Here is a 72,089-nt window from a genome sequence, read left to right as displayed (position 1 = left end):
ATGGGTTATGTATGGCTTTGTATGTAGACTTTATGGTCTCTTTGGATCAGGAACTTGTGAATGTTTGTCCTAGCTCAAACAGCTTGGTTTATGTGATGGAATTGCTTGAAAGATGTTGGAGGCTGTGATCTTGCTGAAGAGAGTTCATGTCTCTGGTGTGGTGTGCCCATGAGCTTTGGAGAAGTATCTTCTGTGTTGAGACATGGCTGCTTAGAGACATGGGCACGATTTTCAACACAGGTGGCTTTAAAAGTGTCATGAAAGGTGCCAATCATTGTGATTGTAAAAATATGCTTGTGACTCTTTAGCGCATGAGAATGGTCAGTGGTATTGGAAGCCAAACTCTAAAGATGTTGCTGGAGAAATATGCTGCCCTTGCCACCTGTAAATAATGTTATCAGAGTGAAGCACCTGTGTGGTTCTAGACAGCTCACATGGGTTGTGAAGCAGGCGACTCTGAAGGTCACACAGCAGGAATTTGAATTCTTTAAGACTCTAGATTGTGGAATGGAAAGCATAACGGAAGTAGCCTAGCTGCATGACGGAAGAATGATAAGAATAATGTATTGCAAAGACTAATCAGCTTAATAAATGATTAAACATGTGCATTTTGCTATATTGTGGTTTGCACTGGAGTAAAAGTTGGTAGACAAGTGCTTTCTTAAAAGGATGACATACATCATTGTGGTGTGTGGAATATTGCAGCACACATGCTCTATATGCAGGAGCCTTTGCTGATATTCTACTTATGGACTACTCATGGGTTATGTATGGCTTTGTATGTAGACTTTATGGTCTCTTTGGATCAGGAACTTGTGAATGTTTGTCCTAGCTCAAACAGCTTGGTTTATGTGATGGAATTGCTTGAAAGATGTTGGAGGCTGTGATCTTGCTGAAGAGAGTTCATGTCTCTGGTGTGGTGTGCCCATGAGCTTTGGAGAAGTATCTTCTGTGTTGAGACATGGCTGCTTAGAGACATGGGCACGATTTTCAATACAGGTGGCTTTAAAAGTGTCATGAAAGGTGCCAATCATTGTGATTGTAAAAATATGCTTGTGACTCTTTAGCGCATGAGAATGGTCAGTGGTATTGGAAGCCAAACTCTAAAGATGTTGCTGGAGAAATATGCTGCCCTTGCCACCTGTAAATAACGTTATCAGAGTGAAGCACCTGTGTGGTTCTAGACAGCTCACATGGGTTGTGAAGCAGGCGACTCTGAAGGTCACACAGCAGGAATTTGAATTCTTTAAGACTCTAGATTGTGGAATGGAAAGCATAACGGAAGTAGCCTAGCTGCATGACGGAAGAATGATAAGAATAATGTATTGCAAAGACTAATCAGCTTAATAAATGATTAAACATGTGCATTTTGCTATATTGTGGTTTGCACTGGAGTAAAAGTTGGTAGACAAGTGCTTTCTTAAAAGGATGACATACATCATTGTGGTGTGTGGAATATTGCAGCACACATGCTCTATATGCAGGAGCCTTTGCTGATATTCTACTTATGGACTACTCATGGGTTATGTATGGCTTTGTATGTAGACTTTATGGTCTCTTTGGATCAGGAACTTGTGAATGTTTGTCCTAGCTCAAACAGCTTGGTTTATGTGATGGAATTGCTTGAAAGATGTTGGAGGCTGTGATCTTGCTGAAGAGAGTTCATGTCTCTGGTGTGGTGTGCCCATGAGCTTTGGAGAAGTATCTTCTGTGTTGAGACATGGCTGCTTAGAGACATGGGCACGATTTTCAACACAGGTGGCTTTAAAAGTGTCATGAAAGGTGCCAATCATTGTGATTGTAAAAATATTCTTGTGACTCTTTAGCGCATGAGAATGGTCAGTGGTATTGGAAGCCAAACTCTAAAGATGTTGCTGGAGAAATATGCTGCCCTTGCCACCTGTAAATAACGTTACCAGAGTGAAGCACCTGTGTGGTTCTAGACAGCTCACATGGGTTGTGAAGCAGGCGACTCTGAAGGTCACACAGCAGGAATTTGAATTCTTTAAGACTCTAGATTGTGGAATGGAAAGCATAACGGAAGTAGCCTAGCTGCATGACGGAAGAATGATAAGAATAATGTATTGCAAAGACTAATCAGCTTAATAAATGATTAAACATGTGCATTTTGCTATATTGTGGTTTGCACTGGAGTAAAAGTTGGTAGACAAGTGCTTTCTTAAAAGGATGACATACATCATTGTGGTGTGTGGAATATTGCAGCACACATGCTCTATATGCAGGAGCCTTTGCTGATATTCTACTTATGGACTACTCATGGGTTATGTATGGCTTTGTATGTAGACTTTATGGTCTCTTTGGATCAGGAACTTGTGAATGTTTGTCCTAGCTCAAACAGCTTGGTTTATGTGATGGAATTGCTTGAAAGATGTTGGAGGCTGTGATCTTGCTGAAGAGAGTTCATGTCTCTGGTGTGGTGTGCCCATGAGCTTTGGAGAAGTATCTTCTGTGTTGAGACATGGCTGCTTAGAGACATGGGCACGATTTTCAACACAGGTGGCTTTAAAAGTGTCATGAAAGGTGCCAATCATTGTGATTGTAAAAATATGCTTGTGACTCTTTAGCGCATGAGAATGGTCAGTGGTATTGGAAGCCAAACTCTAAAGATGTTGCTGGAGAAATATGCTGCCCTTGCCACCTGTAAATAATGTTATCAGAGTGAAGCACCTGTGTGGTTCTAGACAGCTCACATGGGTTGTGAAGCAGGCGACTCTGAAGGTCACACAGCAGGAATTTGAATTCTTTAAGACTCTAGATTGTGGAATGGAAAGCATAACGGAAGTAGCCTAGCTGCATGACGGAAGAATGATAAGAATAATGTATTGCAAAGACTAATCAGCTTAATAAATGATTAAACATGTGCATTTTGCTATATTGTGGTTTGCACTGGAGTAAAAGTTGGTAGACAAGTGCTTTCTTAAAAGGATGACATACATCATTGTGGTGTGTGGAATATTGCAGCACACATGCTCTATATGCAGGAGCCTTTGCTGATATTCTACTTATGGACTACTCATGGGTTATGTATGGCTTTGTATGTAGACTTTATGGTCTCTTTGGATCAGGAACTTGTGAATGTTTGTCCTAGCTCAAACAGCTTGGTTTATGTGATGGAATTGCTTGAAAGATGTTGGAGGCTGTGATCTTGCTGAAGAGAGTTCATGTCTCTGGTGTGGTGTGCCCATGAGCTTTGGAGAAGTATCTTCTGTGTTGAGACATGGCTGCTTAGAGACATGGGCACGATTTTCAACACAGGTGGCTTTAAAAGTGTCATGAAAGGTGCCAATCATTGTGATTGTAAAAATATGCTTGTGACTCTTTAGCGCATGAGAATGGTCAGTGGTATTGGAAGCCAAACTCTAAAGATGTTGCTGGAGAAATATGCTGCCCTTGCCACCTGTAAATAATGTTATCAGAGTGAAGCACCTGTGTGGTTCTAGACAGCTCACATGGGTTGTGAAGCAGGCGGCTCTGAAGGTCACACAGCAGGAATTTGAATTCTTTAAGACTCTAGATTGTGGAATGGAAAGCATAACGGAAGTAGCCTAGCTGCATGACGGAAGAATGATAAGAATAATGTATTGCAAAGACTAATCAGCTTAATAAATGATTAAACATGTGCATTTTGCTATATTGTGGTTTGCACTGGAGTAAAAGTTGGTAGACAAGTGCTTTCTTAAAAGGATGACATACATCATTGTGGTGTGTGGAATATTGCAGCACACATGCTCTATATGCAGGAGCCTTTGCTGATATTCTACTTATGGACTACTCATGGGTTATGTATGGCTTTGTATGTAGACTTTATGGTCTCTTTGAATCAGGAACTTGTGAATGTTTGTCCTAGCTCAAACAGCTTGGTTTATGTGATGGAATTGCTTGAAAGATGTTGGAGGCTGTGATCTTGCTGAAGAGAGTTCATGTCTCTGGTGTGGTGTGCCCATGAGCTTTGGAGAAGTATCTTCTGTGTTGAGACATGGCTGCTTAGAGACATGGGCACGATTTTCAACACAGGTGGCTTTAAAAGTGTCATGAAAGGTGCCAATCATTGTGATTGTAAAAATATGCTTGTGACTCTTTAGCGCATGAGAATGGTCAGTGGTATTGGAAGCCAAACTCTAAAGATGTTGCTGGAGAAATATGCTGCCCTTGCCACCTGTAAATAATGTTATCAGAGTGAAGCACCTGTGTGGTTCTAGACAGCTCACATGGGTTGTGAAGCAGGCGACTCTGAAGGTCACACAGCAGGAATTTGAATTCTTTAAGACTCTAGATTGTGGAATGGAAAGCATAACGGAAGTAGCCTAGCTGCATGACGGAAGAATGATAAGAATAATGTATTGCAAAGACTAATCAGCTTAATAAATGATTAAACATGTGCATTTTGCTATATTGTGGTTTGCACTGGAGTAAAAGTTGGTAGACAAGTGCTTTCTTAAAAGGATGACATACATCATAGTGGTGTGTGGAATATTGCAGCACACATGCTCTATATGCAGGAGCCTTTGCTGATATTCTACTTATGGACTACTCATGGGTTATGTATGGCTTTGTATGTAGACTTTATGGTCTCTTTGGATCAGGAACTTGTGAATGTTTGTCCTAGCTCAAACAGCTTGGTTTATGTGATGGAATTGCTTGAAAGATGTTGGAGGCTGTGATCTTGCTGAAGAGAGTTCATGTCTCTGGTGTGGTGTGCCCATGAGCTTTGGAGAAGTATCTTCTGTGTTGAGACATGGCTGCTTAGAGACATGGGCACGATTTTCAACACAGGTGGCTTTAAAAGTGTCATGAAAGGTGCCAATCATTGTGATTGTAAAAATATGCTTGTGACTCTTTAGCGCATGAGAATGGTCAGTGGTATTGGAAGCCAAACTCTAAAGATGTTGCTGGAGAAATATGCTGCCCTTGCCACCTGTAAATAATGTTATCAGAGTGAAGCACCTGTGTGGTTCTAGACAGCTCACATGGGTTGTGAAGCAGGCGACTCTGAAGGTCACACAGCAGGAATTTGAATTATTTAAGACTCTAGATTGTGGAATGGAAAGCATAACGGAAGTAGCCTAGCTGCATGACGGAAGAATGATAAGAATAATGTATTGCAAAGACTAATCAGCTTAATAAATGATTAAACATGTGCATTTTGCTATATTGTGGTTTGCACTGGAGTAAAAGTTGGTAGACAAGTGCTTTCTTAAAAGGATGACATACATCATTGTGGTGTGTGGAATATTGCAGCACACATGCTCTATATGCAGGAGCCTTTGCTGATATTCTACTTATGGACTACTCATGGGTTATGTATGGCTTTGTATGTAGACTTTATGGTCTCTTTGGATCAGGAACTTGTGAATGTTTGTCCTAGCTCAAACAGCTTGGTTTATGTGATGGAATTGCTTGAAAGATGTTGGAGGCTGTGATCTTGCTGAAGAGAGTTCATGTCTCTGGTGTGGTGTGCCCATGAGCTTTGGAGAAGTATCTTCTGTGTTGAGACATGGCTGCTTAGAGACATGGGCACGATTTTCAACACAGGTGGCTTTAAAAGTGTCATGAAAGGTGCCAATCATTGTGATTGTAAAAATATGCTTGTGACTCTTTAGCGCATGAGAATGGTCAGTGGTATTGGAAGCCAAACTCTAAAGATGTTGCTGGAGAAATATGCTGCCCTTGCCACCTGTAAATAATGTTATCAGAGTGAAGCACCTGTGTGGTTCTAGACAGCTCACATGGGTTGTGAAGCAGGCGACTCTGAAGGTCACACAGCAGGAATTTGAATTCTTTAAGACTCTAGATTGTGGAATGGAAAGCATAACGGAAGTAGCCTAGCTGCATGACGGAAGAATGATAAGAATAATGTATTGCAAAGACTAATCAGCTTAATAAATGATTAAACATGTGCATTTTGCTATATTGTGGTTTGCACTGGAGTAAAAGTTGGTAGACAAGTGCTTTCTTAAAAGGATGACATACATCATTGTGGTGTGTGGAATATTGCAGCACACATGCTCTATATGCAGGAGCCTTTGCTGATATTCTACTTATGGACTACTCATGGGTTATGTATGGCTTTGTATGTAGACTTTATGGTCTCTTTGGATCAGGAACTTGTGAATGTTTGTCCTAGCTCAAACAGCTTGGTTTATGTGATGGAATTGCTTGAAAGATGTTGGAGGCTGTGATCTTGCTGAAGAGAGTTCATGTCTCTGGTGTGGTGTGCCCATGAGCTTTGGAGAAGTATCTTCTGTGTTGAGACATGGCTGCTTAGAGACATGGGCACGATTTTCAACACAGGTGGCTTTAAAAGTGTCATGAAAGGTGCCAATCATTGTGATTGTAAAAATATGCTTGTGACTCTTTAGCGCATGAGAATGGTCAGTGGTATTGGAAGCCAAACTCTAAAGATGTTGCTGGAGAAATATGCTGCCCTTGCCACCTGTAAATAATGTTATCAGAGTGAAGCACCTGTGTGGTTCTAGACAGCTCACATGGGTTGTGAAGCAGGCGACTCTGAAGGTCACACAGCAGGAATTTGAATTCTTTAAGACTCTAGATTGTGGAATGGAAAGCATAACGGAAGTAGCCTAGCTGCATGACGGAAGAATGATAAGAATAATGTATTGCAAAGACTAATCAGCTTAATAAATGATTAAACATGTGCATTTTGCTATATTGTGGTTTGCACTGGAGTAAAAGTTGGTAGACAAGTGCTTTCTTAAAAGGATGACATACATCATTGTGGTGTGTGGAATATTGCAGCACACATGCTCTATATGCAGGAGCCTTTGCTGATATTCTACTTATGGACTACTCATGGGTTATGTATGGCTTTGTATGTAGACTTTATGGTCTCTTTGGATCAGGAACTTGTGAATGTTTGTCCTAGCTCAAACAGCTTGGTTTATGTGATGGAATTGCTTGAAAGATGTTGGAGGCTGTGATCTTGCTGAAGAGAGTTCATGTCTCTGGTGTGGTGTGCCCATGAGCTTTGGAGAAGTATCTTCTGTGTTGAGACATGGCTGCTTAGAGACATGGGCACGATTTTCAACACAGGTGGCTTTAAAAGTGTCATGAAAGGTGCCAATCATAGTGATTGTAAAAATATTCTTGTGACTCTTTAGCGCATGAGAATGGTCAGTGGTATTGGAAGCCAAACTCTAAAGATGTTGCTGGAGAAATATGCTGCCCTTGCCACCTGTAAATAACGTTACCAGAGTGAAGCACCTGTGTGGTTCTAGACAGCTCACATGGGTTGTGAAGCAGGCGACTCTGAAGGTCACACAGCAGGAATTTGAATTCTTTAAGACTCTAGATTGTGGAATGGAAAGCATAACGGAAGTAGCCTAGCTGCATGACGGAAGAATGATAAGAATAATGTATTGCAAAGACTAATCAGCTTAATAAATGATTAAACATGTGCATTTTGCTATATTGTGGTTTGCACTGGAGTAAAAGTTGGTAGACAAGTGCTTTCTTAAAAGGATGACATACATCATTGTGGTGTGTGGAATATTGCAGCACACATGCTCTATATGCAGGAGCCTTTGCTGATATTCTACTTATGGACTACTCATGGGTTATGTATGGCTTTGTATGTAGACTTTATGGTCTCTTTGGATCAGGAACTTGTGAATGTTTGTCCTAGCTCAAACAGCTTGGTTTATGTGATGGAATTGCTTGAAAGATGTTGGAGGCTGTGATCTTGCTGAAGAGAGTTCATGTCTCTGGTGTGGTGTGCCCATGAGCTTTGGAGAAGTATCTTCTGTGTTGAGACATGGCTGCTTAGAGACATGGGCACGATTTTCAACACAGGTGGCTTTAAAAGTGTCATGAAAGGTGCCAATCATAGTGATTGTAAAAATATTCTTGTGACTCTTTAGCGCATGAGAATGGTCAGTGGTATTGGAAGCCAAACTCTAAAGATGTTGCTGGAGAAATATGCTGCCCTTGCCACCTGTAAATAACGTTACCAGAGTGAAGCACCTGTGTGGTTCTAGACAGCTCACATGGGTTGTGAAGCAGGCGACTCTGAAGGTCACACAGCAGGAATTTGAATTCTTTAAGACTCTAGATTGTGGAATGGAAAGCATAACGGAAGTAGCCTAGCTGCATGACGGAAGAATGATAAGAATAATGTATTGCAAAGACTAATCAGCTTAATAAATGATTAAACATGTGCATTTTGCTATATTGTGGTTTGCACTGGAGTAAAAGTTGATAGACATATGGGTTCTTAAAAGAATAACAGACATAATTGAGGTTGGTGGAATATGGTAGCACACAGGGTAAACAAGTAGGAGCTTTTAATGATGTTGAATTTACCCATAAAACTCTTATATGAACAGGTGTTATGAGATGGCGACACACACATGGCGGGAGTGACAACGACTGTACAGTCACATAAACAGACACAAGGCAAGCTAAACTAAATGATACTAACAATTACACACGTATTTAATAATTGTACAACCTAACCATCATAAACCTATCTTTTAACTGAGCCGCGCTGGGGCCTCATGGGTAATTTGCCTCGGTCCAATGGGGCATTCCCCACTTACCCATGCGCCCCCGTGGCTGCGCTATTCATCTGTATTACGTTACGATAATGTACAATTATTTTAAATATGTCTGTAATTATGTGTGCCATTTAGTTTACCTTGCCCTGTGTCTGTTTATGTTACTGAAATGTTTTATTTTGTAGATTATTAAAAGAATAATCAAAAGGAGGCTGTGCCCTTAGGCTATAGGCATTTTACCAAGGCAACGGGACAACAAATCAAGTCAAAACAATTAGTTTTTCAAATTAAAGCGACACTCGTGCGTTTTTGTAAATCTACATATTAAAAGGGAGACGGACTTGATTGTAGTCACTGGAAAACAGCTGCACACACGGTCGATATGTGAAAACTCCGCCTTTTATTTAAATTACACATAAAAGATATATAAGAACACGTCTAATGACATGGCGACACAAACATGGCGGGAGTGACAACGACTGTACAGTCACATAAACAGACACAAGGCAAGCTAAACTAAATGATACTAACAATTACACACGTATTTAATAATTGTACAACCTAACCATCATAAACCTATCTTTTAACTGAGCCGCGCTGGGGCCTCATGGGTAATTTGCCTCGGTCCAATGGGGCATTCCCCACTTACCCATGCGCCCCCGTGGCTGCGCTATTCGTCTGTATTACGTTACGATAATGTACAATTATTTTAAATATGTCTGTAATTATGTGTGCCATTTAGTTTACCTTGCCCTGTGTCTGTTTATGTTACTGAAATGTTTTATTTTGTAGATTATTAAAAGAATAATCAAAAGGAGGCCGTGCCCTTAGGCTATAGGCATTTTACCAAGGCAACGGGACAACAAATCAAGACAAAACAATTCGTTTTTCAAATTAAAGCGACACTCGTGCATTTTTGTTCATTTACAAATTAAATAGTGTTAACTTTCTAACCTCTAAAGTTTGTCATTTTGATAAAGTCTGTGCCTTTGTAATGAGTTTTGACATCTACAAAACTGTTCTAAACAGGTATAGTGAGAATACATTTCACATTTTCTTCTTTTTATAGAATGACCAATGATAATTATTATCGTTTTTGAAGTATACGTGTCCTGAGGACTGTTGTAAGATGACTGGATATAATGTAATAAGAAATATAATTAGTGAACAGTATATGGACTATTCATGGGTTATTTATGGCTTTGTATGTAGACTTTATGGTCTCTTTGGATCAGGAACTTGTGAATGTTTGTCCTAGCCCAAACAGCTTGGTTTATGTGATGGAATTGCTTGAAAGATGTTGGAGGCTGTGATCTTGCTGAAGAGAGTTCATGTCTCTGGTGTGGTGTGCCCATGAGCTTTGGAGAAGTATCTTCTGTGTTGAGACATGGCTGCTTAGAGACATGGGCACGATTTTCAACACAGGTGGCTTTAAAAGTGTCATGAAAGGTGCCAATCATTGTGATTGTAAAAATATGCTTGTGACTCTTTAGCGCATGAGAATGGTCAGTGGTATTGGAAGCCAAACTCTAAAGATGTTGCTGGAGAAATATGCTGCCCTTGCCACCTGTAAATAATGTTATCAGAGTGAAGCACCTGTGTGGTTCTAGACAGCTCACATGGGTTGTGAAGCAGGCGACTCTGAAGGTCACACAGCAGGAATTTGAATTCTTTAAGACTCTAGATTGTGGAATGGAAAGCATAACGGAAGTAGCCTAGCTGCATGACGGAAGAATGATAAGAATAATGTATTGCAAAGACTAATCAGCTTAATAAATGATTAAACATGTGCATTTTGCTATATTGTGGTTTGCACTGGAGTAAAAGTTGGTAGACAAGTGCTTTCTTAAAAGGATGACATACATCATTGTGGTGTGTGGAATATTGCAGCACACATGCTCTATATGCAGGAGCCTTTGCTGATATTCTACTTATGGACTACTCATGGGTTATGTATGGCTTTGTATGTAGACTTTATGGTCTCTTTGGATCAGGAACTTGTGAATGTTTGTCCTAGCTCAAACAGCTTGGTTTATGTGATGGAATTGCTTGAAAGATGTTGGAGGCTGTGATCTTGCTGAAGAGAGTTCATGTCTCTGGTGTGGTGTGCCCATGAGCTTTGGAGAAGTATCTTCTGTGTTGAGACATGGCTGCTTAGAGACATGGGCACGATTTTCAACACAGGTGGCTTTAAAAGTGTCATGAAAGGTGCCAATCATTGTGATTGTAAAAATATGCTTGTGACTCTTTAGCGCATGAGAATGGTCAGTGGTATTGGAAGCCAAACTCTAAAGATGTTGCTGGAGAAATATGCTGCCCTTGCCACCTGTAAATAATGTTATCAGAGTGAAGCACCTGTGTGGTTCTAGACAGCTCACATGGGTTGTGAAGCAGGCGACTCTGAAGGTCACACAGCAGGAATTTGAATTCTTTAAGACTCTAGATTGTGGAATGGAAAGCATAACGGAAGTAGCCTAGCTGCATGACGGAAGAATGATAAGAATAATGTATTGCAAAGACTAATCAGCTTAATAAATGATTAAACATGTGCATTTTGCTATATTGTGGTTTGCACTGGAGTAAAAGTTGGTAGACAAGTGCTTTCTTAAAAGGATGACATACATCATAGTGGTGTGTGGAATATTGCAGCACACATGCTCTATATGCAGGAGCCTTTGCTGATATTCTACTTATGGACTACTCATGGGTTATGTATGGCTTTGTATGTAGACTTTATGGTCTCTTTGGATCAGGAACTTGTGAATGTTTGTCCTAGCTCAAACAGCTTGGTTTATGTGATGGAATTGCTTGAAAGATGTTGGAGGCTGTGATCTTGCTGAAGAGAGTTCATGTCTCTGGTGTGGTGTGCCCATGAGCTTTGGAGAAGTATCTTCTGTGTTGAGACATGGCTGCTTAGAGACATGGGCACGATTTTCAACACAGGTGGCTTTAAAAGTGTCATGAAAGGTGCCAATCATTGTGATTGTAAAAATATGCTTGTGACTCTTTAGCGCATGAGAATGGTCAGTGGTATTGGAAGCCAAACTCTAAAGATGTTGCTGGAGAAATATGCTGCCCTTGCCACCTGTAAATAATGTTATCAGAGTGAAGCACCTGTGTGGTTCTAGACAGCTCACATGGGTTGTGAAGCAGGCGACTCTGAAGGTCACACAGCAGGAATTTGAATTCTTTAAGACTCTAGATTGTGGAATGGAAAGCATAACGGAAGTAGCCTAGCTGCATGACGGAAGAATGATAAGAATAATGTATTGCAAAGACTAATCAGCTTAATAAATGATTAAACATGTGCATTTTGCTATATTGTGGTTTGCACTGGAGTAAAAGTTGGTAGACAAGTGCTTTCTTAAAAGGATGACATACATCATTGTGGTGTGTGGAATATTGCAGCACACATGCTCTATATGCAGGAGCCTTTGCTGATATTCTACTTATGGACTACTCATGGGTTATGTATGGCTTTGTATGTAGACTTTATGGTCTCTTTGGATCAGGAACTTGTGAATGTTTGTCCTAGCTCAAACAGCTTGGTTTATGTGATGGAATTGCTTGAAAGATGTTGGAGGCTGTGATCTTGCTGAAGAGAGTTCATGTCTCTGGTGTGGTGTGCCCATGAGCTTTGGAGAAGTATCTTCTGTGTTGAGACATGGCTGCTTAGAGACATGGGCACGATTTTCAACACAGGTGGCTTTAAAAGTGTCATGAAAGGTGCCAATCATTGTGATTGTAAAAATATGCTTGTGACTCTTTAGCGCATGAGAATGGTCAGTGGTATTGGAAGCCAAACTCTAAAGATGTTGCTGGAGAAATATGCTGCCCTTGCCACCTGTAAATAATGTTATCAGAGTGAAGCACCTGTGTGGTTCTAGACAGCTCACATGGGTTGTGAAGCAGGCGACTCTGAAGGTCACACAGCAGGAATTTGAATTCTTTAAGACTCTAGATTGTGGAATGGAAAGCATAACGGAAGTAGCCTAGCTGCATGACGGAAGAATGATAAGAATAATGTATTGCAAAGACTAATCAGCTTAATAAATGATTAAACATGTGCATTTTGCTATATTGTGGTTTGCACTGGAGTAAAAGTTGGTAGACAAGTGCTTTCTTAAAAGGATGACATACATCATTGTGGTGTGTGGAATATTGCAGCACACATGCTCTATATGCAGGAGCCTTTGCTGATATTCTACTTATGGACTACTCATGGGTTATGTATGGCTTTGTATGTAGACTTTATGGTCTCTTTGGATCAGGAACTTGTGAATGTTTGTCCTAGCTCAAACAGCTTGGTTTATGTGATGGAATTGCTTGAAAGATGTTGGAGGCTGTGATCTTGCTGAAGAGAGTTCATGTCTCTGGTGTGGTGTGCCCATGAGCTTTGGAGAAGTATCTTCTGTGTTGAGACATGGCTGCTTAGAGACATGGGCACGATTTTCAACACAGGTGGCTTTAAAAGTGTCATGAAAGGTGCTAATCATTGTGATTGTAAAAATATGCTTGTGACTCTTTAGCGCATGAGAATGGTCAGTGGTATTGGAAGCCAAACTCTAAAGATGTTGCTGGAGAAATATGCTGCCCTTGCCACCTGTAAATAATGTTATCAGAGTGAAGCACCTGTGTGGTTCTAGACAGCTCACATGGGTTGTGAAGCAGGCGACTCTGAAGGTCACACAGCAGGAATTTGAATTCTTTAAGACTCTAGATTGTGGAATGGAAAGCATAACGGAAGTAGCCTAGCTGCATGACGGAAGAATGATAAGAATAATGTATTGCAAAGACTAATCAGCTTAATAAATGATTAAACATGTGCATTTTGCTATATTGTGGTTTGCACTGGAGTAAAAGTTGGTAGACAAGTGCTTTCTTAAAAGGATGACATACATCATTGTGGTGTGTGGAATATTGCAGCACACATGCTCTATATGCAGGAGCCTTTGCTGATATTCTACTTATGGACTACTCATGGGTTATGTATGGCTTTGTATGTAGACTTTATGGTCTCTTTGGATCAGGAACTTGTGAATGTTTGTCCTAGCTCAAACAGCTTGGTTTATGTGATGGAATTGCTTGAAAGATGTTGGAGGCTGTGATCTTGCTGAAGAGAGTTCATGTCTCTGGTGTGGTGTGCCCATGAGCTTTGGAGAAGTATCTTCTGTGTTGAGACATGGCTGCTTAGAGACATGGGCACGATTTTCAACACAGGTGGCTTTAAAAGTGTCATGAAAGGTGCCAATCATTGTGATTGTAAAAATATTCTTGTGACTCTTTAGCGCATGAGAATGGTCAGTGGTATTGGAAGCCAAACTCTAAAGATGTTGCTGGAGAAATATGCTGCCCTTGCCACCTGTAAATAACGTTACCAGAGTGAAGCACCTGTGTGGTTCTAGACAGCTCACATGGGTTGTGAAGCAGGCGACTCTGAAGGTCACACAGCAGGAATTTGAATTCTTTAAGACTCTAGATTGTGGAATGGAAAGCATAACGGAAGTAGCCTAGCTGCATGACGGAAGAATGATAAGAATAATGTATTGCAAAGACTAATCAGCTTAATAAATGATTAAACATGTGCATTTTGCTATATTGTGGTTTGCACTGGAGTAAAAGTTGGTAGACAAGTGCTTTCTTAAAAGGATGACATACATCATTGTGGTGTGTGGAATATTGCAGCACACATGCTCTATATGCAGGAGCCTTTGCTGATATTCTACTTATGGACTACTCATGGGTTATGTATGGCTTTGTATGTAGACTTTATGGTCTCTTTGGATCAGGAACTTGTGAATGTTTGTCCTAGCTCAAACAGCTTGGTTTATGTGATGGAATTGCTTGAAAGATGTTGGAGGCTGTGATCTTGCTGAAGAGAGTTCATGTCTCTGGTGTGGTGTGCCCATGAGCTTTGGAGAAGTATCTTCTGTGTTGAGACATGGCTGCTTAGAGACATGGGCACGATTTTCAACACAGGTGGCTTTAAAAGTGTCATGAAAGGTGCCAATCATTGTGATTGTAAAAATATGCTTGTGACTCTTTAGCGCATGAGAATGGTCAGTGGTATTGGAAGCCAAACTCTAAAGATGTTGCTGGAGAAATATGCTGCCCTTGCCACCTGTAAATAATGTTATCAGAGTGAAGCACCTGTGTGGTTCTAGACAGCTCACATGGGTTGTGAAGCAGGCGACTCTGAAGGTCACACAGCAGGAATTTGAATTCTTTAAGACTCTAGATTGTGGAATGGAAAGCATAACGGAAGTAGCCTAGCTGCATGACGGAAGAATGATAAGAATAATGTATTGCAAAGACTAATCAGCTTAATAAATGATTAAACATGTGCATTTTGCTATATTGTGGTTTGCACTGGAGTAAAAGTTGGTAGACAAGTGCTTTCTTAAAAGGATGACATACATCATTGTGGTGTGTGGAATATTGCAGCACACATGCTCTATATGCAGGAGCCTTTGCTGATATTCTACTTATGGACTACTCATGGGTTATGTATGGCTTTGTATGTAGACTTTATGGTCTCTTTGGATCAGGAACTTGTGAATGTTTGTCCTAGCTCAAACAGCTTGGTTTATGTGATGGAATTGCTTGAAAGATGTTGGAGGCTGTGATCTTGCTGAAGAGAGTTCATGTCTCTGGTGTGGTGTGCCCATGAGCTTTGGAGAAGTATCTTCTGTGTTGAGACATGGCTGCTTAGAGACATGGGCACGATTTTCAACACAGGTGGCTTTAAAAGTGTCATGAAAGGTGCCAATCATTGTGATTGTAAAAATATGCTTGTGACTCTTTAGCGCATGAGAATGGTCAGTGGTATTGGAAGCCAAACTCTAAAGATGTTGCTGGAGAAATATGCTGCCCTTGCCACCTGTAAATAATGTTATCAGAGTGAAGCACCTGTGTGGTTCTAGACAGCTCACATGGGTTGTGAAGCAGGCGACTCTGAAGGTCACACAGCAGGAATTTGAATTCTTTAAGACTCTAGATTGTGGAATGGAAAGCATAACGGAAGTAGCCTAGCTGCATGACGGAAGAATGATAAGAATAATGTATTGCAAAGACTAATCAGCTTAATAAATGATTAAACATGTGCATTTTGCTATATTGTGGTTTGCACTGGAGTAAAAGTTGGTAGACAAGTGCTTTCTTAAAAGGATGACATACATCATTGTGGTGTGTGGAATATTGCAGCACACATGCTCTATATGCAGGAGCCTTTGCTGATATTCTACTTATGGACTACTCATGGGTTATGTATGGCTTTGTATGTAGACTTTATGGTCTCTTTGGATCAGGAACTTGTGAATGTTTGTCCTAGCTCAAACAGCTTGGTTTATGTGATGGAATTGCTTGAAAGATGTTGGAGGCTGTGATCTTGCTGAAGAGAGTTCATGTCTCTGGTGTGGTGTGCCCATGAGCTTTGAAGAAGTATCTTCTGTGTTGAGACATGGCTGCTTAGAGACATGGGCACGATTTTCAACACAGGTGGCTTTAAAAGTGTCATGAAAGGTGCCAATCATTGTGATTGTAAAAATATGCTTGTGACTCTTTAGCGCATGAGAATGGTCAGTGGTATTGGAAGCCAAACTCTAAAGATGTTGCTGGAGAAATATGCTGCCCTTGCCACCTGTAAATAATGTTATCAGAGTGAAGCACCTGTGTGGTTCTAGACAGCTCACATGGGTTGTGAAGCAGGCGACTCTGAAGGTCACACAGCAGGAATTTGAATTCTTTAAGACTCTAGATTGTGGAATGGAAAGCATAACGGAAGTAGCCTAGCTGCATGACGGAAGAATGATAAGAATAATGTATTGCAAAGACTAATCAGCTTAATAAATGATTAAACATGTGCATTTTGCTATATTGTGGTTTGCACTGGAGTAAAAGTTGGTAGACAAGTGCTTTCTTAAAAGGATGACATACATCATTGTGGTGTGTGGAATATTGCAGCACACATGCTCTATATGCAGGAGCCTTTGCTGATATTCTACTTATGGACTACTCATGGGTTATGTATGGCTTTGTATGTAGACTTTATGGTCTCTTTGGATCAGGAACTTGTGAATGTTTGTCCTAGCTCAAACAGCTTGGTTTATGTGATGGAATTGCTTGAAAGATGTTGGAGGCTGTGATCTTGCTGAAGAGAGTTCATGTCTCTGGTGTGGTGTGCCCATGAGCTTTGGAGAAGTATCTTCTGTGTTGAGACATGGCTGCTTAGAGACATGGGCACGATTTTCAACACAGGTGGCTTTAAAAGTGTCATGAAAGGTGCCAATCATTGTGATTGTAAAAATATGCTTGTGACTCTTTAGCGCATGAGAATGGTCAGTGGTATTGGAAGCCAAACTCTAAAGATGTTGCTGGAGAAATATGCTGCCCTTGCCACCTGTAAATAATGTTATCAGAGTGAAGCACCTGTGTGGTTCTAGACAGCTCACATGGGTTGTGAAGCAGGCGACTCTGAAGGTCACACAGCAGGAATTTGAATTCTTTAAGACTCTAGATTGTGGAATGGAAAGCATAACGGAAGTAGCCTAGCTGCATGACGGAAGAATGATAAGAATAATGTATTGCAAAGACTAATCAGCTTAATAAATGATTAAACATGTGCATTTTGCTATATTGTGGTTTGCACTGGAGTAAAAGTTGGTAGACAAGTGCTTTCTTAAAAGGATGACATACATCATAGTGGTGTGTGGAATATTGCAGCACACATGCTCTATATGCAGGAGCCTTTGCTGATATTCTACTTATGGACTACTCATGGGTTATGTATGGCTTTGTATGTAGACTTTATGGTCTCTTTGGATCAGGAACTTGTGAATGTTTGTCCTAGCTCAAACAGCTTGGTTTATGTGATGGAATTGCTTGAAAGATGTTGGAGGCTGTGATCTTGCTGAAGAGAGTTCATGTCTCTGGTGTGGTGTGCCCATGAGCTTTGGAGAAGTATCTTCTGTGTTGAGACATGGCTGCTTAGAGACATGGGCACGATTTTCAACACAGGTGGCTTTAAAAGTGTCATGAAAGGTGCCAATCATTGTGATTGTAAAAATATGCTTGTGACTCTTTAGCGCATGAGAATGGTCAGTGGTATTGGAAGCCAAACTCTAAAGATGTTGCTGGAGAAATATGCTGCCCTTGCCACCTGTAAATAATGTTATCAGAGTGAAGCACCTGTGTGGTTCTAGACAGCTCACATGGGTTGTGAAGCAGGCGACTCTGAAGGTCACACAGCAGGAATTTGAATTCTTTAAGACTCTAGATTGTGGAATGGAAAGCATAACGGAAGTAGCCTAGCTGCATGACGGAAGAATGATAAGAATAATGTATTGCAAAGACTAATCAGCTTAATAAATGATTAAACATGTGCATTTTGCTATATTGTGGTTTGCACTGGAGTAAAAGTTGGTAGACAAGTGCTTTCTTAAAAGGATGACATACATCATTGTGGTGTGTGGAATATTGCAGCACACATGCTCTATATGCAGGAGCCTTTGCTGATATTCTACTTATGGACTACTCATGGGTTATGTATGGCTTTGTATGTAGACTTTATGGTCTCTTTGGATCAGGAACTTGTGAATGTTTGTCCTAGCTCAAACAGCTTGGTTTATGTGATGGAATTGCTTGAAAGATGTTGGAGGCTGTGATCTTGCTGAAGAGAGTTCATGTCTCTGGTGTGGTGTGCCCATGAGCTTTGGAGAAGTATCTTCTGTGTTGAGACATGGCTGCTTAGAGACATGGGCACGATTTTCAACACAGGTGGCTTTAAAAGTGTCATGAAAGGTGCCAATCATTGTGATTGTAAAAATATGCTTGTGACTCTTTAGCGCATGAGAATGGTCAGTGGTATTGGAAGCCAAACTCTAAAGATGTTGCTGGAGAAATATGCTGCCCTTGCCACCTGTAAATAACGTTATCAGAGTGAAGCACCTGTGTGGTTCTAGACAGCTCACATGGGTTGTGAAGCAGGCGACTCTGAAGGTCACACAGCAGGAATTTGAATTCTTTAAGACTCTAGATTGTGGAATGGAAAGCATAACGGAAGTAGCCTAGCTGCATGACGGAAGAATGATAAGAATAATGTATTGCAAAGACTAATCAGCTTAATAAATGATTAAACATGTGCATTTTGCTATATTGTGGTTTGCACTGGAGTAAAAGTTGGTAGACAAGTGCTTTCTTAAAAGGATGACATACATCATTGTGGTGTGTGGAATATTGCAGCACACATGCTCTATATGCAGGAGCCTTTGCTGATATTCTACTTATGGACTACTCATGGGTTATGTATGGCTTTGTATGTAGACTTTATGGTCTCTTTGGATCAGGAACTTGTGAATGTTTGTCCTAGCTCAAACAGCTTGGTTTATGTGATGGAATTGCTTGAAAGATGTTGGAGGCTGTGATCTTGCTGAAGAGAGTTCATGTCTCTGGTGTGGTGTGCCCATGAGCTTTGGAGAAGTATCTTCTGTGTTGAGACATGGCTGCTTAGAGACATGGGCACGATTTTCAACACAGGTGGCTTTAAAAGTGTCATGAAAGGTGCCAATCATTGTGATTGTAAAAATATTCTTGTGACTCTTTAGCGCATGAGAATGGTCAGTGGTATTGGAAGCCAAACTCTAAAGATGTTGCTGGAGAAATATGCTGCCCTTGCCACCTGTAAATAACGTTACCAGAGTGAAGCACCTGTGTGGTTCTAGACAGCTCACATGGGTTGTGAAGCAGGCGACTCTGAAGGTCACACAGCAGGAATTTGAATTCTTTAAGACTCTAGATTGTGGAATGGAAAGCATAACGGAAGTAGCCTAGCTGCATGACGGAAGAATGATAAGAATAATGTATTGCAAAGACTAATCAGCTTAATAAATGATTAAACATGTGCATTTTGCTATATTGTGGTTTGCACTGGAGTAAAAGTTGGTAGACAAGTGCTTTCTTAAAAGGATGACATACATCATTGTGGTGTGTGGAATATTGCAGCACACATGCTCTATATGCAGGAGCCTTTGCTGATATTCTACTTATGGACTACTCATGGGTTATGTATGGCTTTGTATGTAGACTTTATGGTCTCTTTGGATCAGGAACTTGTGAATGTTTGTCCTAGCTCAAACAGCTTGGTTTATGTGATGGAATTGCTTGAAAGATGTTGGAGGCTGTGATCTTGCTGAAGAGAGTTCATGTCTCTGGTGTGGTGTGCCCATGAGCTTTGGAGAAGTATCTTCTGTGTTGAGACATGGCTGCTTAGAGACATGGGCACGATTTTCAACACAGGTGGCTTTAAAAGTGTCATGAAAGGTGCCAATCATTGTGATTGTAAAAATATGCTTGTGACTCTTTAGCGCATGAGAATGGTCAGTGGTATTGGAAGCCAAACTCTAAAGATGTTGCTGGAGAAATATGCTGCCCTTGCCACCTGTAAATAATGTTATCAGAGTGAAGCACCTGTGTGGTTCTAGACAGCTCACATGGGTTGTGAAGCAGGCGACTCTGAAGGTCACACAGCAGGAATTTGAATTCTTTAAGACTCTAGATTGTGGAATGGAAAGCATAACGGAAGTAGCCTAGCTGCATGACGGAAGAATGATAAGAATAATGTATTGCAAAGACTAATCAGCTTAATAAATGATTAAACATGTGCATTTTGCTATATTGTGGTTTGCACTGGAGTAAAAGTTGGTAGACAAGTGCTTTCTTAAAAGGATGACATACATCATTGTGGTGTGTGGAATATTGCAGCACACATGCTCTATATGCAGGAGCCTTTGCTGATATTCTACTTATGGACTACTCATGGGTTATGTATGGCTTTGTATGTAGACTTTATGGTCTCTTTGGATCAGGAACTTGTGAATGTTTGTCCTAGCTCAAACAGCTTGGTTTATGTGATGGAATTGCTTGAAAGATGTTGGAGGCTGTGATCTTGCTGAAGAGAGTTCATGTCTCTGGTGTGGTGTGCCCATGAGCTTTGGAGAAGTATCTTCTGTGTTGAGACATGGCTGCTTAGAGACATGGGCACGATTTTCAACACAGGTGGCTTTAAAAGTGTCATGAAAGGTGCCAATCATTGTGATTGTAAAAATATGCTTGTGACTCTTTAGCGCATGAGAATGGTCAGTGGTATTGGAAGCCAAACTCTAAAGATGTTGCTGGAGAAATATGCTGCCCTTGCCACCTGTAAATAATGTTATCAGAGTGAAGCACCTGTGTGGTTCTAGACAGCTCACATGGGTTGTGAAGCAGGCGACTCTGAAGGTCACACAGCAGGAATTTGAATTCTTTAAGACTCTAGATTGTGGAATGGAAAGCATAACGGAAGTAGCCTAGCTGCATGACGGAAGAATGATAAGAATAATGTATTGCAAAGACTAATCAGCTTAATAAATGATTAAACATGTGCATTTTGCTATATTGTGGTTTGCACTGGAGTAAAAGTTGGTAGACAAGTGCTTTCTTAAAAGGATGACATACATCATTGTGGTGTGTGGAATATTGCAGCACACATGCTCTATATGCAGGAGCCTTTGCTGATATTCTACTTATGGACTACTCATGGGTTATGTATGGCTTTGTATGTAGACTTTATGGTCTCTTTGGATCAGGAACTTGTGAATGTTTGTCCTAGCTCAAACAGCTTGGTTTATGTGATGGAATTGCTTGAAAGATGTTGGAGGCTGTGATCTTGCTGAAGAGAGTTCATGTCTCTGGTGTGGTGTGCCCATGAGCTTTGGAGAAGTATCTTCTGTGTTGAGACATGGCTGCTTAGAGACATGGGCACGATTTTCAACACAGGTGGCTTTAAAAGTGTCATGAAAGGTGCCAATCATTGTGATTGTAAAAATATGCTTGTGACTCTTTAGCGCATGAGAATGGTCAGTGGTATTGGAAGCCAAACTCTAAAGATGTTGCTGGAGAAATATGCTGCCCTTGCCACCTGTAAATAATGTTATCAGAGTGAAGCACCTGTGTGGTTCTAGACAGCTCACATGGGTTGTGAAGCAGGCGACTCTGAAGGTCACACAGCAGGAATTTGAATTCTTTAAGACTCTAGATTGTGGAATGGAAAGCATAACGGAAGTAGCCTAGCTGCATGACGGAAGAATGATAAGAATAATGTATTGCAAAGACTAATCAGCTTAATAAATGATTAAACATGTGCATTTTGCTATATTGTGGTTTGCACTGGAGTAAAAGTTGGTAGACAAGTGCTTTCTTAAAAGGATGACATACATCATAGTGGTGTGTGGAATATTGCAGCACACATGCTCTATATGCAGGAGCCTTTGCTGATATTCTACTTATGGACTACTCATGGGTTATGTATGGCTTTGTATGTAGACTTTATGGTCTCTTTGGATCAGGAACTTGTGAATGTTTGTCCTAGCTCAAACAGCTTGGTTTATGTGATGGAATTGCTTGAAAGATGTTGGAGGCTGTGATCTTGCTGAAGAGAGTTCATGTCTCTGGTGTGGTGTGCCCATGAGCTTTGGAGAAGTATCTTCTGTGTTGAGACATGGCTGCTTAGAGACATGGGCACGATTTTCAACACAGGTGGCTTTAAAAGTGTCATGAAAGGTGCCAATCATTGTGATTGTAAAAATATGCTTGTGACTCTTTAGCGCATGAGAATGGTCAGTGGTATTGGAAGCCAAACTCTAAAGATGTTGCTGGAGAAATATGCTGCCCTTGCCACCTGTAAATAATGTTATCAGAGTGAAGCACCTGTGTGGTTCTAGACAGCTCACATGGGTTGTGAAGCAGGCGACTCTGAAGGTCACACAGCAGGAATTTGAATTCTTTAAGACTCTAGATTGTGGAATGGAAAGCATAACGGAAGTAGCCTAGCTGCATGACGGAAGAATGATAAGAATAATGTATTGCAAAGACTAATCAGCTTAATAAATGATTAAACATGTGCATTTTGCTATATTGTGGTTTGCACTGGAGTAAAAGTTGGTAGACAAGTGCTTTCTTAAAAGGATGACATACATCATTGTGGTGTGTGGAATATTGCAGCACACATGCTCTATATGCAGGAGCCTTTGCTGATATTCTACTTATGGACTACTCATGGGTTATGTATGGCTTTGTATGTAGACTTTATGGTCTCTTTGGATCAGGAACTTGTGAATGTTTGTCCTAGCTCAAACAGCTTGGTTTATGTGATGGAATTGCTTGAAAGATGTTGGAGGCTGTGATCTTGCTGAAGAGAGTTCATGTCTCTGGTGTGGTGTGCCCATGAGCTTTGGAGAAGTATCTTCTGTGTTGAGACATGGCTGCTTAGAGACATGGGCACGATTTTCAACACAGGTGGCTTTAAAAGTGTCATGAAAGGTGCCAATCATTGTGATTGTAAAAATATGCTTGTGACTCTTTAGCGCATGAGAATGGTCAGTGGTATTGGAAGCCAAACTCTAAAGATGTTGCTGGAGAAATATGCTGCCCTTGCCACCTGTAAATAATGTTATCAGAGTGAAGCACCTGTGTGGTTCTAGACAGCTCACATGGGTTGTGAAGCAGGCGACTCTGAAGGTCACACAGCAGGAATTTGAATTCTTTAAGACTCTAGATTGTGGAATGGAAAGCATAACGGAAGTAGCCTAGCTGCATGACGGAAGAATGATAAGAATAATGTATTGCAAAGACTAATCAGCTTAATAAATGATTAAACATGTGCATTTTGCTATATTGTGGTTTGCACTGGAGTAAAAGTTGGTAGACAAGTGCTTTCTTAAAAGGATGACATACATCATTGTGGTGTGTGGAATATTGCAGCACACATGCTCTATATGCAGGAGCCTTTGCTGATATTCTACTTATGGACTACTCATGGGTTATGTATGGCTTTGTATGTAGACTTTATGGTCTCTTTGGATCAGGAACTTGTGAATGTTTGTCCTAGCTCAAACAGCTTGGTTTATGTGATGGAATTGCTTGAAAGATGTTGGAGGCTGTGATCTTGCTGAAGAGAGTTCATGTCTCTGGTGTGGTGTGCCCATGAGCTTTGGAGAAGTATCTTCTGTGTTGAGACATGGCTGCTTAGAGACATGGGCACGATTTTCAACACAGGTGGCTTTAAAAGTGTCATGAAAGGTGCCAATCATAGTGATTGTAAAAATATTCTTGTGACTCTTTAGCGCATGAGAATGGTCAGTGGTATTGGAAGCCAAACTCTAAAGATGTTGCTGGAGAAATATGCTGCCCTTGCCACCTGTAAATAACGTTACCAGAGTGAAGCACCTGTGTGGTTCTAGACAGCTCACATGGGTTGTGAAGCAGGCGACTCTGAAGGTCACACAGCAGGAATTTGAATTCTTTAAGACTCTAGATTGTGGAATGGAAAGCATAACGGAAGTAGCCTAGCTGCATGACGGAAGAATGATAAGAATAATGTATTGCAAAGACTAATCAGCTTAATAAATGATTAAACATGTGCATTTTGCTATATTGTGGTTTGCACTGGAGTAAAAGTTGATAGACATATGGGTTCTTAAAAGAATAACAGACATAATTGAGGTTGGTGGAATATGGTAGCACACAGGGTAAACAAGTAGGAGCTTTTAATGATGTTGAATTTACCCATAAAACTCTTATATGAACAGGTGTTATGAGATGGCGACACACACATGGCGGGAGTGACAACGACTGTACAGTCACATAAACAGACACAAGGCAAGCTAAACTAAATGATACTAACAATTACACACGTATTTAATAATTGTACAACCTAACCATCATAAACCTATCTTTTAACTGAGCCGCGCTGGGGCCTCATGGGTAATTTGCCTCGGTCCAATGGGGCATTCCCCACTTACCCATGCGCCCCCGTGGCTGCGCTATTCATCTGTATTACGTTACGATAATGTACAATTATTTTAAATATGTCTGTAATTATGTGTGCCATTTAGTTTACCTTGCCCTGTGTCTGTTTATGTTACTGAAATGTTTTATTTTGTAGATTATTAAAAGAATAATCAAAAGGAGGCTGTGCCCTTAGGCTATAGGCATTTTACCAAGGCAACGGGACAACAAATCAAGTCAAAACAATTAGTTTTTCAAATTAAAGCGACACTCGTGCGTTTTTGTAAATCTACATATTAAAAGGGAGACGGACTTGATTGTAGTCACTGGAAAACAGCTGCACACACGGTCGATATGTGAAAACTCCGCCTTTTATTTAAATTACACATAAAAGATATATAAGAACACGTCTAATGACATGGCGACACAAACATGGCGGGAGTGACAACGACTGTACAGTCACATAAACAGACACAAGGCAAGCTAAACTAAATGATACTAACAATTACACACGTATTTAATAATTGTACAACCTAACCATCATAAACCTATCTTTTAACTGAGCCGCGCTGGGGCCTCATGGGTAATTTGCCTCGGTCCAATGGGGCATTCCCCACTTACCCATGCGCCCCCGTGGCTGCGCTATTCGTCTGTATTACGTTACGATAATGTACAATTATTTTAAATATGTCTGTAATTATGTGTGCCATTTAGTTTACCTTGCCCTGTGTCTGTTTATGTTACTGAAATGTTTTATTTTGTAGATTATTAAAAGAATAATCAAAAGGAGGCCGTGCCCTTAGGCTATAGGCATTTTACCAAGGCAACGGGACAACAAATCAAGACAAAACAATTCGTTTTTCAAATTAAAGCGACACTCGTGCATTTTTGTTCATTTACAAATTAAATAGTGTTAACTTTCTAACCTCTAAAGTTTGTCATTTTGATAAAGTCTGTGCCTTTGTAATGAGTTTTGACATCTACAAAACTGTTCTAAACAGGTATAGTGAGAATACATTTCACATTTTCTTCTTTTTATAGAATGACCAATGATAATTATTATCGTTTTTGAAGTATACGTGTCCTGAGGACTGTTGTAAGATGACTGGATATAATGTAATAAGAAATATAATTAGTGAACAGTATATGGACTATTCATGGGTTATTTATGGCTTTGTATGTAGACTTTATGGTCTCTTTGGATCAGGAACTTGTGAATGTTTGTCCTAGCCCAAACAGCTTGGTTTATGTGATGGAATTGCTTGAAAGATGTTGGAGGCTGTGATCTTGCTGAAGAGAGTTCATGTCTCTGGTGTGGTGTGCCCATGAGCTTTGGAGAAGTATCTTCTGTGTTGAGACATGGCTGCTTAGAGACATGGGCACGATTTTCAACACAGGTGGCTTTAAAAGTGTCATGAAAGGTGCCAATCATTGTGATTGTAAAAATATGCTTGTGACTCTTTAGCGCATGAGAATGGTCAGTGGTATTGGAAGCCAAACTCTAAAGATGTTGCTGGAGAAATATGCTGCCCTTGCCACCTGTAAATAATGTTATCAGAGTGAAGCACCTGTGTGGTTCTAGACAGCTCACATGGGTTGTGAAGCAGGCGACTCTGAAGGTCACACAGCAGGAATTTGAATTCTTTAAGACTCTAGATTGTGGAATGGAAAGCATAACGGAAGTAGCCTAGCTGCATGACGGAAGAATGATAAGAATAATGTATTGCAAAGACTAATCAGCTTAATAAATGATTAAACATGTGCATTTTGCTATATTGTGGTTTGCACTGGAGTAAAAGTTGGTAGACAAGTGCTTTCTTAAAAGGATGACATACATCATTGTGGTGTGTGGAATATTGCAGCACACATGCTCTATATGCAGGAGCCTTTGCTGATATTCTACTTATGGACTACTCATGGGTTATGTATGGCTTTGTATGTAGACTTTATGGTCTCTTTGGATCAGGAACTTGTGAATGTTTGTCCTAGCTCAAACAGCTTGGTTTATGTGATGGAATTGCTTGAAAGATGTTGGAGGCTGTGATCTTGCTGAAGAGAGTTCATGTCTCTGGTGTGGTGTGCCCATGAGCTTTGGAGAAGTATCTTCTGTGTTGAGACATGGCTGCTTAGAGACATGGGCACGATTTTCAACACAGGTGGCTTTAAAAGTGTCATGAAAGGTGCCAATCATTGTGATTGTAAAAATATGCTTGTGACTCTTTAGCGCATGAGAATGGTCAGTGGTATTGGAAGCCAAACTCTAAAGATGTTGCTGGAGAAATATGCTGCCCTTGCCACCTGTAAATAATGTTATCAGAGTGAAGCACCTGTGTGGTTCTAGACAGCTCACATGGGTTGTGAAGCAGGCGACTCTGAAGGTCACACAGCAGGAATTTGAATTCTTTAAGACTCTAGATTGTGGAATGGAAAGCATAACGGAAGTAGCCTAGCTGCATGACGGAAGAATGATAAGAATAATGTATTGCAAAGACTAATCAGCTTAATAAATGATTAAACATGTGCATTTTGCTATATTGTGGTTTGCACTGGAGTAAAAGTTGGTAGACAAGTGCTTTCTTAAAAGGATGACATACATCATTGTGGTGTGTGGAATATTGCAGCACACATACTCTATATGCAGGAGCCTTTGCTGATATTCTACTTATGGACTACTCATGGGTTATGTATGGCTTTGTATGTAGACTTTATGGTCTCTTTGGATCAGGAACTTGTGAATGTTTGTCCTAGCTCAAACAGCTTGGTTTATGTGATGGAATTGCTTGAAAGATGTTGGAGGCTGTGATCTTGCTGAAGAGAGTTCATGTCTCTGGTGTGGTGTGCCCATGAGCTTTGGAGAAGTATCTTCTGTGTTGAGACATGGCTGCTTAGAGACATGGGCACGATTTTCAACACAGGTGGCTTTAAAAGTGTCATGAAAGGTGCCAATCATTGTGATTGTAAAAATATTCTTGTGACTCTTTAGCGCATGAGAATGGTCAGTGGTATTGGAAGCCAAACTCTAAAGATGTTGCTGGAGAAATATGCTGCCCTTGCCACCTGTAAATAACGTTACCAGAGTGAAGCACCTGTGTGGTTCTAGACAGCTCACATGGGTTGTGAAGCAGGCGACTCTGAAGGTCACACAGCAGGAATTTGAATTCTTTAAGACTCTAGATTGTGGAATGGAAAGCATAACGGAAGTAGCCTAGCTGCATGACGGAAGAATGATAAGAATAATGTATTGCAAAGACTAATCAGCTTAATAAATGATTAAACATGTGCATTTTGCTATATTGTGGTTTGCACTGGAGTAAAAGTTGATAGACATATGGGTTCTTAAAAGAATAACAGACATAATTGAGGTTGGTGGAATATGGTAGCACACAGGGTAAACAAGTAGGAGCTTTTAATGATGTTGAATTTATCCATAAAACTCTTATATGAACAGGTGTTATGAGATGGCGACACACACATGGCGGGAGTGACAACGACTGTACAGTCACATAAACAGACACAAGGCAAGCTAAACTAAATGATACTAACAATTACACACGTATTTAATAATTGTACAACCTAACCATCATAAACCTATCTTTTAACTGAGCCGCGCTGGGGCCTCATGGGTAATTTGCCTCGGTCCAATGGGGCATTCCCCACTTACCCATGCGCCCCCGTGGCTGCGCTATTCATCTGTATTACGTTACGATAATGTACAATTATTTTAAATATGTCTGTAATTATGTGTGCCATTTAGTTTACCTTGCCTGTGTCTGTTTATGTGACTGAAAAGTTTTATTTTGTAGATTAATAAAAGAATAATCAAAAGGAGGCCGTGCCCTTAGGCTATAGGCATTTTACCAAGGCAACGGGACAACAAATCAAGACAAAACAATTCGTTTTTCAAATTAAAGCGACACTCGTGCATTTTTGTTCATTTACAAATTAAATAGTGTTAACTTTCTAACCTCTAAAGTTTGTCATTTTGATAAAGTCTGTGCCTTTGTAATGAGTTTTGACATCTACAAAACTGTTCTAAACAGGTATAGTGAGAATACATTTCACATTTTCTTCTTTTTATAGAATGACCAATGATAATTATTATCGTTTTTGAAGTATACGTGTCCTGAGGACTGTTGTAAGATGACTGGATATAATGTAATAAGAAATATAATTAGTGAACAGTATATGGACTATTCATGGGTTATTTATGGCTTTGTATGTAGACTTTATGGTCTCTTTGGATCAGGAACTTGTGAATGTTTGTCCTAGCCCAAACAGCTTGGTTTATGTGATGGAATTGCTTGAAAGATGTTGGAGGCTGTGATCTTGCTGAAGAGAGTTCATGTCTCTGGTGTGGTGTGCCCATGAGCTTTGGAGAAGTATCTTCTGTGTTGAGACATGGCTGCTTAGAGACATGGGCACGATTTTCAACACAGGTGGCTTTAAAAGTGTCATGAAAGGTGCCAATCATTGTGATTGTAAAAATATGCTTGTGACTCTTTAGCGCATGAGAATGGTCAGTGGTATTGGAAGCCAAACTCTAAAGATGTTGCTGGAGAAATATGCTGCCCTTGCCACCTGTAAATAATGTTATCAGAGTGAAGCACCTGTGTGGTTCTAGACAGCTCACATGGGTTGTGAAGCAGGCGACTCTGAAGGTCACACAGCAGGAATTTGAATTCTTTAAGACTCTAGATTGTGGAATGGAAAGCATAACGGAAGTAGCCTAGCTGCATGACGGAAGAATGATAAGAATAATGTATTGCAAAGACTAATCAGCTTAATAAATGATTAAACATGTGCATTTTGCTATATTGTGGTTTGCACTGGAGTAAAAGTTGGTAGACAAGTGCTTTCTTAAAAGGATGACATACATCATTGTGGTGTGTGGAATATTGCAGCACACATGCTCTATATGCAGGAGCCTTTGCTGATATTCTACTTATGGACTACTCATGGGTTATGTATGGCTTTGTATGTAGACTTTATGGTCTCTTTGGATCAGGAACTTGTGAATGTTTGTCCTAGCTCAAACAGCTTGGTTTATGTGATGGAATTGCTTGAAAGATGTTGGAGGCTGTGATCTTGCTGAAGAGAGTTCATGTCTCTGGTGTGGTGTGCCCATGAGCTTTGGAGAAGTATCTTCTGTGTTGAGACATGGCTGCTTAGAGACATGGGCACGATTTTCAACACAGGTGGCTTTAAAAGTGTCATGAAAGGTGCCAATCATTGTGATTGTAAAAATATGCTTGTGACTCTTTAGCGCATGAGAATGGTCAGTGGTATTGGAAGCCAAACTCTAAAGATGTTGCTGGAGAAATATGCTGCCCTTGCCACCTGTAAATAATGTGATCAGAGTGAAGCACCTGTGTGGTTCTAGACAGCTCACATGGGTTGTGAAGCAGGCGACTCTGAAGGTCACACAGCAGGAATTTGAATTCTTTAAGACTCTAGATTGTGGAATGGAAAGCATAACGGAAGTAGCCTTAGCTGCATGACGGAAGAATGATAAGAATAATGTATTGCAAAGACTAATCAGCTTAATAAATGATTAAACATGTGCATTTTGCTATATTGTGGTTTGCACTGGAGTAAAAGTTGGTAGACAAGTGCTTTCTTAAAAGGATGACATACATCATTGTGGTGTGTGGAATATTGCAGCACACATGCTCTATATGCAGGAGCCTTTGCTGATATTCTACTTATGGACTACTCATGGGTTATGTATGGCTTTGTATGTAGACTTTATGGTCTCTTTGGATCAGGAACTTGTGAATGTTTGTCCTAGCTCAAACAGCTTGGTTTATGTGATGGAATTGCTTGAAAGATGTTGGAGGCTGTGATCTTGCTGAAGAGAGTTCATGTCTCTGGTGTGGTGTGCCCATGAGCTTTGGAGAAGTATCTTCTGTGTTGAGACATGGCTGCTTAGAGACATGGGCACGATTTTCAACACAGGTGGCTTTAAAAGTGTCATGAAAGGTGCCAATCATTGTGATTGTAAAAATATTCTTGTGACTCTTTAGCGCATGAGAATGGTCAGTGGTATTGGAAGCCAAACTCTAAAGATGTTGCTGGAGAAATATGCTGCCCTTGCCACCTGTAAATAACGTTACCAGAGTGAAGCACCTGTGTGGTTCTAGACAGCTCACATGGGTTGTGAAGCAGGCGACTCTGAAGGTCACACAGCAGGAATTTGAATTCTTTAAGACTCTAGATTGTGGAATGGAAAGCATAACAGAAGTAGCCTAGCTGCATGACGGAAGAATGATAAGAATAATGTATTGCAAAGACTAATCAGCTTAATAAATGATTAAACATGTGCATTTTGCTATATTGTGGTTTGCACTGGAGTAAAAGTTGATAGACATATGGGTTCTTAAAAGAATAACAGACATAATTGAGGTTGGTGGAATATGGTAGCACACAGGGTAAACAAGTAGGAGCTTTTAATGATGTTGAATTTACCTATAAAACTCTTATATGAACAGGTGTTATGAGATGGCGACACACACATGGCGGGAGTGACAACGACTGTACAGTCACATAAACAGACACAAGGCAAGCTAAACTAAATGATACTAACAATTACACACGTATTTAATAATTGTACAACCTAACCATCATAAACCTATCTTTTAACTGAGCCGCGCTGGGGCCTCATGGGTAATTTGCCTCGGTCCAATGGGGCATTCCCCACTTACCCATGCGCCCCCGTGGCTGCGCTATTCATCTGTATTACGTTACGATAATGTACAATTATTTTAAATATGTCTGTAATTATGTGTGCCATTTAGTTTACCTTGCCCTGTGTCTGTTTATGTTACTGAAATGTTTTATTTTGTAGATTATTAAAAGAATAATCAAAAGGAGGCTGTGCCCTTAGGCTATAGGCATTTTACCAAGGCAACGGGACAACAAATCAAGTCAAAACAATTAGTTTTTCAAATTAAAGCGACACTCGTGCGTTTTTGTAAATCTACAAATTAAAAGGGAGACGGACTTGATTGTAGTCACTGGAAAACAGCTGCACACACGGTCGATATGTGAAAACTCCGCCTTTTATTTAAATTACACATAAAAGATATATAAGAACACGTCTAATGACATGGCGACACAAACATGGCGGGAGTGACAACGACTGTACAGTCACATAAACAGACACAAGGCAAGCTAAACTAAATGATACTAACAATTACACACGTATTTAATAATTGTACAACCTAACCATCATAAACCTATCTTTTAACTGAGCCGCGCTGGGGCCTCATGGGTAATTTGCCTCGGTCCAATGGGGCATTCCCCACTTACCCATGCGCCCCCGTGGCTGCGCTATTCGTCTGTATTACGTTACGATAATGTACAATTATTTTAAATATGTCTGTAATTATGTGTGCCATTTAGTTTACCTTGCCCTGTGTCTGTTTATGTTACTGAAATGTTTTATTTTGTAGATTATTAAAAGAATAATCAAAAGGAGGCCGTGCCCTTAGGCTATAGGCATTTTACCAAGGCAACGGGACAACAAATCAAGACAAAACAATTCGTTTTTCAAATTAAAGCGACACTCGTGCATTTTTGTTCATTTACAAATTAAATAGTGTTAACTTTCTAACCTCTAAAGTTTGTCATTTTGATAAAGTCTGTGCCTTTGTAATGAGTTTTGACATCTACAAAACTGTTCTAAACAGGTATAGTGAGAATACATTTCACATTTTCTTCTTTTTATAGAATGACCAATGATAATTATTATCGTTTTTGAAGTATACGTGTCCTGAGGACTGTTGTAAGATGACTGGATATAATGTAATAAGAAATATAATTAGTGAACAGTATATGGACTATTCATGGGTTATTTATGGCTTTGTATGTAGACTTTATGGTCTCTTTGGATCAGGAACTTGTGAATGTTTGTCCTAGCCCAAACAGCTTGGTTTATGTGATGGAATTGCTTGAAAGATGTTGGAGGCTGTGATCTTGCTGAAGAGAGTTCATGTCTCTGGTGTGGTGTGCCCATGAGCTTTGGAGAAGTATCTTCTGTGTTGAGACATGGCTGCTTAGAGACATGGGCACGATTTTCAACACAGGTGGCTTTAAAAGTGTCATGAAAGGTGCCAATCATTGTGATTGTAAAAATATGCTTGTGACTCTTTAGCGCATGAGAATGGTCAGTGGTATTGGAAGCCAAACTCTAAAGATGTTGCTGGAGAAATATGCTGCCCTTGCCACCTGTAAATAATGTTATCAGAGTGAAGCACCTGTGTGGTTCTAGACAGCTCACATGGGTTGTGAAGCAGGCGACTCTGAAGGTCACACAGCAGGAATTTGAATTCTTTAAGACTCTAGATTGTGGAATGGAAAGCATAACGGAAGTAGCCTAGCTGCATGACGGAAGAATGATAAGAATAATGTGTTGCAAAGACTAATCAGCTTAATAAATGATTAAACATGTGCATTTTGCTATATTGTGGTTTGCACTGGAGTAAAAGTTGGTAGACAAGTGCTTTCTTAAAAGGATGACATACATCATTGTGGTGTGTGGAATATTGCAGCACACATGCTCTATATGCAGGAGCCTTTGCTGATATTCTACTTATGGACTACTCATGGGTTATGTATGGCTTTGTATGTAGACTTTATGGTCTCTTTGGATCAGGAACTTGTGAATGTTTGTCCTAGCTCAAACAGCTTGGTTTATGTGATGGAATTGCTTGAAAGATGTTGGAGGCTGTGATCTTGCTGAAGAGAGTTCATGTCTCTGGTGTGGTGTGCCCATGAGCTTTGGAGAAGTATCTTCTGTGTTGAGACATGGCTGCTTAGAGACATGGGCACGATTTTCAACACAGGTGGCTTTAAAAGTGTCATGAAAGGTGCCAATCATTGTGATTGTAAAAATATGCTTGTGACTCTTTAGCGCATGAGAATGGTCAGTGGTATTGGAAGCCAAACTCTAAAGATGTTGCTGGAGAAATATGCTGCCCTTGCCACCTGTAAATAATGTTATCAGAGTGAAGCACCTGTGTGGTTCTAGACAGCTCACATGGGTTGTGAAGCAGGCGACTCTGAAGGTCACACAGCAGGAATTTGAATTCTTTAAGACTCTAGATTGTGGAATGGAAAGCATAACGGAAGTAGCCTAGCTGCATGACGGAAGAATGATAAGAATAATGTATTGCAAAGACTAATCAGCTTAATAAATGATTAAACATGTGCATTTTGCTATATTGTGGTTTGCACTGGAGTAAAAGTTGGTAGACAAGTGCTTTCTTAAAAGGATGACATACATCATTGTGGTGTGTGGAATATTGCAGCACACATGCTCTATATGCAGGAGCCTTTGCTGATATTCTACTTATGGACTACTCATGGGTTATGTATGGCTTTGTATGTAGACTTTATGGTCTCTTTGGATCAGGAACTTGTGAATGTTTGTCCTAGCTCAAACAGCTTGGTTTATGTGATGGAATTGCTTGAAAGATGTTGGAGGCTGTGATCTTGCTGAAGAGAGTTCATGTCTCTGGTGTGGTGTGCCCATGAGCTTTGGAGAAGTATCTTCTGTGTTGAGACATGGCTGCTTAGAGACATGGGCACGATTTTCAACACAGGTGGCTTTAAAAGTGTCATGAAAGGTGCCAATCATTGTGATTGTAAAAATATGCTTGTGACTCTTTAGCGCATGAGAATGGTCAGTGGTATTGGAAGCCAAACTCTAAAGATGTTGCTGGAGAAATATGCTGCCCTTGCCACCTGTAAATAATGTTATCAGAGTGAAGCACCTGTGTGGTTCTAGACAGCTCACATGGGTTGTGAAGCAGGCGACTCTGAAGGTCACACAGCAGGAATTTGAATTCTTTAAGACTCTAGATTGTGGAATGGAAAGCATAACGGAAGTAGCCTAGCTGCATGACGGAAGAATGATAAGAATAATGTATTGCAAAGACTAATCAGCTTAATAAATGATTAAACATGTGCATTTTGCTATATTGTGGTTTGCACTGGAGTAAAAGTTGGTAGACAAGTGCTTTCTTAAAAGGATGACATACATCATTGTGGTGTGTGGAATATTGCAGCACACATGCTCTATATGCAGGAGCCTTTGCTGATATTCTACTTATGGACTACTCATGGGTTATGTATGGCTTTGTATGTAGACTTTATGGTCTCTTTGGATCAGGAACTTGTGAATGTTTGTCCTAGCTCAAACAGCTTGGTTTATGTGATGGAATTGCTTGAAAGATGTTGGAGGCTGTGATCTTGCTGAAGAGAGTTCATGTCTCTGGTGTGGTGTGCCCATGAGCTTTGGAGAAGTATCTTCTGTGTTGAGACATGGCTGCTTAGAGACATGGGCACGATTTTCAACACAGGTGGCTTTAAAAGTGTCATGAAAGGTGCCAATCATTGTGATTGTAAAAATATTCTTGTGACTCTTTAGCGCATGAGAATGGTCAGTGGTATTGGAAGCCAAACTCTAAAGATGTTGCTGGAGAAATATGCTGCCCTTGCCACCTGTAAATAACGTTACCAGAGTGAAGCACCTGTGTGGTTCTAGACAGCTCACATGGGTTGTGAAGCAGGCGACTCTGAAGGTCACACAGCAGGAATTTGAATTCTTTAAGACTCTAGATTGTGGAATGGAAAGCATAACGGAAGTAGCCTAGCTGCATGACGGAAGAATGATAAGAATAATGTATTGCAAAGACTAATCAGCTTAATAAATGATTAAACATGTGCATTTTGCTATATTGTGGTTTGCACTGGAGTAAAAGTTGGTAGACAAGTGCTTTCTTAAAAGGATGACATACATCATTGTGGTGTGTGGAATATTGCAGCACACATGCTCTATATGCAGGAGCCTTTGCTGATATTCTACTTATGGACTACTCATGGGTTATGTATGGCTTTGTATGTAGACTTTATGGTCTCTTTGGATCAGGAACTTGTGAATGTTTGTCCTAGCTCAAACAGCTTAGTTTATGTGATGGAATTGCTTGAAAGATGTTGGAGGCTGTGATCTTGCTGAAGAGAGTTCATGTCTCTGGTGTGGTGTGCCCATGAGCTTTGGAGAAGTATCTTCTGTGTTGAGACATGGCTGCTTAGAGACATGGGCACGATTTTCAACACAGGTGGCTTTAAAAGTGTCATGAAAGGTGCCAATCATTGTGATTGTAAAAATATTCTTGTGACTCTTTAGCGCATGAGAATGGTCAGTGGTATTGGAAGCCAAACTCTAAAGATGTTGCTGGAGAAATATGCTGCCCTTGCCACCTGTAAATAACGTTACCAGAGTGAAGCACCTGTGTGGTTCTAGACAGCTCACATGGGTTGTGAAGCAGGCGACTCTGAAGGTCACACAGCAGGAATTTGAATTCTTTAAGACTCTAGATTGTGGAATGGAAAGCATAACGGAAGTAGCCTAGCTGCATGACGGAAGAATGATAAGAATAATGTATTGCAAAGACTAATCAGCTTAATAAATGATTAAACATGTGCATTTTGCTATATTGTGGTTTGCACTGGAGTAAAAGTTGGTAGACAAGTGCTTTCTTAAAAGGATGACATACATCATTGTGGTGTGTGGAATATTGCAGCACACATGCTCTATATGCAGGAGCCTTTGCTGATATTCTACTTATGGACTACTCATGGGTTATGTATGGCTTTGTATGTAGACTTTATGGTCTCTTTGGATCAGGAACTTGTGAATGTTTGTCCTAGCTCAAACAGCTTGGTTTATGTGATGGAATTGCTTGAAAGATGTTGGAGGCTGTGATCTTGCTGAAGAGAGTTCATGTCTCTGGTGTGGTGTGCCCATGAGCTTTGGAGAAGTATCTTCTGTGTTGAGACATGGCTGCTTAGAGACATGGGCACGATTTTCAACACAGGTGGCTTTAAAAGTGTCATGAAAGGTGCCAATCATTGTGATTGTAAAAATATGCTTGTGACTCTTTAGCGCATGAGAATGGTCAGTGGTATTGGAAGCCAAACTCTAAAGATGTTGCTGGAGAAATATGCTGCCCTTGCCACCTGTAAATAACGTTACCAGAGTGAAGCACCTGTGTGGTTCTAGACAGCTCACATGGGTTGTGAAGCAGGCGACTCTGAAGGTCACACAGCAGGAATTTGAATTCTTTAAGACTCTAGATTGTGGAATGGAAAGCATAACGGAAGTAGCCTAGCTGCATGACGGAAGAATGATAAGAATAATGTATTGCAAAGACTAATCAGCTTAATAAATGATTAAACATGTGCATTTTGCTATATTGTGGTTTGCACTGGAGTAAAAGTTGGTAGACAAGTGCTTTCTTAAAAGGATGACATACATCATTGTGGTGTGTGGAATATTGCAGCACACATGCTCTATATGCAGGAGCCTTTGCTGATATTCTACTTATGGACTACTCATGGGTTATGTATGGCTTTGTATGTAGACTTTATGGTCTCTTTGGATCAGGAACTTGTGAATGTTTGTCCTAGCTCAAACAGCTTGGTTTATGTGATGGAATTGCTTGAAAGATGTTGGAGGCTGTGATCTTGCTGAAGAGAGTTCATGTCTCTGGTGTGGTGTGCCCATGAGCTTTGGAGAAGTATCTTCTGTGTTGAGACATGGCTGCTTAGAGACATGGGCACGATTTTCAACACAGGTGGCTTTAAAAGTGTCATGAAAGGTGCCAATCATTGTGATTGTAAAAATATGCTTGTGACTCTTTAGCGCATGAGAATGGTCAGTGGTATTGGAAGCCAAACTCTAAAGATGTTGCTGGAGAAATATGCTGCCCTTGCCACCTGTAAATAACGTTACCAGAGTGAAGCACCTGTGTGGTTCTAGACAGCTCACATGGGTTGTGAAGCAGGCGACTCTGAAGGTCACACAGCAGGAATTTGAATTCTTTAAGACTCTAGATTGTGGAATGGAAAGCATAACGGAAGTAGCCTAGCTGCATGACGGAAGAATGATAAGAATAATGTATTGCAAAGACTAATCAGCTTAATAAATGATTAAACATGTGCATTTTGCTATATTGTGGTTTGCACTGGAGTAAAAGTTGGTAGACAAGTGCTTTCTTAAAAGGATGACATACATCATTGTGGTGTGTGGAATATTGCAGCACACATGCTCTATATGCAGGAGCCTTTGCTGATATTCTACTTATGGACTACTCATGGGTTATGTATGGCTTTGTATGTAGACTTTATGGTCTCTTTGGATCAGGAACTTGTGAATGTTTGTCCTAGCTCAAACAGCTTGGTTTATGTGATGGAATTGCTTGAAAGATGTTGGAGGCTGTGATCTTGCTGAAGAGAGTTCATGTCTCTGGTGTGGTGTGCCCATGAGCTTTGGAGAAGTATCTTCTGTGTTGAGACATGGCTGCTTAGAGACATGGGCACGATTTTCAACACAGGTGGCTTTAAAAGTGTCATGAAAGGTGCCAATCATTGTGATTGTAAAAATATGCTTGTGACTCTTTAGCGCATGAGAATGGTCAGTGGTATTGGAAGCCAAACTCTAAAGATGTTGCTGGAGAAATATGCTGCCCTTGCCACCTGTAAATAACGTTACCAGAGTGAAGCACCTGTGTGGTTCTAGACAGCTCACATGGGTTGTGAAGCAGGCGACTCTGAAGGTCACACAGCAGGAATTTGAATTCTTTAAGACTCTAGATTGTGGAATGGAAAGCATAACGGAAGTAGCCTAGCTGCATGACGGAAGAATGATAAGAATAATGTATTGCAAAGACTAATCAGCTTAATAAATGATTAAACATGTGCATTTTGCTATATTGTGGTTTGCACTGGAGTAAAAGTTGATAGACATATGGGTTCTTAAAAGAATAACAGACATAATTGAGGTTGGTGGAATATGGTAGCACACAGGGTAAACAAGTAGGAGCTTTTAATGATGTTGAATTTACCCATAAAACTCTTATATGAACAGGTGTTATGAGATGGCGACACACACATGGCGGGAGTGACAACGACTGTACAGTCACATAAACAGACACAAGGCAAGCTAAACTAAATGATACTAACAATTACACACGTATTTAATAATTGTACAACCTAACCATCATAAACCTATCTTTTAACTGAGCCGCGCTGGGGCCTCATGGGTAATTTGCCTCGGTCCAATGGGGCATTCCCCACTTACCCATGCGCCCCCGTGGCTGCGCTATTCATCTGTATTACGTTACGATAATGTACAATTATTTTAAATATGTCTGTAATTATGTGTGCCATTTAGTTTACCTTGCCCTGTGTCTGTTTATGTTACTGAAATGTTTTATTTTGTAGATTATTAAAAGAATAATCAAAAGGAGGCTGTGCCCTTAGGCTATAGGCATTTTACCAAGGCAACGGGACAACAAATCAAGTCAAAACAATTAGTTTTTCAAATTAAAGCGACACTCGTGCGTTTTTGTAAATCTACAAATTAAAAGGGAGACGGACTTGATTGTAGTCACTGGAAAACAGCTGCACACACGGTCGATATGTGAAAACTCCGCCTTTTATTTAAATTACACATAAAAGATATATAAGAACACGTCTAATGACATGGCGACACAAACATGGCGGGAGTGACAACGACTGTACAGTCACATAAACAGACACAAGGCAAGCTAAACTAAATGATACTAACAATTACACACGTATTTAATAATTGTACAACCTAACCATCATAAACCTATCTTTTAACTGAGCCGCGCTGGGGCCTCATGGGTAATTTGCCTCGGTCCAATGGGGCATTCCCCACTTACCCATGCGCCCCCGTGGCTGCGCTATTCGTCTGTATTACGTTACGATAATGTACAATTATTTTAAATATGTCTGTAATTATGTGTGCCATTTAGTTTACCTTGCCCTGTGTCTGTTTATGTTACTGAAATGTTTTATTTTGTAGATTATTAAAAGAATAATCAAAAGGAGGCCGTGCCCTTAGGCTATAGGCATTTTACCAAGGCAACGGGACAACAAATCAAGTCAAAACAATTAGTTTTTCAAATTAAAGCGACACTCGTGCGTTTTTGTAAATCTACAAATTAAAAGGGAGACGGACTTGATTGTAGTCACTGGAAAACAGCTGCACACACGGTCGATATGTGAAAACTCCGCCTTTTATTTAAATTACACATAAAAGATATATAAGAACACGTCTAATGACATGGCGACACAAACATGGCGGGAGTGACAACGACTGTACAGTCACATAAACAGACACAAGGCAAGCTAAACTAAATGATACTAACAATTACACACGTATTTAATAATTGTACAACCTAACCATCATAAACCTATCTTTTAACTGAGCCGCGCTGGGGCCTCATGGGTAATTTGCCTCGGTCCAATGGGGCATTCCCCACTTACCCATGCGCCCCCGTGGCTGCGCTATTCGTCTGTATTACGTTACGATAATGTACAATTATTTTAAATATGTCTGTAATTATGTGTGCCATTTAGTTTACCTTGCCCTGTGTCTGTTTATGTTACTGAAATGTTTTATTTTGTAGATTATTAAAAGAATAATCAAAAGGAGGCCGTGCCCTTAGGCTATAGGCATTTTACCAAGGCAACGGGACAACAAATCAAGTCAAAACAATTAGTTTTTCAAATTAAAGCGACACTCGTGCGTTTTTGTAAATCTACAAATTAAAAGGGAGACGGACTTGATTGTAGTCACTGGAAAACAGCTGCACACACGGTCGATATGTGAAAACTCCGCCTTTTATTTAAATTACACATAAAATATATATAAGAACACGTCTAATGACATGGCGACACAAACATGGCGGGAGTGACAACGACTGTACAGTCACATAAACAGACACAAGGCAAGCTAAACTAAATGATACTAACAATTACACACGTATTTAATAATTGTACAACCTAACCATCATGTAAAACCTATCTTTTAACTGAGGCGCGCTGGGGCCTCTTGGGTAATTTGCCTCGGTCCAATGGGGCATTCCCCATTTACCCATGCGCCCCCGTGGCTGCGCTATTCATCTGTATTACGTTACGATAATGTACAATTATTTTAAATATGTCTGTAATTATGTGTGCCATTTAGTTTACCTTGCCTGTGTCTGTTTATGTGACTGAAAAGTTTTATTTTGTAGATTAATAAAAGAATAATCAAAAGGAGGCCGTGCCCTTAGGCTATAGGCATTTTACCAAGGCAACGGGACAACAAATCAAGACAAAACAATTCGTTTTTCAAATTAAAGCGACACTCGTGCATTTTTGTTCATTTACAAATTAAATAGTGTTAACTTTCTAACCTCTAAAGTTTGTCATTTTGATAAAGTCTGTGCCTTTGTAATGAGTTTTGACATCTACAAAACTGTTCTAAACAGGTATAGTGAGAATACATTTCACATTTTCTTCTTTTTATAGAATGACCAATGATAATTATTATCGTTTTTGAAGTATACGTGTCCTGAGGACTGTTGTAAGATGACTGGATATAATGTAATAAGAAATATAATTAGTGAACAGTATATGGACTATTCATGGGTTATTTATGGCTTTGTATGTAGACTTTATGGTCTCTTTGGATCAGGAACTTGTGAATGTTTGTCCTAGCCCAAACAGCTTGGTTTATGTGATGGAATTGCTTGAAAGATGTTGGAGGCTGTGATCTTGCTGAAGAGAGTTCATGTCTCTGGTGTGGTGTGCCCATGAGCTTTGGAGAAGTATCTTCTGTGTTGAGACATGGCTGCTTAGAGACATGGGCACGATTTTCAACACAGGTGGCTTTAAAAGTGTCATGAAAGGTGCCAATCATTGTGATTGTAAAAATATGCTTGTGACTCTTTAGCGCATGAGAATGGTCAGTGGTATTGGAAGCCAAACTCTAAAGATGTTGCTGGAGAAATATGCTGCCCTTGCCACCTGTAAATAATGTTATCAGAGTGAAGCACCTGTGTGGTTCTAGACAGCTCACATGGGTTGTGAAGCAGGCGACTCTGAAGGTCACACAGCAGGAATTTGAATTCTTTAAGACTCTAGATTGTGGAATGGAAAGCATAACGGAAGTAGCCTAGCTGCATGACGGAAGAATGATAAGAATAATGTATTGCAAAGACTAATCAGCTTAATAAATGATTAAACATGTGCATTTTGCTATATTGTGGTTTGCACTGGAGTAAAAGTTGGTAGACAAGTGCTTTCTTAAAAGGATGACATACATCATTGTGGTGTGTGGAATATTGCAGCACACATGCTCTATATGCAGGAGCCTTTGCTGATATTCTACTTATGGACTACTCATGGGTTATGTATGGCTTTGTATGTAGACTTTATGGTCTCTTTGGATCAGGAACTTGTGAATGTTTGTCCTAGCTCAAACAGCTTGGTTTATGTGATGGAATTGCTTGAAAGATGTTGGAGGCTGTGATCTTGCTGAAGAGAGTTCATGTCTCTGGTGTGGTGTGCCCATGAGCTTTGGAGAAGTATCTTCTGTGTTGAGACATGGCTGCTTAGAGACATGGGCACGATTTTCAACACAGGTGGCTTTAAAAGTGTCATGAAAGGTGCCAATCATTGTGATTGTAAAAATATGCTTGTGACTCTTTAGCGCATGAGAATGGTCAGTGGTATTGGAAGCCAAACTCTAAAGATGTTGCTGGAGAAATATGCTGCCCTTGCCACCTGTAAATAATGTTATCAGAGTGAAGCACCTGTGTGGTTCTAGACAGCTCACATGGGTTGTGAAGCAGGCGACTCTGAAGGTCACACAGCAGGAATTTGAATTCTTTAAGACTCTAGATTGTGGAATGGAAAGCATAACGGAAGTAGCCTAGCTGCATGACGGAAGAATGATAAGAATAATGTATTGCAAAGACTAATCAGCTTAATAAATGATTAAACATGTGCATTTTGCTATATTGTGGTTTGCACTGGAGTAAAAGTTGGTAGACAAGTGCTTTCTTAAAAGGATGACATACATCATTGTGGTGTGTGGAATATTGCAGCACACATGCTCTATATGCAGGAGCCTTTGCTGATATTCTACTTATGGACTACTCATGGGTTATGTATGGCTTTGTATGTAGACTTTATGGTCTCTTTGGATCAGGAACTTGTGAATGTTTGTCCTAGCTCAAACAGCTTGGTTTATGTGATGGAATTGCTTGAAAGATGTTGGAGGCTGTGATCTTGCTGAAGAGAGTTCATGTCTCTGGTGTGGTGTGCCCATGAGCTTTGGAGAAGTATCTTCTGTGTTGAGACATGGCTGCTTAGAGACATGGGCACGATTTTCAACACAGGTGGCTTTAAAAGTGTCATGAAAGGTGCCAATCATTGTGATTGTAAAAATATGCTTGTGACTCTTTAGCGCATGAGAATGGTCAGTGGTATTGGAAGCCAAACTCTAAAGATGTTGCTGGAGAAATATGCTGCCCTTGCCACCTGTAAATAATGTTATCAGAGTGAAGCACCTGTGTGGTTCTAGACAGCTCACATGGGTTGTGAAGCAGGCGACTCTGAAGGTCACACAGCAGGAATTTGAATTCTTTAAGACTCTAGATTGTGGAATGGAAAGCATAACGGAAGTAGCCTAGCTGCATGACGGAAGAATGATAAGAATAATGTATTGCAAAGACTAATCAGCTTAATAAATGATTAAACATGTGCATTTTGCTATATTGTGGTTTGCACTGGAGTAAAAGTTGGTAGACAAGTGCTTTCTTAAAAGGATGACATACATCATTGTGGTGTGTGGAATATTGCAGCACACATGCTCTATATGCAGGAGCCTTTGCTGATATTCTACTTATGGACTACTCATGGGTTATGTATGGCTTTGTATGTAGACTTTATGGTCTCTTTGGATCAGGAACTTGTGAATGTTTGTCCTAGCTCAAACAGCTTGGTTTATGTGATGGAATTGCTTGAAAGATGTTGGAGGCTGTGATCTTGCTGAAGAGAGTTCATGTCTCTGGTGTGGTGTGCCCATGAGCTTTGGAGAAGTATCTTCTGTGTTGAGACATGGCTGCTTAGAGACATGGGCACGATTTTCAACACAGGTGGCTTTAAAAGTGTCATGAAAGGTGCCAATCATTGTGATTGTAAAAATATGCTTGTGACTCTTTAGCGCATGAGAATGGTCAGTGGTATTGGAAGCCAAACTCTAAAGATGTTGCTGGAGAAATATGCTGCCCTTGCCACCTGTAAATAATGTTATCAGAGTGAAGCACCTGTGTGGTTCTAGACAGCTCACATGGGTTGTGAAGCAGGCGACTCTGAAGGTCACACAGCAGGAATTTGAATTCTTTAAGACTCTAGATTGTGGAATGGAAAGCATAACGGAAGTAGCCTAGCTGCATGACGGAAGAATGATAAGAATAATGTATTGCAAAGACTAATCAGCTTAATAAATGATTAAACATGTGCATTTTGCTATATTGTGGTTTGCACTGGAGTAAAAGTTGGTAGACAAGTGCTTTCTTAAAAGGATGACATACATCATTGTGGTGTGTGGAATATTGCAGCACACATGCTCTATATGCAGGAGCCTTTGCTGATATTCTACTTATGGACTACTCATGGGTTATGTATGGCTTTGTATGTAGACTTTATGGTCTCTTTGGATCAGGAACTTGTGAATGTTTGTCCTAGCTCAAACAGCTTGGTTTATGTGATGGAATTGCTTGAAAGATGTTGGAGGCTGTGATCTTGCTGAAGAGAGTTCATGTCTCTGGTGTGGTGTGCCCATGAGCTTTGGAGAAGTATCTTCTGTGTTGAGACATGGCTGCTTAGAGACATGGGCACGATTTTCAACACAGGTGGCTTTAAAAGTGTCATGAAAGGTGCCAATCATTGTGATTGTAAAAATATGCTTGTGACTCTTTAGCGCATGAGAATGGTCAGTGGTATTGGAAGCCAAACTCTAAAGATGTTGCTGGAGAAATATGCTGCCCTTGCCACCTGTAAATAATGTTATCAGAGTGAAGCACCTGTGTGGTTCTAGACAGCTCACATGGGTTGTGAAGCAGGCGACTCTGAAGGTCACACAGCAGGAATTTGAATTCTTTAAGACTCTAGATTGTGGAATGGAAAGCATAACGGAAGTAGCCTAGCTGCATGACGGAAGAATGATAAGAATAATGTATTGCAAAGACTAATCAGCTTAATAAATGATTAAACATGTGCATTTTGCTATATTGTGGTTTGCACTGGAGTAAAAGTTGGTAGACAAGTGCTTTCTTAAAAGGATGACATACATCATTGTGGTGTGTGGAATATTGCAGCACACATGCTCTATATGCAGGAGCCTTTGCTGATATTCTACTTATGGACTACTCATGGGTTATGTATGGCTTTGTATGTAGACTTTATGGTCTCTTTGGATCAGGAACTTGTGAATGTTTGTCCTAGCTCAAACAGCTTGGTTTATGTGATGGAATTGCTTGAAAGATGTTGGAGGCTGTGATCTTGCTGAAGAGAGTTCATGTCTCTGGTGTGGTGTGCCCATGAGCTTTGGAGAAGTATCTTCTGTGTTGAGACATGGCTGCTTAGAGACATGGGCACGATTTTCAACACAGGTGGCTTTAAAAGTGTCATGAAAGGTGCCAATCATTGTGATTGTAAAAATATGCTTGTGACTCTTTAGCGCATGAGAATGGTCAGTGGTATTGGAAGCCAAACTCTAAAGATGTTGCTGGAGAAATATGCTGCCCTTGCCACCTGTAAATAATGTTATCAGAGTGAAGCACCTGTGTGGTTCTAGACAGCTCACATGGGTTGTGAAGCAGGCGACTCTGAAGGTCACACAGCAGGAATTTGAATTCTTTAAGACTCTAGATTGTGGAATGGAAAGCATAACGGAAGTAGCCTAGCTGCATGACGGAAGAATGATAAGAATAATGTATTGCAAAGACTAATCAGCTTAATAAATGATTAAACATGTGCATTTTGCTATATTGTGGTTTGCACTGGAGTAAAAGTTGGTAGACAAGTGCTTTCTTAAAAGGATGACATACATCATTGTGGTGTGTGGAATATTGCAGCACACATGCTCTATATGCAGGAGCCTTTGCTGATATTCTACTTATGGACTACTCATGGGTTATGTATGGCTTTGTATGTAGACTTTATGGTCTCTTTGGATCAGGAACTTGTGAATGTTTGTCCTAGCTCAAACAGCTTGGTTTATGTGATGGAATTGCTTGAAAGATGTTGGAGGCTGTGATCTTGCTGAAGAGAGTTCATGTCTCTGGTGTGGTGTGCCCATGAGCTTTGGAGAAGTATCTTCTGTGTTGAGACATGGCTGCTTAGAGACATGGGCACGATTTTCAACACAGGTGGCTTTAAAAGTGTCATGAAAGGTGCCAATCATTGTGATTGTAAAAATATGCTTGTGACTCTTTAGCGCATGAGAATGGTCAGTGGTATTGGAAGCCAAACTCTAAAGATGTTGCTGGAGAAATATGCTGCCCTTGCCACCTGTAAATAATGTTATCAGAGTGAAGCACCTGTGTGGTTCTAGACAGCTCACATGGGTTGTGAAGCAGGCGACTCTGAAGGTCACACAGCAGGAATTTGAATTCTTTAAGACTCTAGATTGTGGAATGGAAAGCATAACGGAAGTAGCCTAGCTGCATGACGGAAGAATGATAAGAATAATGTATTGCAAAGACTAATCAGCTTAATAAATGATTAAACATGTGCATTTTGCTATATTGTGGTTTGCACTGGAGTAAAAGTTGGTAGACAAGTGCTTTCTTAAAAGGATGACATACATCATTGTGGTGTGTGGAATATTGCAGCACACATGCTCTATATGCAGGAGCCTTTGCTGATATTCTACTTATGGACTACTCATGGGTTATGTATGGCTTTGTATGTAGACTTTATGGTCTCTTTGGATCAGGAACTTGTGAATGTTTGTCCTAGCTCAAACAGCTTGGTTTATGTGATGGAATTGCTTGAAAGATGTTGGAGGCTGTGATCTTGCTGAAGAGAGTTCATGTCTCTGGTGTGGTGTGCCCATGAGCTTTGGAGAAGTATCTTCTGTGTTGAGACATGGCTGCTTAGAGACATGGGCACGATTTTCAACACAGGTGGCTTTAAAAGTGTCATGAAAGGTGCCAATCATTGTGATTGTAAAAATATGCTTGTGACTCTTTAGCGCATGAGAATGGTCAGTGGTATTGGAAGCCAAACTCTAAAGATGTTGCTGGAGAAATATGCTGCCCTTGCCACCTGTAAATAATGTTATCAGAGTGAAGCACCTGTGTGGTTCTAGACAGCTCACATGGGTTGTGAAGCAGGCGACTCTGAAGGTCACACAGCAGGAATTTGAATTCTTTAAGACTCTAGATTGTGGAATGGAAAGCATAACGGAAGTAGCCTAGCTGCATGACGGAAGAATGATAAGAATAATGTATTGCAAAGACTAATCAGCTTAATAAATGATTAAACATGTGCATTTTGCTATATTGTGGTTTGCACTGGAGTAAAAGTTGGTAGACAAGTGCTTTCTTAAAAGGATGACATACATCATTGTGGTGTGTGGAATATTGCAGCACACATGCTCTATATGCAGGAGCCTTTGCTGATATTCTACTTATGGACTACTCATGGGTTATGTATGGCTTTGTATGTAGACTTTATGGTCTCTTTGGATCAGGAACTTGTGAATGTTTGTCCTAGCTCAAACAGCTTGGTTTATGTGATGGAATTGCTTGAAAGATGTTGGAGGCTGTGATCTTGCTGAAGAGAGTTCATGTCTCTGGTGTGGTGTGCCCATGAGCTTTGGAGAAGTATCTTCTGTGTTGAGACATGGCTGCTTAGAGACATGGGCACGATTTTCAACACAGGTGGCTTTAAAAGTGTCATGAAAGGTGCCAATCATTGTGATTGTAAAAATATTCTTGTGACTCTTTAGCGCATGAGAATGGTCAGTGGTATTGGAAGCCAAACTCTAAAGATGTTGCTGGAGAAATATGCTGCCCTTGCCACCTGTAAATAACGTTACCAGAGTGAAGCACCTGTGTGGTTCTAGACAGCTCACATGGGTTGTGAAGCAGGCGACTCTGAAGGTCACACAGCAGGAATTTGAATTCTTTAAGACTCTAGATTGTGGAATGGAAAGCATAACGGAAGTAGCCTAGCTGCATGACGGAAGAATGATAAGAATAATGTATTGCAAAGACTAATCAGCTTAATAAATGATTAAACATGTGCATTTTGCTATATTGTGGTTTGCACTGGAGTAAAAGTTGATAGACATATGGGTTCTTAAAAGAATAACAGACATAATTGAGGTTGGTGGAATATGGTAGCACACAGGGTAAACAAGTAGGAGCATTTAATGATGTTGAATTTACCCATAAAACTCTTATATGAACAGGTGTTATGAGATGGCGACACACACATGGCGGGAGTGACAATGACTGTACAGTCACATAAACAGACACAAGGCAAGCTAAACTAAATGATACTAACAATTACACACGTATTTAATAATTGTACAACCTAACCATCATAAACCTATCTTTTAACTGAGCCGCGCTGGGGCCTCATGGGTAATTTGCCTCGGTCCAATGGGGCATTCCCCACTTACCCATGCGCCCCCGTGGCTGCGCTATTCATCTGTATTACGTTACGATAATGTACAATTATTTTAAATATGTCTGTAATTATGTGTGCCATTTAGTTTACCTTGCCCTGTGTCTGTTTATGTTACTGAAATGTTTTATTTTGTAGATTATTAAAAGAATAATCAAAAGGAGGCTGTGCCCTTAGGCTATAGGCATTTTACCAAGGCAACGGGACAACAAATCAAGTCAAAACAATTAGTTTTTCAAATTAAAGCGACACTCGTGCGTTTTTGTAAATCTACAAATTAAAAGGGAGACGGACTTGATTGTAGTCACTGGAAAACAGCTGCACACACGGTCGATATGTGAAAACTCCGCCTTTTATTTAAATTACACATAAAAGATATATAAGAACACCTCTAATGACATGGCGACACAAACATGGCGGGAGTGACAACGACTGTACAGTCACATAAACAGACACAAGGCAAGCTAAACTAAATGATACTAACAATTACACACGTATTTAATAATTGTACAACCTAACCATCATAAACCTATCTTTTAACTGAGCCGCGCTGGGGCCTCATGGGTAATTTGCCTCGGTCCAATGGGGCATTCCCCACTTACCCATGCGCCCCCGTGGCTGCGCTATTCATCTGTATTACGTTACGATAATGTACAATTATTTTAAATATGTCTGTAATTATGTGTGCCATTTAGTTTACCTTGCCCTGTGTCTGTTTATGTGACTGAAAAGTTTTATTTTGTAGATTAATAAAAGAATAATCAAAAGGAGGCCGTGCCCTTAGGCTATAGGCATTTTACCAAGGCAACGGGACAACAAATCAAGACAAAACAATTCGTTTTTCAAATTAAAGCGACACTCGTGCATTTTTGTTCATTTACAAATTAAATAGTGTTAACTTTCTAACCTCTAAAGTTTGTCATTTTGATAAAGTCAGTGCCTTTGTAATGAGTTTTGACATCTACAAAACTGTTCTAAACAGGTATAGTGAGAATACATTTCACATTTTCTTCTTTTTATAGAATGACCAATGATAATTATTATCGTTTTTGAAGTATACGTGTCCTGAGGACTGTTGTAAGATGACTGGATATAATGTAATAAGAAATATAATTAGTGAACAGTATATGGACTATTCATGGGTTATTTATGGCTTTGTATGTAGACTTTATGGTCTCTTTGGATCAGGAACTTGTGAATGTTTGTCCTAGCCCAAACAGCTTGGTTTATGTGATGGAATTGCTTGAAAGATGTTGGAGGCTGTGATCTTGCTGAAGAGAGTTCATGTCTCTGGTGTGGTGTGCCCATGAGCTTTGGAGAAGTATCTTCTGTGTTGAGACATGGCTGCTTAGAGACATGGGCACGATTTTCAACACAGGTGGCTTTAAAAGTGTCATGAAAGGTGCCAATCATTGTGATTGTAAAAATATGCTTGTGACTCTTTAGCGCATGAGAATGGTCAGTGGTATTGGAAGCCAAACTCTAAAGATGTTGCTGGAGAAATATGCTGCCCTTGCCACCTGTAAATAATGTTATCAGAGTGAAGCACCTGTGTGGTTCTAGACAGCTCACATGGGTTGTGAAGCAGGCGACTCTGAAGGTCACACAGCAGGAATTTGAATTCTTTAAGACTCTAGATTGTGGAATGGAAAGCATAACGGAAGTAGCCTAGCTGCATGACGGAAGAATGATAAGAATAATGTATTGCAAAGACTAATCAGCTTAATAAATGATTAAACATGTGCATTTTGCTATATTGTGGTTTGCACTGGAGTAAAAGTTGGTAGACAAGTGCTTTCTTAAAAGGATGACATACATCATTGTGGTGTGTGGAATATTGCAGCACACATGCTCTATATGCAGGAGCCTTTGCTGATATTCTACTTATGGACTACTCATGGGTTATGTATGGCTTTGTATGTAGACTTTATGGTCTCTTTGGATCAGGAACTTGTGAATGTTTGTCCTAGCTCAAACAGCTTGGTTTATGTGATGGAATTGCTTGAAAGATGTTGGAGGCTGTGATCTTGCTGAAGAGAGTTCATGTCTCTGGTGTGGTGTGCCCATGAGCTTTGGAGAAGTATCTTCTGTGTTGAGACATGGCTGCTTAGAGACATGGGCACGATTTTCAACACAGGTGGCTTTAAAAGTGTCATGAAAGGTGCCAATCATTGTGATTGTAAAAATATGCTTGTGACTCTTTAGCGCATGAGAATGGTCAGTGGTATTGGAAGCCAAACTCTAAAGATGTTGCTGGAGAAATATGCTGCCCTTGCCACCTGTAAATAATGTTATCAGAGTGAAGCACCTGTGTGGTTCTAGACAGCTCACATGGGTTGTGAAGCAGGCGACTCTGAAGGTCACACAGCAGGAATTTGAATTCTTTAAGACTCTAGATTGTGGAATGGAAAGCATAACGGAAGTAGCCTAGCTGCATGACGGAAGAATGATAAGAATAATGTATTGCAAAGACTAATCAGCTTAATAAATGATTAAACATGTGCATTTTGCTATATTGTGGTTTGCACTGGAGTAAAAGTTGGTAGACAAGTGCTTTCTTAAAAGGATGACATACATCATTGTGGTGTGTGGAATATTGCAGCACACATGCTCTATATGCAGGAGCCTTTGCTGATATTCTACTTATGGACTACTCATGGGTTATGTATGGCTTTGTATGTAGACTTTATGGTCTCTTTGGATCAGGAACTTGTGAATGTTTGTCCTAGCCCAAACAGCTTGGTTTATGTGATGGAATTGCTTGAAAGATGTTGGAGGCTGTGATCTTGCTGAAGAGAGTTCATGTCTCTGGTGTGGTGTGCCCATGAGCTTTGGAGAAGTATCTTCTGTGTTGAGACATGGCTGCTTAGAGACATGGGCACGATTTTCAACACAGGTGGCTTTAAAAGTGTCATGAAAGGTGCCAATCATTGTGATTGTAAAAATATGCTTGTGACTCTTTAGCGCATGAGAATGGTCAGTGGTATTGGAAGCCAAACTCTAAAGATGTTGCTGGAGAAATATGCTGCCCTTGCCACCTGTAAATAATGTTATCAGAGTGAAGCAACTGTGTGGTTCTAGACAGCTCACATGGGTTGTGAAGCAGGCGACTCTGAAGGTCACACAGCAGGAATTTGAATTCTTTAAGACTCTAGATTGTGGAATGGAAAGCATAACGGAAGTAGCCTAGCTGCATGACGGAAGAATGATAAGAATAATGTATTGCAAAGACTAATCAGCTTAATAAATGATTAAACATGTGCATTTTGCTATATTGTGGTTTGCACTGGAGTAAAAGTTGGTAGACAAGTGCTTTCTTAAAAGGATGACATACATCATTGTGGTGTGTGGAATATTGCAGCACACATGCTCTATATGCAGGAGCCTTTGCTGATATTCTACTTATGGACTACTCATGGGTTATGTATGGCTTTGTATGTAGACTTTATGGTCTCTTTGGATCAGGAACTTGTGAATGTTTGTCCTAGCTCAAACAGCTTGGTTTATGTGATGGAATTGCTTGAAAGATGTTGGAGGCTGTGATCTTGCTGAAGAGAGTTCATGTCTCTGGTGTGGTGTGCCCATGAGCTTTGGAGAAGTATCTTCTGTGTTGAGACATGGCTGCTTAGAGACATGGGCACGATTTTCAACACAGGTGGCTTTAAAAGTGTCATGAAAGGTGCCAATCATTGTGATTGTAAAAATATGCTTGTGACTCTTTAGCGCATGAGAATGGTCAGTGGTATTGGAAGCCAAACTCTAAAGATGTTGCTGGAGAAATATGCTGCCCTTGCCACCTGTAAATAATGTTATCAGAGTGAAGCACCTGTGTGGTTCTAGACAGCTCACATGGGTTGTGAAGCAGGCGACTCTGAAGGTCACACAGCAGGAATTTGAATTCTTTAAGACTCTAGATTGTGGAATGGAAAGCATAACGGAAGTAGCCTAGCTGCATGACGGAAGAATGATAAGAATAATGTATTGCAAAGACTAATCAGCTTAATAAATGATTAAACATGTGCATTTTGCTATATTGTGGTTTGCACTGGAGTAAAAGTTGATAGACATATGGGTTCTTAAAAGAATAACAGACATAATTGAGGTTGGTGGAATATGGTAGCACACAGGGTAAACAAGTAGGAGCTTTTAATGGTGTTGAATTTACCCATAAAACTCTTATATGAACAGGTGTTATGAGATGGCGACACACACATGGCGGGAGTGACAACGACTGTACAGTCACATAAACAGACACAAGGCAAGCTAAACTAAATGATACTAACAATTACACACGTATTTAATAATTGTACAACCTAACCATCATAAACCTATCTTTTAACTGAGCCGCGCTGGGGCCTCATGGGTAATTTGCCTCGGTCCAATGGGGCATTCCCCACTTACCCATGCGCCCCCGTGGCTGCGCTATTCGTCTGTATTACGTTACGATAATGTACAATTATTTTAAATATGTCTGTAATTATGTGTGCCATTTAGTTTACCTTGCCCTGTGTCTGTTTATGTTACTGAAATGTTTTATTTTGTAGATTATTAAAAGAATAATCAAAAGGAGGCTGTGCCCTTAGGCTATAGGCATTTTACCAAGGCAACGGGACAACAAATCAAGTCAAAACAATTAGTTTTTCAAATTAAAGCGACACTCGTGCGTTTTTGTAAATCTACAAATTAAAAGGGAGACGGACTTGATTGTAGTCACTGGAAAACAGCTGCACACACGGTCGATATGTGAAAACTCCGCCTTTTATTTAAATTACACATAAAAGATATATAAGAACACGTCTAATGACATGGCGACACAAACATGGCGGGAGTGACAACGACTGTACAGTCACATAAACAGACACAAGGCAAACTAAACTAAATGATACTAACAATTACACACGTATTTAATAATTGTACAACCTAACCATCATGTAAAACCTATCTTTTAACTGAGGCGCGCTGGGGCCTCTTGGGTAATTTGCCTCGGTCCAATGGGGCATTCCCCACTTACCCATGCGCCCCCGTGGCTGCGCTATTCGTCTGTATTACGTTACGATAATGTACAATTATTTTAAATATGTCTGTAATTATGTGTGCCATTTAGTTTACCTTGCCCTGTGTCTGTTTATGTTACTGAAATGTTTTATTTTGTAGATTATTAAAAGAATAATCAAAAGGAGGCTGTGCCCTTAGGCTATAGGCATTTTACCAAGGCAACGGGACAACAAATCAAGTCAAAACAATTAGTTTTTCAAATTAAAGCGACACTCGTGCGTTTTTGTAAATCTACAAATTAAAAGGGAGACGGACTTGATTGTAGTCACTGGAAAACAGCTGCACACACGGTCGATATGTGAAAACTCCGCCTTTTATTTAAATTACACATAAAAGATATATAAGAACACGTCTAATGACATGGCGACACAAACATGGCGGGAGTGACAACGACTGTACAGTCACATAAACAGACACAAGGCAAGCTAAACTAAATGATACTAACAATTACACACGTATTTAATAATTGTACAACCTAACCATCATGTAAAACCTATCTTTTAACTGAGGCGCGCTGGGGCCTCTTGGGTAATTTGCCTCGGTCCAATGGGGCATTCCCCACTTACCCATGCGCCCCCGTGGCTGCGCTATTCATCTGTATTACGTTACGATAATGTACAATTATTTTAAATATGTCTGTAATTATGTGTGCCATTTAGTTTACCTTGCCCTGTGTCTGTTTATGTGACTGAAAAGTTTTATTTTGTAGATTAATAAAAGAATAATCAAAAGGAGGCCGTGCCCTTAGGCTATAGGCATTTTACCAAGGCAACGGGACAACAAATCAAGACAAAACAATTCGTTTTTCAAATTAAAGCGACACTCGTGCATTTTTGTTCATTTACAAATTAAATAGTGTTAACTTTCTAACCTCTAAAGTTTGTCATTTTGATAAAGTCAGTGCCTTTGTAATGAGTTTTGACATCTACAAAACTGTTCTAAACAGGTATAGTGAGAATACATTTCACATTTTCTTCTTTTTATAGAATGACCAATGATAATTATTATCGTTTTTGAAGTATACGTGTCCTGAGGACTGTTGTAAGATGACTGGATATAATGTAATAAGAAATATAATTAGTGAACAGTATATGGACTATTCATGGGTTATTTATGGCTTTGTATGTAGACTTTATGGTCTCTTTGGATCAGGAACTTGTGAATGTTTGTCCTAGCCCAAACAGCTTGGTTTATGTGATGGAATTGCTTGAAAGATGTTGGAGGCTGTGATCTTGCTGAAGAGAGTTCATGTCTCTGGTGTGGTGTGCCCATGAGCTTTGGAGAAGTATCTTCTGTGTTGAGACATGGCTGCTTAGAGACATGGGCACGATTTTCAACACAGGTGGCTTTAAAAGTGTCATGAAAGGTGCCAATCATTGTGATTGTAAAAATATGCTTGTGACTCTTTAGCGCATGAGAATGGTCAGTGGTATTGGAAGCCAAACTCTAAAGATGTTGCTGGAGAAATATGCTGCCCTTGCCACCTGTAAATAATGTTATCAGAGTGAAGCACCTGTGTGGTTCTAGACAGCTCACATGGGTTGTGAAGCAGGCGACTCTGAAGGTCACACAGCAGGAATTTGAATTCTTTAAGACTCTAGATTGTGGAATGGAAAGCATAACGGAAGTAGCCTAGCTGCATGACGGAAGAATGATAAGAATAATGTATTGCAAAGACTAATCAGCTTAATAAATGATTAAACATGTGCATTTTGCTATATTGTGGTTTGCACTGGAGTAAAAGTTGGTAGACAAGTGCTTTCTTAAAAGGATGACATACATCATTGTGGTGTGTGGAATATTGCAGCACACATGCTCTATATGCAGGAGCCTTTGCTGATATTCTACTTATGGACTACTCATGGGTTATGTATGGCTTTGTATGTAGACTTTATGGTCTCTTTGGATCAGGAACTTGTGAATGTTTGTCCTAGCTCAAACAGCTTGGTTTATGTGATGGAATTGCTTGAAAGATGTTGGAGGCTGTGATCTTGCTGAAGAGAGTTCATGTCTCTGGTGTGGTGTGCCCATGAGCTTTGGAGAAGTATCTTCTGTGTTGAGACATGGCTGCTTAGAGACATGGGCACGATTTTCAACACAGGTGGCTTTAAAAGTGTCATGAAAGGTGCCAATCATTGTGATTGTAAAAATATGCTTGTGACTCTTTAGCGCATGAGAATGGTCAGTGGTATTGGAAGCCAAACTCTAAAGATGTTGCTGGAGAAATATGCTGCCCTTGCCACCTGTAAATAATGTTATCAGAGTGAAGCACCTGTGTGGTTCTAGACAGCTCACATGGGTTGTGAAGCAGGCGACTCTGAAGGTCACACAGCAGGAATTTGAATTCTTTAAGACTCTAGATTGTGGAATGGAAAGCATAACGGAAGTAGCCTAGCTGCATGACGGAAGAATGATAAGAATAATGTATTGCAAAGACTAATCAGCTTAATAAATGATTAAACATGTGCATTTTGCTATATTGTGGTTTGCACTGGAGTAAAAGTTGGTAGACAAGTGCTTTCTTAAAAGGATGACATACATCATTGTGGTGTGTGGAATATTGCAGCACACATGCTCTATATGCAGGAGCCTTTGCTGATATTCTACTTATGGACTACTCATGGGTTATGTATGGCTTTGTATGTAGACTTTATGGTCTCTTTGGATCAGGAACTTGTGAATGTTTGTCCTAGCTCAAACAGCTTGGTTTATGTGATGGAATTGCTTGAAAGATGTTGGAGGCTGTGATCTTGCTGAAGAGAGTTCATGTCTCTGGTGTGGTGTGCCCATGAGCTTTGGAGAAGTATCTTCTGTGTTGAGACATGGCTGCTTAGAGACATGGGCACGATTTTCAACACAGGTGGCTTTAAAAGTGTCATGAAAGGTGCCAATCATTGTGATTGTAAAAATATGCTTGTGACTCTTTAGCGCATGAGAATGGTCAGTGGTATTGGAAGCCAAACTCTAAAGATGTTGCTGGAGAAATATGCTGCCCTTGCCACCTGTAAATAATGTTATCAGAGTGAAGCACCTGTGTGGTTCTAGACAGCTCACATGGGTTGTGAAGCAGGCGACTCTGAAGGTCACACAGCAGGAATTTGAATTCTTTAAGACTCTAGATTGTGGAATGGAAAGCATAACGGAAGTAGCCTAGCTGCATGACGGAAGAATGATAAGAATAATGTATTGCAAAGACTAATCAGCTTAATAAATGATTAAACATGTGCATTTTGCTATATTGTGGTTTGCACTGGAGTAAAAGTTGGTAGACAAGTGCTTTCTTAAAAGGATGACATACATCATTGTGGTGTGTGGAATATTGCAGCACACATGCTCTATATGCAGGAGCCTTTGCTGATATTCTACTTATGGACTACTCATGGGTTATGTATGGCTTTGTATGTAGACTTTATGGTCTCTTTGGATCAGGAACTTGTGAATGTTTGTCCTAGCTCAAACAGCTTGGTTTATGTGATGGAATTGCTTGAAAGATGTTGGAGGCTGTGATCTTGCTGAAGAGAGTTCATGTCTCTGGTGTGGTGTGCCCATGAGCTTTGGAGAAGTATCTTCTGTGTTGAGACATGGCTGCTTAGAGACATGGGCACGATTTTCAACACAGGTGGCTTTAAAAGTGTCATGAAAGGTGCCAATCATTGTGATTGTAAAAATATGCTTGTGACTCTTTAGCGCATGAGAATGGTCAGTGGTATTGGAAGCCAAACTCTAAAGATGTTGCTGGAGAAATATGCTGCCCTTGCCACCTGTAAATAATGTTATCAGAGTGAAGCACCTGTGTGGTTCTAGACAGCTCACATGGGTTGTGAAGCAGGCGACTCTGAAGGTCACACAGCAGGAATTTGAATTCTTTAAGACTCTAGATTGTGGAATGGAAAGCATAACGGAAGTAGCCTAGCTGCATGACGGAAGAATGATAAGAATAATGTATTGCAAAGACTAATCAGCTTAATAAATGATTAAACATGTGCATTTTGCTATATTGTGGTTTGCACTGGAGTAAAAGTTGGTAGACAAGTGCTTTCTTAAAAGGATGACATACATCATTGTGGTGTGTGGAATATTGCAGCACACATGCTCTATATGCAGGAGCCTTTGCTGATATTCTACTTATGGACTACTCATGGGTTATGTATGGCTTTGTATGTAGACTTTATGGTCTCTTTGGATCAGGAACTTGTGAATGTTTGTCCTAGCTCAAACAGCTTGGTTTATGTGATGGAATTGCTTGAAAGATGTTGGAGGCTGTGATCTTGCTGAAGAGAGTTCATGTCTCTGGTGTGGTGTGCCCATGAGCTTTGGAGAAGTATCTTCTGTGTTGAGACATGGCTGCTTAGAGACATGGGCACGATTTTCAACACAGGTGGCTTTAAAAGTGTCATGAAAGGTGCCAATCATTGTGATTGTAAAAATATGCTTGTGACTCTTTAGCGCATGAGAATGGTCAGTGGTATTGGAAGCCAAACTCTAAAGATGTTGCTGGAGAAATATGCTGCCCTTGCCACCTGTAAATAATGTTATCAGAGTGAAGCACCTGTGTGGTTCTAGACAGCTCACATGGGTTGTGAAGCAGGCGACTCTGAAGGTCACACAGCAGGAATTTGAATTCTTTAAGACTCTAGATTGTGGAATGGAAAGCATAACGGAAGTAGCCTAGCTGCATGACGGAAGAATGATAAGAATAATGTATTGCAAAGACTAATCAGCTTAATAAATGATTAAACATGTGCATTTTGCTATATTGTGGTTTGCACTGGAGTAAAAGTTGGTAGACAAGTGCTTTCTTAAAAGGATGACATACATCATTGTGGTGTGTGGAATATTGCAGCACACATGCTCTATATGCAGGAGCCTTTGCTGATATTCTACTTATGGACTACTCATGGGTTATGTATGGCTTTGTATGTAGACTTTATGGTCTCTTTGGATCAGGAACTTGTGAATGTTTGTCCTAGCTCAAACAGCTTGGTTTATGTGATGGAATTGCTTGAAAGATGTTGGAGGCTGTGATCTTGCTGAAGAGAGTTCATGTCTCTGGTGTGGTGTGCCCATGAGCTTTGGAGAAGTATCTTCTGTGTTGAGACATGGCTGCTTAGAGACATGGGCACGATTTTCAACACAGGTGGCTTTAAAAGTGTCATGAAAGGTGCCAATCATTGTGATTGTAAAAATATGCTTGTGACTCTTTAGCGCATGAGAATGGTCAGTGGTATTGGAAGCCAAACTCTAAAGATGTTGCTGGAGAAATATGCTGCCCTTGCCACCTGTAAATAATGTTATCAGAGTGAAGCACCTGTGTGGTTCTAGACAGCTCACATGGGTTGTGAAGCAGGCGACTCTGAAGGTCACACAGCAGGAATTTGAATTCTTTAAGACTCTAGATTGTGGAATGGAAAGCATAACGGAAGTAGCCTAGCTGCATGACGGAAGAATGATAAGAATAATGTATTGCAAAGACTAATCAGCTTAATAAATGATTAAACATGTGCATTTTGCTATATTGTGGTTTGCACTGGAGTAAAAGTTGGTAGACAAGTGCTTTCTTAAAAGGATGACATACATCATTGTGGTGTGTGGAATATTGCAGCACACATGCTCTATATGCAGGAGCCTTTGCTGATATTCTACTTATGGACTACTCATGGGTTATGTATGGCTTTGTATGTAGACTTTATGGTCTCTTTGGATCAGGAACTTGTGAATGTTTGTCCTAGCTCAAACAGCTTGGTTTATGTGATGGAATTGCTTGAAAGATGTTGGAGGCTGTGATCTTGCTGAAGAGAGTTCATGTCTCTGGTGTGGTGTGCCCATGAGCTTTGGAGAAGTATCTTCTGTGTTGAGACATGGCTGCTTAGAGACATGGGCACGATTTTCAACACAGGTGGCTTTAAAAGTGTCATGAAAGGTGCCAATCATTGTGATTGTAAAAATATTCTTGTGACTCTTTAGCGCATGAGAATGGTCAGTGGTATTGGAAGCCAAACTCTAAAGATGTTGCTGGAGAAATATGCTGCCCTTGCCACCTGTAAATAACGTTACCAGAGTGAAGCACCTGTGTGGTTCTAGACAGCTCACATGGGTTGTGAAGCAGGCGACTCTGAAGGTCACACAGCAGGAATTTGAATTCTTTAAGACTCTAGATTGTGGAATGGAAAGCATAACGGAAGTAGCCTAGCTGCATGACGGAAGAATGATAAGAATAATGTATTGCAAAGACTAATCAGCTTAATAAATGATTAAACATGTGCATTTTGCTATATTGTGGTTTGCACTGGAGTAAAAGTTGATAGACATATGGGTTCTTAAAAGAATAACAGACATAATTGAGGTTGGTGGAATATGGTAGCACACAGGGTAAACAAGTAGGAGCTTTTAATGATGTTGAATTTACCCATAAAACTCTTATATGAACAGGTGTTATGAGATGGCGACACACACATGGCGGGAGTGACAACGACTGTACAGTCACATAAACAGACACAAGGCAAGCTAAACTAAATGATACTAACAATTACACACGTATTTAATAATTGTACAACCTAACCATCATGTAAAACCTATCTTTTAACTGAGCCGCGCTGGGGCCTCTTGGGTAATTTGCCTCGGTCCAATGGGGCATTCCCCACTTACCCATGCGCCCCCGTGGCTGCGCTATTCATCTGTATTACGTTACGATAATGTACAATTATTTTAAATATGTCTGTAATTATGTGTGCCATTTAGTTTACCTTGCCCTGTGTCTGTTTATGTGACTGAAAAGTTTTATTTTGTAGATTATTAAAAGAATAATCAAAAGGAGGCCGTGCCCTTAGGCTATAGGCATTTTACCAAGGCAACGGGACAACAAATCAAGTCAAAACAATTAGTTTTTCAAATTAAAGCGACACTCGTGCGTTTTTGTAAATCTACAAATTAAAAGGGAGACGGACTTGATTGTAGTCACTGGAAAACAGCTGCACACACGGTCGATATGTGAAAACTCCGCCTTCTATTTAAATTACACATAAAAGATATATAAGAACACGTCTAATGACATGGCGACACAAACATGGCGGGAGTGACAACGACTGTACAGTCACATAAACAGACACAAGGCAAGCTAAACTAAATGATACTAACAATTACACACGTATTTAATAATTGTACAACCTAACCATCATGTAAAACCTATCTTTTAACTGAGGCGCGCTGGGGCCTCTTGGGTAATTTGCCTCGGTCCAATGGGGCATTCCCCACTTACCCATGCGCCCCCGTGGCTGCGCTATTCATCTGTATTACGTTACGATAATGTACAATTATTTTAAATATGTCTGTAATTATGTGTGCCATTTAGTTTACCTTGCCCTGTGTCTGTTTATGTGACTGAAAAGTTTTATTTTGTAGATTATTAAAAGAATAATCAAAAGGAGGCCGTGCCCTTAGGCTATAGGCATTTTACCAAGGCAACGGGACAACAAATCAAGTCAAAACAATTAGTTTTTCAAATTAAAGCGACACTCGTGCGTTTTTGTAAATCTACAAATTAAAAGGGAGAGGGACTTGATTGTAGTCACTGGAAAACAGCTGCACACACGGTCGATATGTGAAAACTCCGCCTTCTATTTAAATTACACATAAAAGATATATAAGAACACGTCTAATGACATGGCGACACAAACATGGCGGGAGTGACAACGACTGTACAGTCACATAAACAGACACAAGGCAAGCTAAACTAAATGATACTAACAATTACACACGTATTTAATAATTGTACAACCTAACCATCATGTAAAACCTATCTTTTAACTGAGCCGCGCTGGGGCCTCTTGGGTAATTTGCCTCGGTCCAATGGGGCATTCCCCACTTACCCATGCGCCCCCGTGGCTGCGCTATTCATCTGTATTACGTTACGATAATGTACAATTATTTTAAATATGTCTGTAATTATGTGTGCCATTTAGTTTACCTTGCCCTGTGTCTGTTTATGTGACTGAAAAGTTTTATTTTGTAGATTATTAAAAGAATAATCAAAAGGAGGCCGTGCCCTTAGGCTATAGGCATTTTACCAAGGCAACGGGACAACAAATCAAGTCAAAACAATTAGTTTTTCAAATTAAAGCGACACTCGTGCGTTTTTGTAAATCTACAAATTAAAAGGGAGACGGACTTGATTGTAGTCACTGGAAAACAGCTGCACACACGGTCGATATGTGAAAACTCCGCCTTCTATTTAAATTACACATAAAAGATATATAAGAACACGTCTAATGACATGGCGACACAAACATGGCGGGAGTGACAACGACTGTACAGTCACATAAACAGACACAAGGCAAGCTAAACTAAATGATACTAACAATTACACACGTATTTAATAATTGTACAACCTAACCATCATGTAAAACCTATCTTTTAACTGAGGCGCGCTGGGGCCTCTTGGGTAATTTGCCTCGGTCCAATGGGGCATTCCCCACTTACCCATGCGCCCCCGTGGCTGCGCTATTCATCTGTATTACGTTACGATAATGTACAATTATTTTAAATATGTCTGTAATTATGTGTGCCATTTAGTTTACCTTGCCCTGTGTCTGTTTATGTGACTGAAAAGTTTTATTTTGTAGATTAATAAAAGAATAATCAAAAGGAGGCCGTGCCCTTAGGCTATAGGCATTTTACCAAGGCAACGGGACAACAAATCAAGACAAAACAATTCGTTTTTCAAATTAAAGCGACACTCGTGCATTTTTGTTCATTTACAAATTAGTGTTAACTTTCTAACCTCTAAAGTTTGTCATTTTGATAAAGTCAGTGCCTTTGTAATGAGTTTTGACATCTACAAAACTGTTCTAAACAGGTATAGTGAGAATACATTTCACATTTTCTTCTTTTTATAGAATGACCAATGATAATTATTATCGTTTTTGAAGTATACGTGTCCTGAGGACTGTTGTAAGATGACTGGATATAATGTAATAAGAAATATAATTAGTGAACAGTATATGGACTATTCATGGGTTATTTATGGCTTTGTATGTAGACTTTATGGTCTCTTTGGATCAGGAACTTGTGAATGTTTGTCCTAGCCCAAACAGCTTGGTTTATGTGATGGAATTGCTTGAAAGATGTTGGAGGCTGTGATCTTGCTGAAGAGAGTTCATGTCTCTGGTGTGGTGTGCCCATGAGCTTTGGAGAAGTATCTTCTGTGTTGAGACATGGCTGCTTAGAGACATGGGCACGATTTTCAACACAGGTGGCTTTAAAAGTGTCATGAAAGGTGCCAATCATTGTGATTGTAAAAATATGCTTGTGACTCTTTAGCGCATGAGAATGGTCAGTGGTATTGGAAGCCAAACTCTAAAGATGTTGCTGGAGAAATATGCTGCCCTTGCCACCTGTAAATAATGTTATCAGAGTGAAGCACCTGTGTGGTTCTAGACAGCTCACATGGGTTGTGAAGCAGGCGACTCTGAAGGTCACACAGCAGGAATTTGAATTCTTTAAGACTCTAGATTGTGGAATGGAAAGCATAACGGAAGTAGCCTAGCTGCATGACGGAAGAATGATAAGAATAATGTATTGCAAAGACTAATCAGCTTAATAAATGATTAAACATGTGCATTTTGCTATATTGTGGTTTGCACTGGAGTAAAAGTTGGTAGACAAGTGCTTTCTTAAAAGGATGACATACATCATTGTGGTGTGTGGAATATTGCAGCACACATGCTCTATATGCAGGAGCCTTTGCTGATATTCTACTTATGGACTACTCATGGGTTATGTATGGCTTTGTATGTAGACTTTATGGTCTCTTTGGATCAGGAACTTGTGAATGTTTGTCCTAGCCCAAACAGCTTGGTTTATGTGATGGAATTGCTTGAAAGATGTTGGAGGCTGTGATCTTGCTGAAGAGAGTTCATGTCTCTGGTGTGGTGTGCCCATGAGCTTTGGAGAAGTATCTTCTGTGTTGAGACATGGCTGCTTAGAGACATGGGCACGATTTTCAACACAGGTGGCTTTAAAAGTGTCATGAAAGGTGCCAATCATTGTGATTGTAAAAATATGCTTGTGACTCTTTAGCGCATGAGAATGGTCAGTGGTATTGGAAGCCAAACTCTAAAGATGTTGCTGGAGAAATATGCTGCCCTTGCCACCTGTAAATAATGTTATCAGAGTGAAGCACCTGTGTGGTTCTAGACAGCTCACATGGGTTGTGAAGCAGGCGACTCTGAAGGTCACACAGCAGGAATTTGAATTCTTTAAGACTCTAGATTGTGGAATGGAAAGCATAACGGAAGTAGCCTAGCTGCATGACGGAAGAATGATAAGAATAATGTATTGCAAAGACTAATCAGCTTAATAAATGATTAAACATGTGCATTTTGCTATATTGTGGTTTGCACTGGAGTAAAAGTTGGTAGACAAGTGCTTTCTTAAAAGGATGACATACATCATTGTGGTGTGTGGAATATTGCAGCACACATGCTCTATATGCAGGAGCCTTTGCTGATATTCTACTTATGGACTACTCATGGGTTATGTATGGCTTTGTATGTAGACTTTATGGTCTCTTTGGATCAGGAACTTGTGAATGTTTGTCCTAGCTCAAACAGCTTGGTTTATGTGATGGAATTGCTTGAAAGATGTTGGAGGCTGTGATCTTGCTGAAGAGAGTTCATGTCTCTGGTGTGGTGTGCCCATGAGCTTTGGAGAAGTATCTTCTGTGTTGAGACATGGCTGCTTAGAGACATGGGCACGATTTTCAACACAGGTGGCTTTAAAAGTGTCATGAAAGGTGCCAATCATTGTGATTGTAAAAATATGCTTGTGACTCTTTAGCGCATGAGAATGGTCAGTGGTATTGGAAGCCAAACTCTAAAGATGTTGCTGGAGAAATATGCTGCCCTTGCCACCTGTAAATAATGTTATCAGAGTGAAGCACCTGTGTGGTTCTAGACAGCTCACATGGGTTGTGAAGCAGGCGACTCTGAAGGTCACACAGCAGGAATTTGAATTCTTTAAGACTCTAGATTGTGGAATGGAAAGCATAACGGAAGTAGCCTAGCTGCATGACGGAAGAATGATAAGAATAATGTATTGCAAAGACTAATCAGCTTAATAAATGATTAAACATGTGCATTTTGCTATATTGTGGTTTGCACTGGAGTAAAAGTTGGTAGACAAGTGCTTTCTTAAAAGGATGACATACATCATTGTGGTGTGTGGAATATTGCAGCACACATGCTCTATATGCAGGAGCCTTTGCTGATATTCTACTTATGGACTACTCATGGGTTATGTATGGCTTTGTATGTAGACTTTATGGTCTCTTTGGATCAGGAACTTGTGAATGTTTGTCCTAGCTCAAACAGCTTGGTTTATGTGATGGAATTGCTTGAAAGATGTTGGAGGCTGTGATCTTGCTGAAGAGAGTTCATGTCTCTGGTGTGGTGTGCCCATGAGCTTTGGAGAAGTATCTTCTGTGTTGAGACATGGCTGCTTAGAGACATGGGCACGATTTTCAACACAGGTGGCTTTAAAAGTGTCATGAAAGGTGCCAATCATTGTGATTGTAAAAATATGCTTGTGACTCTTTAGCGCATGAGAATGGTCAGTGGTATTGGAAGCCAAACTCTAAAGATGTTGCTGGAGAAATATGCTGCCCTTGCCACCTGTAAATAATGTTATCAGAGTGAAGCACCTGTGTGGTTCTAGACAGCTCACATGGGTTGTGAAGCAGGCGACTCTGAAGGTCACACAGCAGGAATTTGAATTCTTTAAGACTCTAGATTGTGGAATGGAAAGCATAACGGAAGTAGCCTAGCTGCATGACGGAAGAATGATAAGAATAATGTATTGCAAAGACTAATCAGCTTAATAAATGATTAAACATGTGCATTTTGCTATATTGTGGTTTGCACTGGAGTAAAAGTTGGTAGACAAGTGCTTTCTTAAAAGGATGACATACATCATTGTGGTGTGTGGAATATTGCAGCACACATGCTCTATATGCAGGAGCCTTTGCTGATATTCTACTTATGGACTACTCATGGGTTATGTATGGCTTTGTATGTAGACTTTATGGTCTCTTTGGATCAGGAACTTGTGAATGTTTGTCCTAGCCCAAACAGCTTGGTTTATGTGATGGAATTGCTTGAAAGATGTTGGAGGCTGTGATCTTGCTGAAGAGAGTTCATGTCTCTGGTGTGGTGTGCCCATGAGCTTTGGAGAAGTATCTTCTGTGTTGAGACATGGCTGCTTAGAGACATGGGCACGATTTTCAACACAGGTGGCTTTAAAAGTGTCATGAAAGGTGCCAATCATTGTGATTGTAAAAATATGCTTGTGACTCTTTAGCGCATGAGAATGGTCAGTGGTATTGGAAGCCAAACTCTAAAGATGTTGCTGGAGAAATATGCTGCCCTTGCCACCTGTAAATAATGTTATCAGAGTGAAGCACCTGTGTGGTTCTAGACAGCTCACATGGGTTGTGAAGCAGGCGACTCTGAAGGTCACACAGCAGGAATTTGAATTCTTTAAGACTCTAGATTGTGGAATGGAAAGCATAACGGAAGTAGCCTAGCTGCATGACGGAAGAATGATAAGAATAATGTATTGCAAAGACTAATCAGCTTAATAAATGATTAAACATGTGCATTTTGCTATATTGTGGTTTGCACTGGAGTAAAAGTTGGTAGACAAGTGCTTTCTTAAAAGGATGACATACATCATTGTGGTGTGTGGAATATTGCAGCACACATGCTCTATATGCAGGAGCCTTTGCTGATATTCTACTTATGGACTACTCATGGGTTATGTATGGCTTTGTATGTAGACTTTATGGTCTCTTTGGATCAGGAACTTGTGAATGTTTGTCCTAGCCCAAACAGCTTGGTTTATGTGATGGAATTGCTTGAAAGATGTTGGAGGCTGTGATCTTGCTGAAGAGAGTTCATGTCTCTGGTGTGGTGTGCCCATGAGCTTTGGAGAAGTATCTTCTGTGTTGAGACATGGCTGCTTAGAGACATGGGCACGATTTTCAACACAGGTGGCTTTAAAAGTGTCATGAAAGGTGCCAATCATTGTGATTGTAAAAATATGCTTGTGACTCTTTAGCGCATGAGAATGGTCAGTGGTATTGGAAGCCAAACTCTAAAGATGTTGCTGGAGAAATATGCTGCCCTTGCCACCTGTAAATAATGTTATCAGAGTGAAGCACCTGTGTGGTTCTAGACAGCTCACATGGGTTGTGAAGCAGGCGACTCTGAAGGTCACACAGCAGGAATTTGAATTCTTTAAGACTCTAGATTGTGGAATGGAAAGCATAACGGAAGTAGCCTAGCTGCATGACGGAAGAATGATAAGAATAATGTATTGCAAAGACTAATCAGCTTAATAAATGATTAAACATGTGCATTTTGCTATATTGTGGTTTGCACTGGAGTAAAAGTTGGTAGACAAGTGCTTTCTTAAAAGGATGACATACATCATTGTGGTGTGTGGAATATTGCAGCACACATGCTCTATATGCAGGAGCCTTTGCTGATATTCTACTTATGGACTACTCATGGGTTATGTATGGCTTTGTATGTAGACTTTATGGTCTCTTTGGATCAGGAACTTGTGAATGTTTGTCCTAGCTCAAACAGCTTGGTTTATGTGATGGAATTGCTTGAAAGATGTTGGAGGCTGTGATCTTGCTGAAGAGAGTTCATGTCTCTGGTGTGGTGTGCCCATGAGCTTTGGAGAAGTATCTTCTGTGTTGAGACATGGCTGCTTAGAGACATGGGCACGATTTTCAACACAGGTGGCTTTAAAAGTGTCATGAAAGGTGCCAATCATTGTGATTGTAAAAATATGCTTGTGACTCTTTAGCGCATGAGAATGGTCAGTGGTATTGGAAGCCAAACTCTAAAGATGTTGCTGGAGAAATATGCTGCCCTTGCCACCTGTAAATAATGTTATCAGAGTGAAGCACCTGTGTGGTTCTAGACAGCTCACATGGGTTGTGAAGCAGGCGACTCTGAAGGTCACACAGCAGGAATTTGAATTCTTTAAGACTCTAGATTGTGGAATGGAAAGCATAACGGAAGTAGCCTAGCTGCATGACGGAAGAATGATAAGAATAATGTATTGCAAAGACTAATCAGCTTAATAAATGATTAAACATGTGCATTTTGCTATATTGTGGTTTGCACTGGAGTAAAAGTTGGTAGACAAGTGCTTTCTTAAAAGGATGACATACATCATTGTGGTGTGTGGAATATTGCAGCACACATGCTCTATATGCAGGAGCCTTTGCTGATATTCTACTTATGGACTACTCATGGGTTATGTATGGCTTTGTATGTAGACTTTATGGTCTCTTTGGATCAGGAACTTGTGAATGTTTGTCCTAGCTCAAACAGCTTGGTTTATGTGATGGAATTGCTTGAAAGATGTTGGAGGCTGTGATCTTGCTGAAGAGAGTTCATGTCTCTGGTGTGGTGTGCCCATGAGCTTTGGAGAAGTATCTTCTGTGTTGAGACATGGCTGCTTAGAGACATGGGCACGATTTTCAACACAGGTGGCTTTAAAAGTGTCATGAAAGGTGCCAATCATTGTGATTGTAAAAATATGCTTGTGACTCTTTAGCGCATGAGAATGGTCAGTGGTATTGGAAGCCAAACTCTAAAGATGTTGCTGGAGAAATATGCTGCCCTTGCCACCTGTAAATAATGTTATCAGAGTGAAGCACCTGTGTGGTTCTAGACAGCTCACATGGGTTGTGAAGCAGGCGACTCTGAAGGTCACACAGCAGGAATTTGAATTCTTTAAGACTCTAGATTGTGGAATGGAAAGCATAACGGAAGTAGCCTAGCTGCATGACGGAAGAATGATAAGAATAATGTATTGCAAAGACTAATCAGCTTAATAAATGATTAAACATGTGCATTTTGCTATATTGTGGTTTGCACTGGAGTAAAAGTTGGTAGACAAGTGCTTTCTTAAAAGGATGACATACATCATTGTGGTGTGTGGAATATTGCAGCACACATGCTCTATATGCAGGAGCCTTTGCTGATATTCTACTTATGGACTACTCATGGGTTATGTATGGCTTTGTATGTAGACTTTATGGTCTCTTTGGATCAGGAACTTGTGAATGTTTGTCCTAGCTCAAACAGCTTGGTTTATGTGATGGAATTGCTTGAAAGATGTTGGAGGCTGTGATCTTGCTGAAGAGAGTTCATGTCTCTGGTGTGGTGTGCCCATGAGCTTTGGAGAAGTATCTTCTGTGTTGAGACATGGCTGCTTAGAGACATGGGCACGATTTTCAACACAGGTGGCTTTAAAAGTGTCATGAAAGGTGCCAATCATTGTGATTGTAAAAATATGCTTGTGACTCTTTAGCGCATGAGAATGGTCAGTGGTATTGGAAGCCAAACTCTAAAGATGTTGCTGGAGAAATATGCTGCCCTTGCCACCTGTAAATAATGTTATCAGAGTGAAGCACCTGTGTGGTTCTAGACAGCTCACATGGGTTGTGAAGCAGGCGACTCTGAAGGTCACACAGCAGGAATTTGAATTCTTTAAGACTCTAGATTGTGGAATGGAAAGCATAACGGAAGTAGCCTAGCTGCATGACGGAAGAATGATAAGAATAATGTATTGCAAAGACTAATCAGCTTAATAAATGATTAAACATGTGCATTTTGCTATATTGTGGTTTGCACTGGAGTAAAAGTTGGTAGACAAGTGCTTTCTTAAAAGGATGACATACATCATTGTGGTGTGTGGAATATTGCAGCACACATGCTCTATATGCAGGAGCCTTTGCTGATATTCTACTTATGGACTACTCATGGGTTATGTATGGCTTTGTATGTAGACTTTATGGTCTCTTTGGATCAGGAACTTGTGAATGTTTGTCCTAGCTCAAACAGCTTGGTTTATGTGATGGAATTGCTTGAAAGATGTTGGAGGCTGTGATCTTGCTGAAGAGAGTTCATGTCTCTGGTGTGGTGTGCCCATGAGCTTTGGAGAAGTATCTTCTGTGTTGAGACATGGCTGCTTAGAGACATGGGCACGATTTTCAACACAGGTGGCTTTAAAAGTGTCATGAAAGGTGCCAATCATTGTGATTGTAAAAATATGCTTGTGACTCTTTAGCGCATGAGAATGGTCAGTGGTATTGGAAGCCAAACTCTAAAGATGTTGCTGGAGAAATATGCTGCCCTTGCCACCTGTAAATAATGTTATCAGAGTGAAGCACCTGTGTGGTTCTAGACAGCTCACATGGGTTGTGAAGCAGGCGACTCTGAAGGTCACACAGCAGGAATTTGAATTCTTTAAGACTCTAGATTGTGGAATGGAAAGCATAACGGAAGTAGCCTAGCTGCATGACGGAAGAATGATAAGAATAATGTATTGCAAAGACTAATCAGCTTAATAAATGATTAAACATGTGCATTTTGCTATATTGTGGTTTGCACTGGAGTAAAAGTTGGTAGACAAGTGCTTTCTTAAAAGGATGACATACATCATTGTGGTGTGTGGAATATTGCAGCACACATGCTCTATATGCAGGAGCCTTTGCTGATATTCTACTTATGGACTACTCATGGGTTATGTATGGCTTTGTATGTAGACTTTATGGTCTCTTTGGATCAGGAACTTGTGAATGTTTGTCCTAGCCCAAACAGCTTGGTTTATGTGATGGAATTGCTTGAAAGATGTTGGAGGCTGTGATCTTGCTGAAGAGAGTTCATGTCTCTGGTGTGGTGTGCCCATGAGCTTTGGAGAAGTATCTTCTGTGTTGAGACATGGCTGCTTAGAGACATGGGCACGATTTTCAACACAGGTGGCTTTAAAAGTGTCATGAAAGGTGCCAATCATTGTGATTGTAAAAATATGCTTGTGACTCTTTAGCGCATGAGAATGGTCAGTGGTATTGGAAGCCAAACTCTAAAGATGTTGCTGGAGAAATATGCTGCCCTTGCCACCTGTAAATAATGTTATCAGAGTGAAGCACCTGTGTGGTTCTAGACAGCTCACATGGGTTGTGAAGCAGGCGACTCTGAAGGTCACACAGCAGGAATTTGAATTCTTTAAGACTCTAGATTGTGGAATGGAAAGCATAACGGAAGTAGCCTAGCTGCATGACGGAAGAATGATAAGAATAATGTATTGCAAAGACTAATCAGCTTAATAAATGATTAAACATGTGCATTTTGCTATATTGTGGTTTGCACTGGAGTAAAAGTTGGTAGACAAGTGCTTTCTTAAAAGGATGACATACATCATTGTGGTGTGTGGAATATTGCAGCACACATGCTCTATATGCAGGAGCCTTTGCTGATATTCTACTTATGGACTACTCATGGGTTATGTATGGCTTTGTATGTAGACTTTATGGTCTCTTTGGATCAGGAACTTGTGAATGTTTGTCCTAGCTCAAACAGCTTGGTTTATGTGATGGAATTGCTTGAAAGATGTTGGAGGCTGTGATCTTGCTGAAGAGAGTTCATGTCTCTGGTGTGGTGTGCCCATGAGCTTTGGAGAAGTATCTTCTGTGTTGAGACATGGCTGCTTAGAGACATGGGCACGATTTTCAACACAGGTGGCTTTAAAAGTGTCATGAAAGGTGCCAATCATTGTGATTGTAAAAATATGCTTGTGACTCTTTAGCGCATGAGAATGGTCAGTGGTATTGGAAGCCAAACTCTAAAGATGTTGCTGGAGAAATATGCTGCCCTTGCCACCTGTAAATAATGTTATCAGAGTGAAGCACCTGTGTGGTTCTAGACAGCTCACATGGGTTGTGAAGCAGGCGACTCTGAAGGTCACACAGCAGGAATTTGAATTCTTTAAGACTCTAGATTGTGGAATGGAAAGCATAACGGAAGTAGCCTAGCTGCATGACGGAAGAATGATAAGAATAATGTATTGCAAAGACTAATCAGCTTAATAAATGATTAAACATGTGCATTTTGCTATATTGTGGTTTGCACTGGAGTAAAAGTTGGTAGACAAGTGCTTTCTTAAAAGGATGACATACATCATTGTGGTGTGTGGAATATTGCAGCACACATGCTCTATATGCAGGAGCCTTTGCTGATATTCTACTTATGGACTACTCATGGGTTATGTATGGCTTTGTATGTAGACTTTATGGTCTCTTTGGATCAGGAACTTGTAAATGTTTGTCCTAGCTCAAACAGCTTGGTTTATGTGATGGAATTGCTTGAAAGATGTTGGAGGCTGTGATCTTGCTGAAGAGAGTTCATGTCTCTGGTGTGGTGTGCCCATGAGCTTTGGAGAAGTATCTTCTGTGTTGAGACATGGCTGCTTAGAGACATGGGCACGATTTTCAACACAGGTGGCTTTAAAAGTGTCATGAAAGGTGCCAATCATTGTGATTGTAAAAATATGCTTGTGACTCTTTAGCGCATGAGAATGGTCAGTGGTATTGGAAGCCAAACTCTAAAGATGTTGCTGGAGAAATATGCTGCCCTTGCCACCTGTAAATAATGTTATCAGAGTGAAGCACCTGTGTGGTTCTAGACAGCTCACATGGGTTGTGAAGCAGGCGACTCTGAAGGTCACACAGCAGGAATTTGAATTCTTTAAGACTCTAGATTGTGGAATGGAAAGCATAACGGAAGTAGCCTAGCTGCATGACGGAAGAATGATAAGAATAATGTATTGCAAAGACTAATCAGCTTAATAAATGATTAAACATGTGCATTTTGCTATATTGTGGTTTGCACTGGAGTAAAAGTTGGTAGACAAGTGCTTTCTTAAAAGGATGACATACATCATTGTGGTGTGTGGAATATTGCAGCACACATGCTCTATATGCAGGAGCCTTTGCTGATATTCTACTTATGGACTACTCATGGGTTATGTATGGCTTTGTATGTAGACTTTATGGTCTCTTTGGATCAGGAACTTGTGAATGTTTGTCCTAGCTCAAACAGCTTGGTTTATGTGATGGAATTGCTTGAAAGATGTTGGAGGCTGTGATCTTGCTGAAGAGAGTTCATGTCTCTGGTGTGGTGTGCCCATGAGCTTTGGAGAAGTATCTTCTGTGTTGAGACATGGCTGCTTAGAGACATGGGCACGATTTTCAACACAGGT

Source organism: Brachyhypopomus gauderio, unplaced genomic scaffold (genome assembly GCF_052324685.1).
Source record: "Brachyhypopomus gauderio isolate BG-103 unplaced genomic scaffold, BGAUD_0.2 sc237, whole genome shotgun sequence".
Lineage (NCBI taxonomy): Eukaryota > Metazoa > Chordata > Actinopteri > Gymnotiformes > Hypopomidae > Brachyhypopomus > Brachyhypopomus gauderio.
The sequence above is the reverse complement of the archived record's forward strand: the minus strand, read 5'-3'. Positions refer to the sequence as shown.